General features: G+C 32.3%; 7 protein-coding genes across 8 annotated transcripts in view; 3 read left to right on the top strand and 4 right to left on the bottom strand.

Annotated features, from left to right (window-relative positions):
* Window positions 1–15,203: 15,203 nt before the first annotated feature.
* LOC107177390 (uncharacterized) lies at window positions 15,204–15,707 on the bottom strand. The gene has a single exon (XM_015531134.1). The coding sequence runs from the start codon at window positions 15,705–15,707 to the stop codon at window positions 15,204–15,206; it is 504 nt and encodes a 167-aa protein (XP_015386620.1).
* A 1,880-nt stretch (window positions 15,708–17,587) lies between these two features.
* Window positions 17,588–19,157, top strand: LOC102624415 (histone H2A). Its single transcript, XM_006480692.4, has 2 exons — window positions 17,588–17,948; window positions 18,735–19,157. The coding sequence occupies exons 1-2, from the start codon at window positions 17,739–17,741 to the stop codon at window positions 18,975–18,977; spliced, it is 453 nt and encodes a 150-aa protein (XP_006480755.1). The 5' UTR covers window positions 17,588–17,738; the 3' UTR covers window positions 18,978–19,157.
* Window positions 19,158–26,109: 6,952 nt separating this feature from the next.
* On the bottom strand, window positions 26,110–26,778 carry LOC102624126 (histone H2B.4). The gene has a single exon (XM_006480691.4). The coding sequence runs from the start codon at window positions 26,674–26,676 to the stop codon at window positions 26,257–26,259; it is 420 nt and encodes a 139-aa protein (XP_006480754.1). The 5' UTR covers window positions 26,677–26,778; the 3' UTR covers window positions 26,110–26,256.
* Window positions 26,779–27,793: 1,015 nt separating this feature from the next.
* LOC102623842 (uncharacterized) lies at window positions 27,794–30,440 on the bottom strand. Its single transcript, XM_006480690.4, has 2 exons — window positions 29,668–30,440; window positions 27,794–28,148 (listed from the first exon to the last, which is right to left on the bottom strand). Exons 1-2 carry the CDS (start codon window positions 30,282–30,284, stop codon window positions 28,142–28,144), a joined length of 624 nt encoding a protein of 207 aa, XP_006480753.1. The 5' UTR covers window positions 30,285–30,440; the 3' UTR covers window positions 27,794–28,141.
* A 4,448-nt stretch (window positions 30,441–34,888) lies between these two features.
* LOC107177389 (G-type lectin S-receptor-like serine/threonine-protein kinase LECRK1) lies at window positions 34,889–40,238 on the bottom strand. Its single transcript, XM_052443769.1, has 4 exons — window positions 40,103–40,238; window positions 38,017–38,110; window positions 35,215–35,859; window positions 34,889–35,123 (listed from the first exon to the last, which is right to left on the bottom strand). The coding sequence occupies exons 1-4, from the start codon at window positions 40,236–40,238 to the stop codon at window positions 34,889–34,891; spliced, it is 1,110 nt and encodes a 369-aa protein (XP_052299729.1).
* Window positions 40,239–55,496: 15,258 nt separating this feature from the next.
* Window positions 55,497–57,956, top strand: LOC102625071 (G-type lectin S-receptor-like serine/threonine-protein kinase LECRK2). Its single transcript, XM_006480785.3, has one exon. The coding sequence runs from the start codon at window positions 55,506–55,508 to the stop codon at window positions 57,852–57,854; it is 2,349 nt and encodes a 782-aa protein (XP_006480848.1). The 5' UTR covers window positions 55,497–55,505; the 3' UTR covers window positions 57,855–57,956.
* A 2,417-nt stretch (window positions 57,957–60,373) lies between these two features.
* Window positions 60,374–62,376, top strand: part of LOC102613431 (uncharacterized) — a 6,444-nt gene continuing 4,441 nt past the window's right edge. The window contains exons 1-3 of one of the 2 annotated variants that reach the window (XM_052443054.1): window positions 60,374–60,699; window positions 60,908–60,983; window positions 62,241–62,307. The gene's annotated coding sequence lies outside the window, so the exon portion shown is untranslated. Of the gene's footprint in view, window positions 60,700–60,907; window positions 60,984–62,240 lie in introns of both variants that reach the window. The other variant, XM_052443053.1, reaches the window with a different exon arrangement.

Here is a 62,376-nt window from a genome sequence, read left to right as displayed (position 1 = left end):
TATTTTATTTATACTTCTTCTTCAAGATCCCCATTTAAGAAAGCAATTTTCTCATTCATTTGATGTACCTTTAAATCAAAATAATTTACTAAAGTGATGATTATTCTAAATAAATCATTTTCAGAAACTGGAGAAAATGTTTCTTAATAATCTATGCCTTCTTTTTTAGTGAATTCCTTAGCCACAAGTCTAGCTTTATATCATTCAATTTTACTAGAGGCATTTCTTTTAGTTTTATAAATCCATTTAAAGCCTATAGTTGAATGACCAAAAGGCAATTGAACAATATCCCTAACTTTATTTTTAGCCATAGATTTCATTCCTTCCATCACTACATCATGCCATAGCTTATAATTCCCTTCATTTATGGCTTGTGAAAAGGAAGTTGGATCTTGATTGAGTTCATAAGTAAACTCGGACTTTTAAAGATATACTTCATAATCACTAGAAATTTCAAATTTCTTTGTTCTTGAAGACTTTCTTAATCCTATTATTTCACTTTTATTTTATGCATTTTGAGTGATAGAATCTTTATAAAGTGATTGAACTTCAATTGGTTGTTCCTTAATTATTTATGTAGGAAATACACTAACAAATTCTTTAATTTCTTGAAATTCAATATTTTTAGGAAATTCATTTCCACTCAGTTCAAAGTCTTTAAGAAATTTTGTATTTTTAGCTTCAATAATCATTATAGTGTGAGGGAAAAAAAACTTATAACCCTTAGAGTTTATTAGATAGCCTATACAATAATCACTAGTTGTTCTTGGGTCTAATTTCCTTAGCTTTAGTACATTGCGGAATGGAACCCCTAATGTTTTTGCTGATATGACATTGCATGAATATCAAATTAAGTGATTGGATCGCTCCCACTTTTCATATGCATCTTTCTAACTTAGCGTACTTGATTCCATGGGGATAGGTGGTTCGTCCTCATGAAGTGCCAAGTAAATATCCATGCAACCTAAGTTTAAGAAAACTCTCTCTTTCTAGTCAAAAAAGTTATCCCCACACAATATTGGAACATGAGTAGAATCACTGAAATAATTAGGAGCCACTATATTGGAAGATGAGTGTGTGTGTGTATGTGTATGTGTGCGCGCGTGCTAAAACTATGAAATGTTTAATCTCAATACTAAAATTACCAATGTAAAAATTCGGCTGTAAATTCAAATCTTCTTATTGGCAATTACATAATGTATTGAATTTACATTAATATTTAATAATACGTTTAGCAAATTTAAACACCAAAATAAAAACTCCATACCTATGGGCATAGGAAATTCTAATTTTGATGCTCATATTACCATCTTATTCCAATTAAATCCGTATAATAATTATTTTCCTTTGGGGCTTAATAATTATAAATTAATTGCGATATGTTCAATGCCTTTTGTATCGTTAAAATAAATTCTTTATAACATATGAAAATAGTCTATACAAATATCATCATATATTTAAAATGTTGTGGCTTCTTTAAAAAATGTGATGATATTACGAAAGGGATTATTAGAACATGATATAAAAATATATCAATAACTTTATGCAAATCGTATAATTATGCTTTGATGGATTTATCAGATAGAAAGTATCTCATTTTTCTAAGTTTTTATTTTGTTTACAAGTTCTTCTTGTAATTTACAACTCCAACATTAATTTATCTATTTTTCCATTAATTTACTAGATTTATGTGTGCTTTACAAATTTTTTTATTTTATTTCACACTTAATGTTAATTTACAAGTTCTATGTCATTTTTCTAAGTTTTTGTTTTGCTTACAAGTTCTTCTTGCAATTTACAACTCCAACATTAATTTACGCAATTTTCATCAATTTACTAGTTTTATATGTGGTTTACACATTTTTTGTTTCATTTCACACTTAATGTCAATTTATAAGTTCTATGTCATTTTTCTAAATTTTTTATTTGTTTACAAGTTTTTCTTGTAATTTATAATTCCAACATTAATTTACCCATTTTCCATCAATTTATTAATTTTATATGTGGTTTAAAAATTTTTTGTTTCATTTCACACTTAATGTCAATTTAAAGTTCTACGTCATTTTTCTAAGTTTTTGTTTTGTTTACAAGTTTTCCCTGCAATTTACAACTACATCATCAATATACCCCTTTTTTTTCATTAATTTACTAGTTTTATGTGTTATTTACAAATTATTTGTTTCATTTCATATTTAATGTCAATTTACAAGTTCTATGTCATTTTTCTAAGTTTTTTTATTTGTTTACTAGTTCTTTTTGTAATTTAAAACTCCAACGCTAATTTACCCATTTTTTTTATCAATTTACTAGTTTTATATGTAGTTTAAGAATTTTTTGTTTCACTTCATACTTAATGTCAATTTACAACTTCTATGTCATTTTTCTAAGTTTTTGTTTTGCTTGCAAGTTTTTCTTGTAATTTATAACTCCAACATTAATTTACCATATTTTCCATCAATTTACTAGGTTTATGTGTGGTTACATTTTTTTTGTTTCATTTCACACTTAATGTCAATTTACAAGTTCTAATTTATTTTTCTAAATTTTTGTTTTGTTTATAAGTTTTTCTTGCAATTTACAACTCCATCATTAATTTACCTTTTTTCCATTAATTTACTAGTTTTAGGTGTGGTTTATACATTTTTTGTTTCATTTTACACTTAATGTCAAATTGCAAGTTCTATGTCATTTTTCGAAGTTTTTATTTTATTTATAAGTTCTTCTTACAATTTACAACTCCAACATTAATTTATCCATTTTTCCATCAGTTTTCTAGTTTTATATGTGGTTTATAAATTTTTTATTTAATTTCACACTTAATGTCAATTTACAAGTTCTATGTCATTTTTCTAAGTTTTTATTTTGTTACAAGTTTTTTCTTGCAATTTACAACTCCAACATTAATTTACCCATTTTTTCAGTAATTTAGTAGTTTTATATGTGGTTTACACATTTTTTATTTCATTTTACACTTAACATCAATTTACAAGTTCTATGTCATTTTTCAAATTTTTTATTTGTTTACAAGTTTTTTTTGTAATTTACAACTCCAACGTTAATTTACCTATTTTTCCATCAATTTACAAATTTTATGTGTGATTTATAATTTTTTTTGTTTTATTTTACACTTAATGTCAATTTACAAGTTCCATGTCATTTTTCTAAGTTTTTGTTTTGTTTACAAGTTCTTCTTGCAATTTACAACTCCAACATTAATTTATCCATTTTCCATCAATTTACTAGATTTATATATGATTTACAAATTTTTTGTTTTATTTCACACGTAATGTCAATTTACAAAGTCTATGTCATTTTTTTAAGTTTTTATTTTGCTTACAAGTTCATCTTATAATTTACAACTCCAACGTTAATTTACCCCATTTTTCATCAATTTACTAGATTTATGTGCGGTTTACAAATTATTTTTTTCATTTCACACTTAATGTCAATTTACAAGTTCTATGTCATTTTTCTAAGTTTTTGTTTTGCTTACAAGCTCATCTTATAATTTACAACTCCAATATTAATTTACCTCATTTTCCATCAATTTACTAGTTTTATGTGTGGTTTATACATTTTTTATTTCATTTCACACTTAATGTCAATTTACAACTTCTATGTCATTTTTCTAAGTTTTTGATTTGTTTACAAGCTCTTCTTGCAATTTACAGTTCCATCGTTAATACCAATTTTCCATCAATTTACTAGTTTTATGTGTGGTTTACATATTTTTTGTTTCATTTCACACTTAATGTCAATTTACAAATTCTATGTCATTTTTCTAAGTTTTTGTTTTGTTTACAAGTTCTTCTTACAATTTACAACTCCAACATTAATTTATTTAATTTTCCATCAATTTACTAGTTTTATGTATGATTTACACATTTTTTATTTCATTTTGTACTTAATGTCAATTTATAAGTTTTATATCATTTTTCTAAGTTTTTTATTTGTTTACAAGTTCTTCTTGCTCTTTACAACTCCAACGTTAATTTAACCATTTTTCCATCAATTTACTAGTTTTATTTATGGTTTACAAACACACTTAATGTCAATTTACAAGTTCTATGTCATTTTCTAAGTTTTTGTTTTGCTAACAAGTTCTTTTTACAATTTACAACTCCAACATTAATTTACCTTATTTTCCATCAATTTACTAGTTTTATGTGTGGTTTACACATTTTTTTTTTCATTTCATACTTAATGTCAATTTACAAGTTCTAATTCATTTTTCTAAGTTTTGTTTTGTTTACAAGTTCTTCTTACAATTTATAATTCCATCATTAATTTACTCTTTTTTCTATTAATTTACTAGTTTTTGGTGTGATTTATGTATTTTTTGTTTCATTTTACACTTAATGTCAATTTGTAAGTTCTATGTCATTTTCTAAATTTTTGTTTTATTTACAAGTTCTTCTTACAATTTACAACTCCAACATTAATTTACCCATTTTCCCATCAATTTTCTAGTTTTATGTGTGATTTACAAATTTTTTGTTTTATTTCACACTTAATGTCAATTTACAAGGTCTATGTCATTCTTTTAAGTTTTTATTTTGTTTACAAGTTTTTCTTACAATTTACAACTCCAACATTAATTTACCCATTTTTCCAACAATTTACTAGTTTTATGTGTTGCTTACACATTTTTTATTTCATTTCACACTTCATGATAATTTACAAGTTCTATGTCATTTTTCTAAGTTTTTGTTTTGTTTACAAATTTTTCTTGCAATTTACAACTCCAACATTATTTTACCCATTTTTTCATCAATTTACTAGTTTTATGTGTGATTTACATATTTTTTGTTTCATTTCACACTTAATGTCAATTTATAAGTTCTATTCTATGTCATTTTTCTAAGTTTTTGTTTTCCTTACAAGTTCTTCCTGCAATTTACAACTCCAACATTAATTTACCCATTTTCCAATGAATTTACTAATTTTTTGTGTGGTTTATAAATTTTTTATTTTATTTCACACTTAATGTCAATTTACAGGTTTTATGTCATTTTTCTAAGTTTTTGTTTTATTTACACTTTTTTCTTCTAATTTGCAAGTTCATCATTAATTTACCTATTTTTCCATCAATTTATTAGTTTTATGTGTCGTTTACAAATGTTTTGTTTCATTTCACACTTAATGCTAATTTACAAATTTTATGTCATTTTTCTAAGTTTTTGTTTTATTTACAAGTTCTTCTTGCAATTTACAACTCCAACATTAATTTACCCCATTTTCCATCAATTTACTAGTTTTATGTGTGGTTTATAAATTTTTTGTTTAATTTCACACTTAATGCCAATTTAAAAGTTCTATGTCATTTTTCTAAGTTTTTATTTTTTTTACAGGTTCTTCTTGTAGTTTACAACTCAACATTAATTTACCATTTTTTCCATCAACTTACTAGTTTTATGTGTCGTTTACAAATTTTTTGTTTAATTTCACACTTAATGTCAATTTATAAGTTTTATGTCATTTGTCTATGTTTTTGTTTTGTTTACAAGTTCTTCTTGCAATTTACAACTCCAACATTAATTTACTCTATTTTCCATCAATTTACTAGTTTTATGTGTGGTTTACATATTTTTTATTTTACTTCACACTTAATGTCAATTTACGAGTTTTATTTATATCAATTTACTTAACACTTAAATACATGTGTAGCTGCATTATAAAAAATTTGCTAACGCTTTCCCTCATTTAGGTCTGACTCACTCAACAAAATTCGCTCATCATGTTTCTCTTCAACATTCTCCTCATCCAGTAATTTCTTCTTAGGAATATCATCTCCATCTGCCCTTTCTTTGGCTCTCTTCATTAACTCGTCAAAATTTAAAATTTCATGGCTTGATTCGTCGTACTTTTGTTGCTTTCGGGAAGGAGAAGTAATTCCAACAGCAGTGCCATTATTCTTCTTTTGCTGCTCAACTTGCTTTTAGTTTAAGTTCTCTTTAAGGGTTTCCATTACTTGTTGCATTTGTTGCATCAAGTTACCCATTGAATGATTAAACCATCAAGCTCCAATGCCATACGGGCAATATCTTTTCGAACAAGTGATAATTCCTTTTGATGTTGACAATTATGTATGCATTCTTCATTCTTCCGACTCGTTCCATTAAATGTTTCTTGGGCCATGTTTTGTTGAGAATGGATTTCTCAAAAGAAAACACATGATTTGCCGACAATGCGAATGTGGTAGATGAGAATCAGTGGCCTGCAACTTGCCTTATTTTTATTAGTGATTTGCCGTGGTTCTCTTCCCCTCAACAAGATTAAGGGCAGTAGCAACGACTTATGATCAGAGGATTATATGGTTATCAATCGTCGATGCTGATTACGGTATCAATTGTCGACGCTGGGTCGTTATCATCGACCCAAAACCGCTTCATGAACAAGAACTTAGCTCGGTTCTCCTCAAGGACATCGTTGTAGGGCTTCTTCTTTTTCGCTTCTTTTTCACCTCTGTTTTCGCTTCAAGCAACTTCCAAAGCAATGATTGGCAGGAAAAGAGTATTGGAGGAAAACAAAATTGTGTTAGCCAGCAAACCCAAACACTTTGCACAGGAACTTCTTAATTTCGTGAACAAATGCGGAAATTATGACCACGAAAGAAAACTATGCAAACCCAAACACTTTGCACAAGAACTTCTTAATTTCATGAACAAATGCAAAAATTATGACCATGAAAGAAAACTATGCAAACCCAAACACTTTGCAGCGAGTTCTTAATTCTTAGATTCAATGCCGTGAACAAATTATGACCATGAAAGAAAACTAAAATGCTTAGCAATTCGAACAGAGGATTAAACTTACCTTGCAGAGGTGACGACGGTCAAACCAAGATAGAGGCAGCGACGGTAGAGACTCATCAATTCGAACAAGACAAAAAATCAACTCAAGAATGGCTGCAATCTGTAGACATATCACCGGTGCACCCGAACAGAAGTTAACGCGGCAGTGGGTTTCTTTTGGAATTCGTTAATTAGGGATTAACGAAAAGATATGAATGGAAGTTTTCCCTTTATATATTTTTTTTTATTTCTTTAAAACATAAATCCTCTTTTTTTCCGTTAAAGTTATACCGGTTAAATTTTGTTTCTAAAAAGTACTTAACCGGCTAGATATAATTTAATTAAAATTTTTTATTATTTTATAATTATTATGAACCGTTGATTTAATCTAACGGTCCATAATAATTACGGCATCAATGCCGTAAATTTAATTAAGGCATCATAGAATTTTCCTAAAAAAACTATAAGTAATCTTAATTAATGTCAATTCATGAATGTGAGCCACATTAATAGATGCATGTAACATATTTATGAACCATATTAACAACATGTATCAAGCAATGAATCCAAATCCTAAAAGAATTGCCTAAATTAATGAGTTTTAGTTTAAAAGAGTGATTTGTTCTATTTTAGGGGATTAGCATATAATTTATGTCAAAATTATCAGAAACGGTTTAGATAATTGAAATATTTAAATGGGACCGTGTGCCCCAACAATTATATAATCCTTAAGTAGTTCGCCTGTCTACTTATCTTCTTTCCTCTTATCTCATTGCTAACCATTTAATTAATTTATTATATTGTCCTCGAAGAAATTTTAATTGAAGTTGTTAAAAATTGTTTTGGAGTATGGGGCACGAGGCCATCCAGACTCCTGCTCCCTTCATTAGGAGCTATTAAAGAAAGACGTGTGGAAAGTCTGATGTCAAGTCAGCCCAAATCCGAAAGAACTTCCATGATCAAGGGGAGAATTGGTAGAATTGCGGGCCATAGAAATTTTGCTTATTTAATTCGGTGGGTCACACCACTTTAATGTTGATGTTACGGGGAAAATTAAACGACATTTCAATTTTCGGTCACAAAATTGTTAAAGCTACATTTTAATATTGAGTTGTTGTTTTTTTTAAAATACTGTTAATATAAAAAAAATTATAATCATTAAATAAAAATTAATTATATATAATAAAAATAATTTTTAAATAATAATTTTGATAAAATTAAGAAGGATATAATAAATTTTTTATCATATAAATATAAAATTAAATCAACTTAATTTTTAAGGTACGATAATTAATATTTACTAAATATTTTATTGTTGTATTTTTTAAACTATAACTATTCAAAAACAAAAATTTAATTTTTTTTTAATTATAAGTTCTACAATGTAATCGCATGCACCGTCGTTTAGCAGAATTTGATTGGTCAAATAGATCACAACAGTCTATCGAGTGATTTATTGGGCATACGTAAGTCTTTCTCCTAACCTGTAGATATTATATCGCCTTTGGTAAGCAATGTGAACCTGAACAAAAGCAGCATGTTTGGTCAAAAATATTTTTGTCCAAATTTAGAAGTAAAAAAGACATGAACTTTGTGTGTATAAATTTGAAAGTGAATTAGATTGAGGTTGTTGAGATCATTAATAATTCGCATTAAGTTTTTACTTACACTCCTCAAAATTTTTGTTATCGATTTCAAGTATTTCATTACATTGGACTATTACTTTTCATTATATAGCTTAAAGAAGTTACTCAAAACTTGAGAAAATATAACAACAATATTGTGGGATGCACCAATGCAGCTGAAAAACACATGAGAAATTTTGCGTGACTCAACTCATTAGGGGTTCATCGTAAGAAATAGGATCGTCTCCTAATCTGAGCTCTACTAAGTTTTTAAAGATCTTCTGTCATGTGTCTTTTAGTGATAGTGTATGGGTAATATTTAATTATTTTATTTTTTTATTTATTAACTATCAATCAGCAATTAAATTATTTATTCAAGATATGATCGGATCAGGAGAGAATCTTGATCCCTATTATAATGGGTTCTAATGCAGAATTATTTTTGAAAAGTGTGTTACAAGGCACTGGCTGAACAAATCAATTAATCTACAGCAATCAAAGAATTTATTACTAACAAAATAATATACAATTTTAATTTAAATAAGCATTTATTAATACAATAAAGTAGAGTTGGGCACTATTTAATTTGGTCTGGTTATGGTGTAAAACCAATCCAAACCAAAATCAATTCGATTTTGATAATTAGAACCGAATGTGAACTGAATTTTAAAATTGAACTGAAATATCATCATTTTTTTTCAATCCAATTCAAAAAAATTTCAATCCAATTCAATTGGAACCACTAACCATTCTTGCTTGATACAAAAACTGATAATATAAAATTATTTTAGAAGAATTAAGTAATATTGTATATGTGTCTGTGTGTCTGTGTGTGTCTATATATATATATATATATATATATATATATATATATATATATTTTAAATTTTAACATTTATCCGATCGACTTTTTTGGTTCAGTGCAAAATAGCAAACCAATCAGTTCAGAGTTTTTGGACCATTCAGTTCTACAGTCCAAACCGAATCAAATGCCTACCCTGATGAACAATAAAGTATTTCGAAAAACAAGTAAAAAAATTAAGAAAATACAGAATTATTGTATTAATTCTATTTTTTTTTTATTGATGCAGAATTATTGTATATAAAGTTTAGATTCCAATTAATTACACTGAAAATTAAAAAAAAATAAGGCAGAATTCATCATAATTAATTACATACACCATAAAATAATTTAAACTATCAATTGAAATTTAAATAACGAAGCTAAACAATAAACCAACATTCTTAAAGATTAAAGTTGAAAAAAGTGAGAATTGGGAATTAAGAGTTTAAGGATTTAGAAAGAGAGAATCATCAAATTGAAATTTTAGGAGAAAAGACAAGAATCAAACATAGCCAACTAGCTCATTGGAGAATTATTATTATTATTATTATTATTATTATATCCCACCAAGCTGAAAAAAAGGAGACAGCCGATTGACTTTGAGCTTTATGGTCTTCCAGCTTCTACCCCTGGTATTGTAAACCCTCAACAATATGATCTTGGTTTGCGTAGCTCTGACGACCTTGTGAAAAATGTCCGTCTTACCGTCTCCCGGCTTCAACTACCTAAGAATATATGTGGACCTGAATTTGAATTTGGATGTAAATGCATCTAAAAAATTAAATACGTAGATTCGTATTATTTTTTAAATTAAATTTTTATAAGTTAAAATTAAATAAAAATATATAAATTAAATAAAAAAGGATTAATTAAAAAATAAATAATTTAAATTAAATTAAAAGTATATAGCGATCCGCGTTATTTTATATGAATTTGTGGTAGTGTTAGATTTGGATTTATATTATTCTTATTGTTTGATTTATGTTGTGGTATTTTTATTTGTAGATTTATAGTGTTATATATCATTCTAAATTTTGAATTGTTAATTGTTGAATTATGGTTGGATTTTATTTGATATTATTATGTAAACTATTAAATTTTAAATTATTGAATGGGAAAATATCCACCGTCCACCTGTTTTTTACACATTTTTAAAAAATACACAATTCCTTCATTTTTTTACTGGAATCCACCTAAAGTTACATTTTGTTTCACTTTTCCACTTCCGTTTGAAATCCGTTAAGAAAACTAATGGAAACTTTAAAAAATGACAATTTTACCCCCAAAATGAAAATTACAATTTCACCTTAAAAATTACCAAAAATAATTAGATTAATAAAGAAATTACATAAATCTAATTATTTTCTCCACTGGTCAATAAAGAAATTAATTCCACAACCATCAAATGCAGGTTTTTTTAATAAATATTTATGTAATTAGAATGCTAAATTATAACAGTAGTATTAAAAATAGCTCAATCTCGCAAACCATCAATTGAATTTAAGATAAGTAGAGTTTTATTATTCATTGAGTTATAATCTCTAGTAGTTAAGATTTTTTTGTACTTCATTAACGTACCAATAATTATATTCATAATTAAATCTTATTATTTTTGGCATTTTTTAGGGTGAAATTGTAATTTTCGTTTTGGGGGTAAAATGGTCATTTTTTTAAGTTTCTATTAGTTTTCTTAACAGATTCCAAACGGAAGTGGAAAAGTGAAACAAAATATAACTTTAGGTGGATTCCAGCCAAAAAATGAAGAAATTGTGTATTTTTTAAAAAGGTGTAAAAAATAGGTGGACGGTGGATATTTTCCCTTATTGAATTTCAATTTATGCGAATTGGATATCTAAAATATTCACTCGCAATCTATATAAATATTACTGACATCCAAATCCTCATATATTTTTTGCAGATTCAAATGTAGATCTAAGAATATCAATGCAGATGTAGGTCCTGATTTTGTCATCTTTGGACTTCTGTTTGAGGTGGGCCTCTTCCATAAGAGTGAAATGAGTAAAAACTTGCAAACTTGAAAAAGTGAGAACTAGGAATTGAGAGTTCAAGGATTTAGAAAGAGAGAACCACCAAATTGAGAATGTAAGAGAGAAGACAAGCATCAAACATAGACCACTAACTCTCTCTCTCTATATATATAAGTGATCTCTTCAATTATTAAAAGAGAAATTATCATTACACCACCTCTGTTTTACCTTATGTTCATCCAACCACCACAAAATTCTAACATGTTCTCTGCACCACCTTTTTTTTCAAATTTGTATCAATTAGCTACTTTTGTACTAACACCGTTAAGTAATTTAAACGAAATGATAATTTTACCCTTAAATAAATTAAAAAGACCATTTTATCTTATAAAAGTTTTGAAAAATACAAAAATTATAATTATAAAATGCCCCTAATTTTAATAAAAAAATAAATCTCAAATAGAGTTGCTCAACTAATTTTTATTAAATTTAGATTTTGTAAAATTTTAATAAAAATAACTGAATTTATTTATTAAAAAATAAATTCCAAAATTTTAATAATTTAGGAGATTTTTATTATATCCAAAAATTTTGCAATTATCTTTATAATTATATTTTTTTAATTAAAATATTTTATTAAAAAATAAAAATTTTAATTTTGAGATTTATTTTTTTATTAAATTTAGGGTATTTTATAATTATACTTTTTTTAAATTTTTTATAAATAAAATGGTATTTTAATTTATTTAGGGGTAAAATTATTATTTTGTTTAAATTATTTAATGGTGTTAGTGTAAAAGTGGTTAATTGATACAAATTTAAAAAGAAATGTGGTGCAGAGAACATGTTAGAATTTTGTGGTGGTTGGATGAACATAAGACAAAACAGAGGTGGTGCAATGATAATTTCCCTTATTAAAATAATGAATAAACTAAAACACAAGTAAAATATATATTTCAATGCAATGTATTTCTCATGTGGTATTTTGAAATTTATATATATGTTTTTGTTTGTTAGCTAATCTCACATCATATTAAAGTAAGGAGACCTTACTTTATGTATTTTATTTTTTATAAGTGTAATTAACTTGAAAAACTTTTTTAACTATGTTATTATTTAATTTAAAATATTACATATTAATTTTTTTATTTTTCTTGTAGGGCTAGCCCACAACCATGCTTGTCTCTTCGTAGTACCACCCCTATCACACGGCTAAGTTTAGACTATCTCATGTGGTGAGACTGTCTCACACAAATTTTTCTTAATTTTATCCTTTAAATACATCAACCACTACTCTATTAATATGACCTAGGAAGGGATAGGATTTTTGTATGCACCGGAATTTTTAATATGGAAGATGACTAGTTGAAATATCATTGTTTTTAGGGTTATTCTATGATGCTGTAATTTTATTATGGCATCAATAATGTAATAAATGCTTATTTTTAGATTTACTCAATGGTACACAATAATTACATTAAAGAAAAATATAAATTATTCAATAATTATTCTAATTAGTAACTACTTAGGAGGTATAAAAGTTTGTAAAATAACTATAATCATTCTTATAGTTTGAAATTATTTCACTTGAGTAACATATTTTAATTAAAAATCACTTTTTAACTCTCTTTTAAATTTGCAATGTTGTTAATTTTGTTTTAATATAAATGTTTCAAAATCTATTACTATTATGTGAGATATGATATCTAAATTATCTAACACAAATCAAGTTAATAAGTTATAGTTATAAAATTTATATATAGGGTAACACCAATAAAAAAACACAATTAAGTACGTAAATTTAAATGATTATCATAAATTATATCAATAAATTTCTAAGTGAAATTTTATTCTTATATCTTTGATAATAGGGTCTTTTTTTTGTAGATGACTAATAATTTCTCATATGTTATTTACGCTTTTCACACCTATGATCTTATCTCTTAAATCCTGAAGATTCCTCTAAAATCCTAAATCCAATCTAACCAAAAAATTATTCAGTTTTAATAAATATTCATTCATTAAAAATCAAATCAATGTTTCAACATTAGCATCAATTAAGACTAATTGGAGAAAGCGAACTTTTTATTTTTTTTTGGGTAATAGACAGAAAGCATACTGTTGCTTTAAAAAAAAAGCACAGTGAAGAAGAAGAAGAAAATAGAGAGAGGAAGAGAAAAAGATATGGCTTGAAGGCCCTCAATAAATAACAAAAGTAATAAATTGCACCAATCAAAATTCGGTGTCTGAATTTCATTTCTTTTTTTCACGTTCATGGGTATAGGAAATAAATATAATTCTAGCAGTACACTAACCCTCACATATGAAAATAAGAACAGGATAAAATAAACAAGTAATGAGGGAGAAAACCAATATTGGAAAAAGAAAGGAACAAATTCATTTTATATAGGTCTATTGGACTATTTTTGTGGGTGTAAAAAGAAAGGAAGTAATTAATGTATTTGATGAAGAAGTAATTTGGTATTTGAAAGAGTGTTTAAAGTAATATTTGATTGTTTAAATTTTATTAATGAGTATTCAAAATAAATGAGTGTCCAAACTATTTTTTAGAGTACAAATAACCCTACCATAGAAAAATCTAATGGTTGATATTGAAAATTGAAACAATATCATGATGTTAAATCATCGGCCATTAAATTGCATGAAATTGGTAGTTTAGATTTTGTGTTAAAAATTTAAGTTAAAATAGTTTTACCCTAAAAACATATATTCAAGCCATCCTATAGTTATATGCACATATATATTTTCAATTATAGTCATTGATTAAAATATTTCTCATTTGCTGTCAACTTACACTTTATCATTAAACATATATACATCAAATGATTTATTACAGAATGCTTTCTATGATCATTAATGTTTTAAGTTTATGGAATATCTTTATATAAAGTATTGTTGAAGTAGTTAATTACACTTATTTCAATGCTATTACCTTTATTAATTACTAAACAATAAAAAAATTATATTTATCGCAACCTGAAGATTACCCGTTACTTTTTAATTATTTAATTATTTATCCACTATATTAGCTGAATGTTAGAGATTAAAATAGTCAAATTCAAGGATTCCAACATTCACATTATTGATACTATAAAAACTTATATAATAGTACAGAGAAATCATATAAATAAATTGAAAAAGTATAATAACACAAGACCAATAAAATGGATACCAAATCAAGAGATACAAAAAATATAATATGCATTAGAGTTTTTCTTTCTTTCTTTTTTTTTTGTTTTAAACATTACATTACAATAATGGGAATAATGTATTTACTTACCAATAATTAGAATGGGAATTCCAGAACCAGAATCATTGAGTATTTACTTGTAAATTTGAAGCTCGAAATCATAATGAAATTCTTTCGAAGATCATAAATTAGGAATCATTCCTCGAGCTTTGTTTCCTGGGGCTGGGAGTCAAAACCCTATTCCTAAGACTAACTTTTTTACCCCCAAATATACTTCCTAATTTTCATTTTATTCATTGAAAAATAAAAAAATGGATAAAAAAATCTCATATTCATGTCAGCAAATTTGAACCAGCAACATTTATAATGTCGAGATCCTTAAAATTAAGATCCGTGTAGATTCGGATCCAAATCCAGATGCAAATGCATCCGAAAGACCAGATATTTGGATCCACATTTTTTAAATTAAATTATTTACTAAATTAAAATTAAATGAAATATATATAAGTTAAGGGGAGGGTTACCTTACAGCTGCTGTAAGGTACAATCCTCTCACGTGAACAGTACCAGCTGTGGGCTCAAGTACTGTTCATGTGAGAGGTTGTACCTTTATATATATAAGCATAACTTTCATTGAGAAACTAAGAGAATAAGTACAAAAGATGGGGCGGATAGGTCCCCAGCCAAACTGTTGGTTCATCAACTTTTAAAGCTAAACTTGCTAAGCTATGAGCAATGCTGTTACAGCTTCTGGGAGTGTGTTGGACTGTAACCTGAGATAATCTTTTCAACCTTTGTTGAACTTCGGAGATGGTTCACCACTTCCTTGCAATCGGATTCCAGAATTAGAGGGATGCAAGCTGCGTTTGCTGCAATTTCTAAACCCCAATCAACTGCCTCAACTTCTGCAGATGCTACATTGCCATAAAAACTGGATTTCTTTACAACAGCAGCTACAAATTCTCCCTTGTGATTTCTAATAGCACTTCCCAGGCCAACATATTGCTCTTGTGATTTAACAGCTGCATCAACATTCATTTTAAGCCAACCTTTAGGAGGGGGTTTCCAACTTGGCTGTGCATACGGCCCTTGCTTTGGATAATCTTGCCTTGGTGAGCCTTTAGCTCTTCTATAAGACTCCATTGTTGCTTTAGCCTTTGCCACTGCTAATTGACCATCTAGATTCTTTTTTTCAAAAATAAAGAGATTCCTGAAGTGCCAAATTGTCCAGCATATTGCCACCATTAATTCTAAATCTCTGATATTTCTTGTATTTGTCAATACATGTAACACGCTCATCATGTCTTGATTGGCAAGGTGTTTCACATCTTCTTTAAATTTTGTAAGTTTCCACACCTTTTGTGATGCTCTGCACTCCATCAGTGCATGAAAAGTATTTTCCCCTTTACAACCACATCTCTGACACCATGGGTCTTGTTTCACTTTCTTTTTCCACAAATTCTAAGTTGTTGGCAACAGATTTTGAGCTGCTCTCCAAAAAAAGTAGCTGTAAGGTAGCAGCCTCTATAAGTTAAATGAAAAAACATAATAGGATTAATTAAAAAATATAGAAGTTAAATTAAATTAAGAAATTATTGGGATCCGTTTTATTTTTAATTAAATTAAAATTAAATGAGAAAATATATAAGTTAAATGAAAAAAACATAATAGGATTAATTAAAAAATATAGAAGTTAAATTAAATTAAGAAATATATTGGGATCCGCATTGTTTTATGTGGATTTGTGCTTTTTTTATAATTTTATTTGTCGATTTGTGGTGATGCTAGACTTGAATTCATGTTATTCTTGATGTTTGATTTATATTGTGGTATTTTTATTTATGACTTTATGGTGTTGTATGTTATTTTAGGTATTAAATTGTTGATTGTTGAATTATGACTGGATTGTATTTGATATTATTAGGTAAATTGTTGAATTTTAAATTATTAAATTATAATTTTTGTGGATCCAGATATCTGGAATATCTGCACAGATTACCGCATCCAGATCCACATTTTTTTTTTCGGATCCGCATCCGGATCTAAATATAAAAATATAAATCCGGATCCGGATTTTGCTATCCCTAGGTATTAGCCAAATATCCAATAGATACTCGCATGAGTATCCGCTAACCCACAGCTTTTTTAATTTAATTTTGATTGAAAAAATATTTAAATCTAAAAATATACTTATTATAATTTTGACTGAATTTTCTTTAACTTAATACATGAATTATTTCATTATTATAGCTTTGGTCTTCGGATTAGTATTTAAAAAATATTATTATTTAGAAAATATTAATCTTAATAATTATTGTAAGAATCGTGTTGGATGGATGCTAATGGTAGTGAATGAAATGAAAATTTTTTCTGGGAAGTTGTGTTGAATGATAATATAAAATGATAATTGTTATTTTTAGATACTAATTTGTGGTTTTTTAAAGTATTTATGTATTTTATACTTAAATTTGAGAATTTATGTTGAATTAATGATAATTTAATTTTTTATTTATATTAAATAAACTTTGAATTAAGTATGTTACTTGAAATTTTAGATTATCGTTATAAATTTAAATATTGAACATTTGTGAGTAGATTTAAAAAAAAAAATTAAAACCCACAATAATTATGAATAAATTTAATAATTTAAATTTTATGCGGATACGAATTTAATAATAACAAATCTATTGTGGGCGGTGCTTATTAGTTATTACTGTCCGTGGACGGTTGATTTCACCAACCGTTCGTGTGAGCGCCAGATGTTTCAGATCAATCAATCATCAAAATCATCCTTGCATTTTCACCATCGAACGGTGACCTTCCATTTAGCATAGGATGCCCCCACGTGCCCGGCTTGATTCATTCGAATCCCACTCAGGATAAAAGATAAACAAAATAATAAATAAATCAGAAACAACGGGCCCACTCAAGCTTATCTGAAAGACCGAAACCACAACCCACACTCCATTTTCGCCCTTTTCTTACAATTAATTCTCTCTCCTCATATTATTCGTCCATCTGAAATTACGCGGATCGCCAGCCTCATTACTTAATCGCCGTCGATCGAGTTCCAAATCCAACGGTCAACATCTCCATTTCAAAACTTAGGTCGTCTCCAGTTTCTCACCTAGCCCCGTATAAGTTTTACCACCAACGCCTCACATTGCGGTCACACAGTCACACTACATTTCTTTTAGTTTCCGTTTGTTTCTCGAGAAAATTTTGTTTTTGCCATTTTTTTCTCCCCCCTAACTTCTTCTTGACTTTGCTGGTGTGATGGAGAGTGGAGGAAAGGTGAAGAGAGGAGCAGGAGGAAGGAAAGGGGGTGGTCCAAAGAAGAAACCGGTCTCGCGGTCGGTGAAAGCCGGTCTGCAGTTCCCGGTCGGTCGGATCGGTCGCTATCTGAAGAAGGGACGCTACTCTCAGCGTGTGGGAACCGGCGCTCCGGTCTATCTTGCTGCTGTACTTGAGTACCTCGCAGCTGAGGTAGTTCTTTTGGTGTTGTTTTATGCCGCATGCAACTTTACATTTTGAACTTTATTTTGAGTTGATTTATATTAAATTGCAAAAATAAATTTGGATGCTTTTTTATGATTATTTGTCTTAGGGCTCTGTTTGGTTGGTGAGAAATGATAGTGCTTGGATCTTTGGGACATTTTCAAGCTTAAATGTGAAATTTCTAATTTTTTCCAGCATTATTAGCGTTTTTGTGTGATTTGTAATATATGTATTTTGCTTCTTGTTAGATCCTTTGTGTTCTTGCAATTTGGTCAATTAATCTGCTATAATTTTAAGGAAATTAAAGGAAAGGATTAGAAATTGAGAGTCTGACTGTCTGTGATTAGGAAGCACAACATTTACTTGGCTGCAAATGTTACACTTGCCGATTTTGCGATTTTATTTCATTAGCAATTATGATTTCATTTCATTAGCAATTGTGATTTAAACTTACCTTACTTGGCCTCAAACAAACTTCTCATCCGATAGTGTTTAGTGCAAATTAATGTCATATTTTGTTCAAATTCTAAATCTAAGTTTGTTTACTAGAATACTTCAGCTATTCTGCTTTCAAAATTAAGTTGAAGCAAGGTAATTTCTGAATGTCAGACAGCATCCAAATTATATTTAGTAACCCCAGCTTTTGAATTTGAACCAAAAAATGATTAATACCTGTCTTTTCTCTGACGTTGCTTGTCTGTAGATGGGAAGAACTATGGTTCATAATTGTGTGATTTATTTGGTAATAATTTGTTGGGCTGAATCTGTGTTTAGGTTCTTGAGTTGGCTGGTAATGCAGCGAGGGACAACAAGAAGAATAGGATCATCCCAAGGCATGTTTTATTGGCTGTAAGAAACGATGAGGAGCTTGGGAAGCTTCTTGCTGGTGTGACAATTGCTCATGGTGGAGTCTTGCCAAACATCAACCCAGTTCTTCTGCCGAAAAAATCTGAGAAGGCAGCAACGAAAGAGCCGAAGTCTCCAGCCAAGGCCACTAAGTCCCCAAAGAAGGCTTAGTTTTTAGTCTTCTCATCTTTAACTGTGTGTATGTTACTTCTTTGATGTATTCGGCTTGTAGGAAAGCTTCATGCTCGTAGGATTTAGGGACCATTCTACTGTTTTTAATTGTCCGTCACTGTGTAGAACTTCTTTTGCTTGGACTGTAGAATGAATGAAATCATGGTACTTGTTCCGATATTTCATTTGTTGCAGAAGGTAATATGCTCTTCTCTGTTATTTGTTCTTGGTGTTCCTGCAATGCCCACAGTTTTGTTACTCCTGTGCACGGCAAATATAATGCTTCATTGCGACTGTAATGGCTGCACTGTTCTGGTTTGAATTTGAATTTGGTGATGCAATACTTGTGACAGATTTGATGTCAACTTTAATATTGAAAAAGTAAAGAGATTTCTTCTGAAATGTCATAGTCCTTGCACTGGGAAAATTCTTTTTGAGTAATTAGACATGTCTAGACCTCCTTTCATCATTTATCTTTTGTTGGCGGGGCCTATGTGGACGGGAAAATTTAAAAAAAAAATTCCCCTAACCATAACTGTTAGGCCAAAATAAAGTCTTTAGTTTTGACTTGCAACACATAGAATTTCACAGAATTATTCATCTTTTTTTGTTTACTAAATGGGAATGAAAATAAAATAGAATTAATGGTGTGTTTATTTGAGGGTTTAAAGAATGACAATAAAATTTATGTTTACTTGGCTTGGCAAAATATAATTTGAGAATGAGAATAAAATATGTGAGTATCACACAATTTGGAAATAAGGAATGAAAATTTTATTCCCATAGGAGCGGATTTTTATTTCTTAAACTAACTTTTGTATCTTTTTAATTTTTTTATATTTTCGAATTACTCTTGTTCAAATCACAATTAATTTTATTATTTTAAATGTCATTATTATTATTATTATTAAATTTTATTAACTTTATTATTTTAGTTATTATTAATTATTGTTATTATTATTATTATTAACATTTATTATTATTATTATTTAATTAATATATTTTTATAATAATATTTATACACGTATCTAGTTAATGAAAATTACATTATTTAATACTATGGGTATTTTGATAAATTGATTCTCATTCTTCATTCTCATTTATTTTGTCAAGTAAATACATTAATAACATTTCAACACATTCTCATTCCCATTTATTTTTGTCAAGTAAACATTAGAATTTCATTCACATTCCTTATTCATATTCCAATCCATTTCCATTCTCATTCCATGAAATAAACGCATCATAAATGGGTTGAAATTGAAATAAAAAATTGGTATCATAATAAATTATTTACTGTAAGAATTGAAATTGAATAAATTTTATTTCCATTAATATGTTTATTTTATCATCAAATCAAAATAAATTGTTATAAGTTACTAAAATACTCTTTGTTAATTGTTGCCGCTAGTTTATTTGTGTCTATTATAATATTAACAGTTATAAGAGTAAAAATAATATTAAAATTAAAAATAATAACAATAAAGACAATAATAACATATAACAATAATAATTAAAATAATATGATAAATACATTTTTATAATAATGATAATAATAACAAAACAAAGGACAATAAAAATAATAATATTATTAATAAATTATAATAATAATAACACTATTATATTATTAAATAATAAAGGACTGTGTGCAAATATTTCAAAACCCATGGGTAATTTTATAAAATATGCGCCGAACAAAATGAAAAAAAGGCAAAACATTCACTGCCCACAAAATCCAAAAGAGAAAAAGGATGGAAAACACCAAATTCCAGCACCAGCCCAAAGTCACATTATGTCATACTTGGAATATGATTTGAATTGAAATGCAGAATCTATGTACCAAAAAGTGTGCATTTAAGCTTCCTTGTTTGAGTTGACACAAGCTTTGGAAACGATCTTTTGACATGTCATTTGTCTAACAAATAAAGGCTTCCCACTAGAGCTTATCTCAATGCACACAAATTTTCATTTTTTTTTTTTTTTAAAGAAAGTAAACATTTCATTAAACTAAGCATTCAAACGTACACAAAACATCAGCTGGGAAATCATTTCGCCAGATGACAGATTCTGAGCTACACAATGCTCTTTTGGCTAAAAAATGAGCAAACCCATTACATTTTCTTGAAACATGTTGGAATGATATCAATTGGAAATCTTGTATGCTTTTGTGAATTGCTGCCATAGTCCACCAGATCTCTGTTCCGTTGCTAACTTTCTTATTTGCTAAGTCAGCTACATTTTTGTAGTCGATCTCTATGATCACACTTGAAAGGCTAACTTCTTTGGCTACCTCCATACCTCATTTGACAGCTTGAGCTTCTGCTATTGATATGTTCCCCTGAAAATTAATGTTTTTCGCTGCCGCTGCTAACACTTGACCTAGAGAATTTCTTATGACCGGGCCCAGGCCTACAAGCTTCCTATCTTCTTTGACTGCTGCATCAACATTGACTTTCACTTTGTTGATTGGTGGTGGAGTCCATATCTGCATCTTTCCCTCTTCTGTAGTTCTATGACTCTCCCACGCTTTAACCTACATTGCCTGATACACCTCCATAACTGCTTTGCATTTAGCTACTGACCCAACTGGATCTAACTTTTTTCCTTCGAAAAGGAGTTTGTTTCTTGCATGCCATGCAGCCCACCAGATAGTGGCCACATAATCCACCTCAGACTCAGCCTAATTATTCAAAGCCCCAATCATGACACTTAGCAAATCTTCTCTGATGACACCATTCACTTCAGTCTCCAAGTGAGAGCATTTTCATATTTTCCTAACCACTTTGCATTCCATCAAGGCATGGAAAACATCTTCACAACTCGTTTTACATATTTGGCATGTCGGTTCCTTCAGCACTTTCCTTCTCCACAGATTTTCTGCTGTTGGTAGCAGATTTTTTGTAGCTTTCCACACAAAAATTTTAATTTTCTCTGGCAAGTTTAGCCTCCATATATGTTGCCAACCCTATGGATCTAGCTGGAGGCTCAGGGAACTTGACTTTGAGAGCTAATTGATATCCATTCCTTACTAAGTATACTCATTTCTTATCATAATGCCATATCACCTTATCTTCTTGGGGAGTTCTCGGTAAAGGGATATTCTTTATGATTTCAGCATCCTCCTTTGTAAAGCTTTGATCAATCATTGTTTCATTCCATTGGTGATTTTGATCGAGAAGCTTTGAGACTCTGGCTTCTGTAGGCAGAGAAGGCACAAGGATTGGCTTGAAAGTTGATAGCCTAGGAATCCAGTTGCTTGAATGTATCTGAATTTTTTCTCCATTTCCTATCCTCCACCTAATCCCTTTTTACAATACCTGTCTCCCCCACACAATACTCCTCCAAATGTAGGAAGGGTTCGAGCCTATTCTAGCATTAAGAAAATCTGTTTGCTTGTAGTATTTAGCTTTCAGCACCTTTGCTACGAAGCTGTCAGGATTATGTATTAGCCTCCAACCCTGTTTTGCAACTAGCGCCTGATTAAAACTTGAGAAACCTCTGAAACCCCCCTCTACTCTTAGCATAGCTCATTTTCTCCTATTTTTTTCCATTGAATTCCCCTCTTATCTTTAGACCCCCACCAGAATCTTGCCACCACTCTCTGGATGTCATTGCATAATCTTATAAAAATCTTAAAAACACTCATGGTATAGGTTGGGATTGCTTGAGCTACGGCTTTGATAAGGGTCTCCTTTCCACCACTCGAGAAAAACTTGTGTTGCCAATTGGATATTTTGTTCAAGACTTTAAGCTTCACATCATTAAAGAAGCTTGTTTTTTTCCTACCCACCATTGATGGCAACCCCAAGTATTTTTCGTGTCTTGACACAACATTCAATTGGAAAATGTTCTTTATTGTTGTCATATGCCCTTCTAAACTTTTGCTGCTAAAGAACATGGATGATTTCTCATAATTGAAAATCTGCACCGAAGCTTGAGCATCGTAATCAAAAACCTTCTTCAGCTGCTTACAGTCATTAACAGAAGCCCTTGTGAAAACCAGGCTATCATCCCCAAACAATAGGTGAGTGATTGAGATGTCACTGCCAAATCTCAAACCATGGATTAAATTTTGCCTCTCTGCTTGCACCATCAAGTTAGAAAAGACCTCTGCACACAGCAAGAATAAATAAGGAGATAAATGACATCCTTGCCTTAGATTCATTTGAGGGTGAATAATGCCTTTTGCAGCTCCATTTATGATGATAGAGAAAGAGGGAGTGGAAATGCAGTCCATAATCGGATTTATCCATTTTTTGGAAAAACATAATCTCTCCATGGTATGTTTCAAAAAAAACCACTCAACTCTATCATAGGTTTTGCTTATGTCAAGCTTCAATGCCACTAATCCTTCTTTTTTCCTTTGTTGTGCCTAATTTTGTGCAAACACTCATAACCAATAATTACACTATCCGTTATTAGCCTATTTGGAACAAAAGCACTTTGCACAAGGGATATAATTTGATTAAGGATTTGTTATAGCTTTAGCAACTAATCGATATATTACATTGCAGAGGCTGATAGGTCTGTATTCTGTAACTTTTCCAGGCTTAGCACTTTTCAGAATAAGAACAATATATGTATGATTGAGTGTTGCAACAGTACCTTACTGGTTCAAAACATACAAGCAGGTTGCAATTACTCCTTTGACATTTTCCTAATGCTTTTGGAAGAATACAACCTGCAACCCATCAGGTCCTAGAGCTTTTGTTGGGGACATCTGGTTCAAAGCTGCTTCGATATCTTTTGCTGTGAAAGGTTGATCTAGGAGCATATTAATTTCTATATTAACTTTTGGGACCACACTTTGAAGGGCTGCATTAATCTGATTCTTGCTTGGATTTGAGGTAGTGAAGAGATCCTGAAAGTATTCACAGAATCTATGTTCTACATCTCCCTTATCTTCCAGCCAATTCCTCTCATTATCTTCAACTCCTTCAATTTTGTTTCTTTTTCCTTGATGAAGCTAATTTTGTGTTCTTGTCACTGCTTTTAGCCAATCGGCTTTTGACCTCTGCTTCCAATACATTTCCTCTTCCATCAAAATGCTTTGAATCTGCTTTTCAATATTTTTTATTTCACTGCCTCGATTGAGCTGATCATGGTGCTCCTCTACTTGCGTAAGCTTTTTCAACAAATTCTTCAGCTTCTTTTCCCTTCCTCCCAATTCTTCTTTGCTCCACAATATCAGGCGTGCCAAAGACTTTTGGGCCATGGATTTATGGGCCTGGGCAGGGCTTTCTTCCTTGTTGTAATGCCATTGCAGCCATTCTTCCTTCACTATGTTTTGGTAGACTTCATATGAACTCCACATTTCTTCATAGTGGAGTCTATTGAAGATTCTTTTTTCAAAACCCAAGCTTCTTTGTCTTTCCCGAATCTCCATCATCACTTGGCAGTGGTCGGATTCCCAATGAACTGAGTTAGTGGCAAGATCATCAAAAAACTCAGTCCTCCATTTCTGGTTACAAAGGAATCTGTCTAACTTCTCCTCAATGAGTTTTGGCCCAAATTATCTATTTGACCACGTAAATGGATATCCTCTACTACCCAAATCAATAAGATTGCAATCTCGGACAACATCCCTAAACTCTCCTACTACATCTACACTTCTAATTCAAGCCCTCCAGTTTTCTCATTCAATCTTCGTAGTAGTGTCCAAGTATGCTTTTTTTGACTGGCTTGAGGATGCCCGTAAATTCCTGTACTCCTCCAACTCTTCCCCTGAGCATTCTGGACTAGAAATTCTATGTGATGTAAGAGTTAATTTGTACTGTCAGCTCTGCATTCCACATAATAGCTAATCCTCCACTCTTACCAACTCTGTCCACCGCAAAAAAAAAAAATTATCTACAGCTAGCTGTCTACAAATTTCCAATTTTTGGATCTAGAAAATAAAACCCTAAACATCCGAAGGAAAACTTGTTATCACCTTAAGATAACAACGATTACATGAACAATAGATTGCAGATCCAAATAATTGATAAACTAATGGACTGAATATTTATGAATTAATAAAAGATTAGCAGTATTTCAGCTTATAATAGACAACACTTGGCAAAAACATCAAATCTAAACAAATGAACACACACTAATTATTAAAAATAACTAGAATTAAACAACCTTGAACAGAGCCTGTAATAGATCAAACATGAAGCCAATTAACAGTAATACAAGCTTAAATAATTTCAATCACCTTGATTTGGTTTGATTACCAAAAAATAAAGCGACGATCCGAAACATAAAATAGCTGTGCAAATTCAGTGACACTGGCGCTGAGAAAAGCGAAACTTCAAGAAATGGATCTACAGCTTGTATATATATATGTATATATACATTGATCGAAGAATGTGGAAACAAACTATTAATAAATGAAAGAGATAAAACATGTGCAATTTTCTCTAACCCTTACCGAAATTGGGAATTTTTTTTGCTAATTCGACTAGAACAAAAAAATATGAGTGATGATGAAGCCTTCACCGCCGAAAGCAAAATTGTGCTTCAGTACCAAAATTGCAAAGACGAACCAGGATTATAGATATTAGTAGATATTAATCATTGGCAAGAATCATATTTGAATTTATGACAATGATTTTGTGTATTATGTTCTACCTGTTGAGCGGCGTAATCTGCCACAACACATAAAGAAACCCACAAATAAGAAGAATTCAAGTAATTAATTACCCGACGAGGGAGGCCAAACTATAAAAAGACGCTCATAATTTGTTTCTCTTCTACCTCCCACCTTATATTGGATGTTTTCCTAGTCATTAGCTATGGAGCAATTATCATATACCTTCACTTGCAACTTTGTATTCACAACACAACCGTTAATCAATTGGATGTGTAGTCGGCAGCTTCTTGTTAACTTGGCAATGAATAATATCTAATAAGCCTACACGAGTTACAGCTTGAAAAATATTCTACCTAAAATTACAAATTTATAAAGGATGGACGTAAGTGAACTAAAGCCAGGACTACTAAGAAAAAGATCACTCAACCTAAAAACAGTGTTCAAAATCCCATTTATAACCTTTACTTGTTCTGTAATTGCCTTGTATGCCACTCCCATCAAATCACCAGATCCAATACCCATTTCAATAATCAGAACCCAAAGAGAATCAGATCACGATTTTAGAAGACAATAAGTTTTCATTAATCTGTCCATAAGAAGCATTAACAGGAGCAAACCCTAGGCTAGGCGGGGCGGCTAAAAAGTAACGAAAGGAACAATTTCAAAAGAACACGGAACACTAACAAGACAAAAAATTGCACAAAATCAAGAGCTCGTGAACTTGGTAACGGCCTTGGTCCCCTCCGACACGGCGTGCTTGGCCAATTCACCGGGCAAGACCAATCTCACGGCGGTCTGGATCTCCCTCGACGTGATCGTCGGCTTCTTGTTGTACCTAGCGAGACGAGACGCCTCTTGGGCTAATTTCTCGAAGATATCGTTGATGAAACTGTTCATGATGCCCATGGCCTTGCTGGAGATACCGATATCGGGATGAACCTGCTTCAGGACCTTGAAAATGTAGATCTTGTACGTCTCCACATTCTTCTTCAACTTCCTCTTCTTTTTCTCGACGCCGCCGCCATCTTTCGAGATCTTCTTCTCGGCTTTCGGCCTCTTCTCGGCTGGGGCTTTCTCGGCTACCGGCTTTTTCTCCGCTGGCTTCTTCTCGGCTTTCGGCGCCATCGTTCCTTTTGACGAGAAAAACTGAAGGGCGTGAGAAGATTCTTCTGAATTTGATAGAAAATGATATTAGGAGTTCGGGTGGATGAATAAAAGAGAGGCGAAGGAGAGTTTATATAGAGATGTGAGCTGGACTCTTATTGGTTGGTGGAGTTTCATGGGGATCGCTGACGTGGAAGTTATTTTAAGCGTGGGATGATGGATGGATCTATGGGCGGTTGAGATCTGTCTATTTTCATTTTAAGGCGCCCGGGGAAATTTCCCGGTTATCTTTTTTTTAATAAATTATTTACATATTATAAAACTTAAATGGCTGATAACAATATAATGCTGCTGTACTATGCCTAATCCTGAAAATTTTCTAAGACAAATATGCATTCGTTGTTTTATACAAGATTGCAAATTGCCAAAATATTATTTGGGCCAATTGCACATAAATATCTGAAAAAAAAAATTAAAAGAGATTCGAGATCATATTTGACTGAAGGGTCGATTTTAATGCCAATAAATAAGAGCAATAAATAAAATATACACATGAAATATTACTAAATGATTAATCTACTCAAAAGTAGCCTTTGTATTTAAGAAATATTATCATCAAGGTGTAAAATTATACAATATATCAGAAGTACTATATTAATCATACAACAAACAAATTATGTTACGTCATGTATTCATTTATTTTGAAAATCAACTACACGTCTCACATACAATAAAAGGCTGAGATGCTACCACCTAAGATTTCTAATAAATATTTAGCAGAAGAAATATCAGAAGAGTTATGTAATAACGGTGAATTATCAGATGAAGGTGTAAAAATAGTACTTGCCAAAAACTTAGATAACAAATGCAATTAATCATTTACCAAAACAAAATCCGCATGCTAGTAAATGAATTTTCTGTCTTTTTTCACATCCAATGAAGGGTAAACAAAATGAAGTAGCACTGGTATGATTTAGCAACCCATAGTCAGAGAGATACTTCAAAACATAGGAAAACAAAATCAGCGGATGCCAAGTTATTAATTTAAGATAGAATAAGCATGTAATTTAGTGAGAGCATGAGCTGTCTCAGCATGGAAGTTTGGAATCTTCAAGCAAATATAAAGCAGGCACGATGCTGGATTACAAACACCAATAGAACAAATGGCATAAAGATTTACAAAGTCAACAAGTAAATTGATGCGCATATGTTATTCAGCTAAAATATTTGGAGACTACTTGAGCCTACTTGAGCATGATGATCATGTCTCATGATACAGAAAACCAGCCTTTTGTATGCTGTCAAACATGCATTGAAGAAACTCAAATTATGAAAGACAACAGATAAACCCTGGAACTGCTCCAGTGTTTGTGCGTAATCTGTTGATTGCTGCTCAATCTGTACTTGGCTAATTGAAATAGGATGACGAAGGGCAGCTTTGATTACCAAATACAACCACGTGAATGAACAAAGTAATGAATCTTCACTAAAACCTGCCCAATTCAGAGGGGAAAACACAAAGAAACCAAATATGCTTTTAGAACTTAATTGCATGCTCATACAATTTGATAAAGAGCGATAAAGATAGCAACTTAGACAGAACTGGAAAACAATTAAGATGGATTTAGAACTGGAAAAAAATTAAAAAGAAAATCCATCTCCATCCAATGCTCACTGCATTTTCAGATTACATTTTGAAAGTTAAAATCCTGGCATGTCAGAAGCATGGGCCAGGTAGGTTTAGGAAAGGGCAACAAACGTGTAACAATTTTAAAATGCAACCTACACTTTAAGCATGAATTTTATTGACGAAAATGTATTTATAGAATTGTCTCTAAATAGTTGTGCATCTGACTTTAAAAATGTATCAACCAAGCAAATAAAATAAGCAATCTACAGTTTATACAGGGTTCCTAGAGGAGGTTGGGAATCAACCTAATATAAAACAAAGTCCAGTAATTCTGAAGAGAAAGTAGTTTCTTTAGTACGTGTCCCTCAGGACTATTTGAACTGCCAAAACAAGAACATCCATGCATAATACAACTTTTTCATTACGTGAATGATACAGATATCAGCTCAACCTCAAGTGTCTACGAGCAATGTATTATGTTAGTGAGCGAATCAAAATAACACCAACCCATATTTATGGCAACATATTAACAAGCGAATCTCATTAAAATGGAAACAGTTAAATGTCTGAGTTATCAAAAATATTTTCAACCGAAACTTTTAAGCTTATCTCAGAGCTAATGACTAACTTTATTAATCCATTTGTAAACTTTACTCTCATCAAGGCAGATATCTCTCACACAATGCCATTGGCCAAGCATATATTGCAATATAATTAACCTATTAAATGCTCCGACAGATGAGACTCTCAACTTGACCAAACAAGTATATTTTAACATCACTAACTGCGGCTGAAACACCAGTTTGGCACCTAAAATAACTCCCACGCTTGTTAATGATTGCTCATTAACAATCATTAATACAACTCTTCATTGAAGAAAGCTATATAATGCAACTTTATCTCCCAACGACAAACAAAGGACGGACATCCCTCCCTATGATAACAATTTACATACATTCACAAAATATCCAATGCACCAAGTTCAAGCTGAGAAATAAACCAAAAGACAAAATGAACCTTATCAGTCACAATTGATTAACATTACCATCACACATAATAACACCCAAAAGATTCAGCAACCACAGTATCATTAGTACAAGCACCATAAGAGTAGTGCCAGAACCACCAAGTCATCAGTCATAGTCATAAAATCGCCCTCACAACCAACAAAAAGACACCGTAACTATTAAAAAAAGAAAAAATCCAACTCATCCTCTATAAAACCTCGACTAACATAACATGATCATATTGTATCTTCTTATCATTATACTAGCATGATTCTTCTTATCACTTAGCAGCAAATAACACCCTCTGTCTAACCATAGGCTAAATAATAAACAAAAATATTATTTAAAACAAATATTTTGGTTTTTCACACAAACCTTGGAGAGCCGTTTTTCATATTCCGATGAAGAATCCGGCCCGCATTCGAATCGCCACCATCAATCAGCTCTCTCAATCCCAAATTTCCAACTTTCTCCTCCTCCTCTTCTTCCTCTTCCTTTTCTTTCTTCTTCTCAACAACACTTCCACCACTGCCACGTGGCACCTTCCCCTGCAATCTCTCGAAATAATTCCCATAAATATACTCAGGCGTGTAACCATTATCCTCATCAAAAAGCATGATATGGCCGTGCCACTCCCAGACCCGATAATCCGAACCCGTTTCCTCGTGAAACCCGAGGCATATGTGGTGCTCTCCGATGGTCACGGCTTGGCCGGAGTTGGGCTTAAGCGAGTCGATTTTGCCCGATAAGATGACTTTGATAATCTCCTTCTCGAGCTTGGATTCTTCTTTGGCGAGCTGGGTTTTGTTGTTGGAGTCGTCATCGTCTGATGAAGAATCGGAGAGATTGGCGGCGTCGAGGAGAAGGTCTTCGAGGGATTGCTGAGAGAGGAATGGATTCGGAACGGTGCCGTTTGGTGGCCGGATTTGAAGGCGACCCATAAGGGTTTGGAGAAGAAGATTGTCGAAGTTGCTGCCGCTGAACGAGCTCATGATTTCTTTTCGCCTTTTACTATGTTTTCCCCCTAATCAGGGTTTTGGGGAGCTGATGGCTGAGTTGTGAGAAAGGAGAAGAGCAAGGGTTTATGGTTTTAGGATATTTTGATTTTTTGAGGTTGAATTGTGAGAATTTGTTTTTCGTTTTTGTTTTTTGTTTTTTGTTTTTTCGGTTGGATGGGGATGCAAATCAAAAGGGGGCCACGTATGCTTTAATGGATATATACGATCTCATTATTATTATTGTTACTGTTTACCTCTTAGAACTTAGTTCCATCTAAATCTATGCCTAAAACCCTAATAGAATTATGGTCAGGTCATAAATCAAGTTTACGACATGTCTGTATTTAGGGATCACTAGCACATGTGCTGAAACTAAAGGCAGACAAAATGGATTCACGTTCTGAAGTTTGTATGTTTCTGGGGTATCTCAAAAGAACAAAGACAGGTTTATTTTATAGTTCTCAAGATAGGAAAGTGATCGTGAGCACACATTTCACTTCCCTCGAGGAAGACTATATGAATAGCTTCAAACCTAAGAATAAGGTAATACTTGAAGAATTGTCAGGTGATCAGGTTCGTGCTCAGCTTTCAACGCCTGTTACAGAATAAGAAGAACAGCAACAACCAGATGATCAACATAGGATTATCCCTGAACAATCATCACTTTTAGAACCTCGTCGTAGTGGGAGGGTAACTAGGTTACCTGCGAGATACATACTTTTGGGAGAAACCTATACGGCTATCTCAGATGAACATGTACAAGATCCCATTAGTTATAACGAAACTCTAATAGATAGAGATGTTGAATTTTAAAAAAAGGTCACGAATCAATAAATGGAATCTATGTATTCCAATAAAGTCTGGGAACTTGTAGAGGCACCAAATGGGGTAAAACCTATAGGGTGCAAGTGGATCTACAAAAGAAAAAAGAGGAGTAGACAGAAGGGTGGAAACATTTAAAGCAAAATTAGTAGCCAAATGGTTTACTCAGAAAGAGTGAATCGATTATGAGGAAACATTTTCTCTGGTTGCTATGCTTAAATCTATTAGGATTCTGCTCTCTATTGCTGCAGTGCTAGATTATGAAATTTGGTAAATGAATGTCAAGACTGTCTTTCTTAACGGGCATCTTGAAGAAAACATCTACATGCAACAACCAAATGTATTTATACAAAAAGGCCAAAAACACATGGTATGTAAGTTGTAGAGATCCATTTATGGATTGAAGCAAGCATCCCGGTCATGGAACATCAAATTTGATCAAGCGATTAAATCGTTTGGATTCATTCAGAACATTGATAAACCATATGTGTACAAGAAAATTCAAGAAAAATATGTAGCCTTCCTAATTCTTTATATAGACGATATTCTCCTAATTGGAAACGATATAGGAGTATTGACTACAATAAAGAGTTAGTTAGCAAAACAATTTGATATGAAAGACTTGGGAGAAACAAGTTATATTCTTGGTATCAAATTACTATGAGACCGGAAGAATAAAACTTTAACATTGTCTCAAACGGTTTATATCGATAAGATATTAGCTAGATTTAGCATGGAAAATTCGAAGACTTGTTTATTACCATTCAGACATGAAATTACATTCTCTAAGGATCAATCACCTAAAACATCTGAAGAGATAGAGAGAATGAGACGAGTTCCATATGCAGAAGCTGTGGGAAGTCTCATGTATGCCATGTTTTACAGTAGGCCAGACATCTGTTTTGCAGTAGGGATGGTTAGTAGATATCAATCTAATCCTGGATCTGAACACTGGACTGCGGTCAAGCATATAATGAAGTATCTGAAAAGAACTAAAAATTATCTGCTTGTGTATTCTAGTGATGAACTCATTCCATGGATTATACTGATTCTGACTTTATGTCGGATAAGGATTCCAGAAAATCAACTTCGGCTATATGTTTACATTGGGAACTAGAGCTATTAGTTGGAGGAATGTGAAACAATCTTGTATCGCAGACTCCACAACTAAAGCTGAATATGTGGCTGCATCCAAAGCTGCAAAAGAAGATGTATGGCTCCGTAAGTTCCTACAAGATCTTGAGTTGGTACCTACTGTAACTGCACCCCTTAAACTATTTTGCGATAATAGTGGTGCGGTAGTTCGATTTAAGGAACTAAGGAACCACAAGAAACAAAAACATATTGAGAGGAAGTATCATCTTATAAGGGATATAGTGCAGAGAGGTCATGTGGAGGTTACTCAGATTGCGTTACAGCAAAACTTGGCAGATCCTTTTACTAAGGCCATACCTGGGAAACCTTTTAACTTGCACTTAGAATCCATGGGCATGCGTGAGATGCCAAATATGCTTTGAGAGCTAGTGGAAGATTGTTGGGAAAATATGTTTTTTAAAAGTATATGTGTTTATTTAATTGTAATAAACAATTTTTCTTATTAATAAAATAAGGGAAAATATCCACCGTCCACCCGTTTTTTACACTTTTTTTCAAAAATACACAATTCCTTTATTTTTTGGCTGGAATCCACCTAAAGTTACATTTTGTTTCACTTTTCCACTTCCGTTTGGAATCCGTTAAGAAAACTAACGGAAACTTAAAAAAATGACTATTTTACCCCCAAAACGAAAATTACAATTTCACCCTAAAAAAATGCCAAAAATAATAAGATTTAATGATGAATATCATTATTGGTACGTTAATGAAGTACAAACAAACTTAACTACCAGAGATTATAATTCAATGAATAATAAAACTCTACTTATCTTAAATTCAATTGATAGTTTGTGAGATTGGACTATTTTTAATACTACTGTTATAATTTAGCATTCTAATTACAGACATATTTAAAAAAAAAACCTGCATTTGATGGTTGTGGAATTAATTTCTTTATTGACCAATGGAAAAAATAATTAGAAAAATAAAAATGATTATTTTTGGTAATTTTTAAGGTGAAATTGTAATTTTGGTTTTGGGGGTAAAATGATCATTTTTTTAAGATTCCGTTAGTTTTCTTAATGGATTTCAAACGGAAGTGGAAAAGTGAAACAAAATGTAACTTTAGGTGGATTCCAGCCAAAAAATGAAGGAATTGTGTATTTTTGAAAAATGTGTAAAAAACGGGTGAACGGTGGATATTTTCCCATAAAATAAATGAAGTATTTTATTCAAATTTCTTAATTGCATTAATATTTTGATTAAAGTCCATTTAATCATATTATATGTATTTATGTGATCACCATGTCGATTCACAGAAGACATAAATACAAGTTATCTTTGATTAAATAAATTTAGTTCGCAGTTGATAAATAAAGTTGGGCACTTTATTTAGGTATAGACTGTAATGAATTCATTGAATGATTTGTCTTAATCATGTATGAATTTATTGATGTAGTACGACTACATTGAACAAGATCATATATGAGATTTAATTAACTTTGTAATAACTGTCAGACTTATTAAATCTCATAGGTATTATTTTACTCTAATATTAATCTTGAGTTAATTATGATTTCATGATTGTAATTGTTATTCCATTTAAGTTACCAATGGGCACAACACATACTTGTGGTCAAGATTACCCGATATCTTGGTGAGAGCAATTATGCGTATTGGAGTTATGGATTAACAATATAGAATTTGTACAACACATCTCTTGATGGGTTTTCGGTACTTGATCATAGAATTCTCTGGCCAGAGTGTGTCAACATATTTAGTATGTTGAAAATGATCATTAGAGAAAACCAGTAAAAATCAAGGAACAAGATGTAATTAAATTAATTGGACAGTTGAGATATCGATTTAATTAATGATGTGGTACAAAAGATTGTGCAGTAAAGAAATCAATGTGGCTTGGGATGAATTATTATTCGAGCATACAATTATGAAGGTCAATTCCAATTTTTTAGTAGAGTAGATTTGGAATTAAATAATTAGGCTATTTTAATTACAGGCCTAATTGTTATAGTCACTATTGTATGTTCCCAAATGATCCCCGGGTTAGCTCATTTAATTGACTGCACCACTACTAGTTTAATAAGAAAGATAACTAGTTATTTGGGTCAAAAACCTAAATATATCATTTAGTGGGAGACTGTATTTAATTAGTTTGTGTGTAATAAGCCTTATGTTATTTTACAAGGTGGGTCCCTATAGAAAAAGCAAGTATCGTGAGTTTTGATTTTCATTATTTGGAGCTTAGTGTTTTCACTAAAGAGAGATATAAAAATATTTATTTTCTCTAAAGAAAAAGAGAGTAGTTACTTTATACAGATCAGAGAAAAAAAATTTTTTTTTGTTGTTGAGAGAAAAATTTTCTCGTGTTAGTTGCTTTGGTAGTGATAAAGACGCTCACACATCAAGTGCAGATTGAATCTGAGTCATAACTTAGAAGATCATTGGTGACAGTTCGTGAACTAACAAGCGTGGTGGTGATAGATCGTGATCTGAGAGCCTAAATCACTTCAGTGAAAAAAGCCAAATCAAATTTTTAAGGTACGATTTTTAAATTATAAATTCTTATATATTATATGAGAACGATTTTAAAAAGATTTTAAAAAGATTTTATAAAAAATTTAAAAAAATTGATTTTTCTACAACAGTAACAGATGCCACTCTTATTCAAGGCAATCTTCTATTGTGGAATTTAACTTGCAGCCCTCTTGAGGCTTTTCTGGATCAATGTAAATGAATCCCGGAGGACAAAAACAAGCAATGCCTGTACCATTAAGACTGCAGTAGCTGTTCAATCCGCAAGCTCCTTTCACTACACAACGATCTTCATCAACGATTGCCACCCACAATATCTTGGAGCTAAAGCTACCGCTAGTCCCGATTTGATGCTGATAAAGCCTGAAAACGCCATCAACATCAAAGAGTAGCTCGATACAAAGTTGTCCCATTTACTGAAGGTCTACCGTCAGTTAAATTCTTTACAATAAACCCAGTTGAATTTCCAAGATATAAAATACCATATTGGTCTAAATTCAATGTTACGTTATGTCCAGCTCCTGAAGTATAAGATGACCAATAACCATATTTACCATCTTGGATACTTCTCAGTGGAAATGCATTCAGATTCCCATCTGATTGCATCAAGAGTTTGAAGTTGCCAATAGACTGATTGGTTAAAGACATGCTTGAATATAACTCCGAATCTTTAGCTAGCTTTTGGCTTACCAAAAGGGTATCTGTTGGATGATCAAAACTAGCCCAAACAGTTTGAGAGCTTGAGTCACACAACACAAAGTTACCAGAATCAAGCATTGCAGCTGCCACAGCTGTTCGAGTAGGCTCAGCTATCAACTGGACTTCGCCATTGGAGTTGCGAAGCAGGACTCTGCTGCCATCGACAGAGAACTGGAGAGCAGCACCAGATGAGACCACGGGGTCTGTGCGTCGAGCAGTCCATACATCAATTATGTCATTTGCTGGGCCGCTGCCAATAAGCCATATTCCAGCCTTGAAGCCATTGCCCGTAGGGTAAAATCCGAAAGCAAAATGACCAGAAGGAGAAGGCCAGAAATTTGGAGAGGAATTTGTGTAAAGAGTGGAACCTGTGGTTATGTTGGATTGTGGTGTTTGAGCTCTGGACGTTGAGAACATATAGATAAATAAGATGATAATGAAGGTTTTTGTTGCCATTAGAGCTTTATGCATATATTGTTAATTTGTTATTTTTAAATTTTAGTTCATTTGCCTATTGGAGTGAGCTTTTATAATGAATGTCAAAAGGGTTTCTGCTTCTTGTCTACTTGCTTTCATTTGTAGTAATTGCTAAGGGACTTCTTAGCGAATTTGGTGGTTGACACAAAGTAAACTCTCGGCTTGATTTTGTATTAAAGTCAAGTAAATGGTTGATTTAGGTTCACACTTTCTCAATCGGACTAACATGTCTTAAATTTTATTTGAAAGTCTTATTCATATATATATGAGCAAACCGTTGCTGTTCGTGGGTTCAATTGCTTAAACTTCTAAGGGTGGTAGTAAAAGTCTGGATTCAAACCCACTTAAAAGCATGATCCAACTATACTTACGGTATATCCAAATCGGGTTTGTATGATGTCTTGCTTATGAATCTTGAAAAGCTACATTTAACTGCACATTAATATATGATGTAAGGTATAATCCTTATCAAGAAGATTTTGAACTATTGGCATCAGAATTATTTTAGCACCTTTTTTTTTTTTTGGTTGAACTTTAGCCAAAGTATATCATTTTGGAACTCACAATTCAGAGACAATTTCTTTAATATTTTCTAATTTTAGAAAACCTTTAGAATTTGTATCTTTTCATATGGTCGGATTTTATTTTATTTTTGACAATAATATGGTTGCACTTGGTTGCTTTTTATTTATTTATTGTTCATTTAAAGTCCAATATTCTTTGACGCAATAAAATCATTGATTCTAAGATCCTAGCCCCCGAGGCCAAAATGACCCAAGCAAGCAAACGTAACTCTAGTCAATAATGGATGCGGAAAAAAGATGTGGTCTATATATGATTTTTGGTCGCTGGCCATATTTTCCTCCATATGCTAAATCCACGATTGCATTTGATATTGTCAAAGCACAATGACTTGCATAGTACATTTGACCCCCTTTTTTTTTGGTACTGAATATTGTGCAAAAGACTTGAGCATTTGACCTTAATATCATTCTTCCATCATACAAGAAATTAAACCGTGTTGAGTGGGACAATGAAAGTAACTTTCTGGAATTTGCAACCAAAATCTTCTTAGACCAATTAAGTTGTAGAGTATGCTGAATTATCAAATTTTGACCGATCCACATAATTAACTAGGTCGCATTACTTTCTTTCAGGGTGCGTTTGGTATACTATATTGTATTATATTGTATTGCATTATTTTAATGCTGGTGTATTGTATTATGTTATATTGCATTAGCACTGTATTATAATAATATTGTATAATGTTTGGTACTACATTGTACTGTATTATTTTTTTATGATTAATTTAAATTAAATATTATATTGTATTAATATTTTATATAATTTATATTATTATTAATTTTAAATTAATATTATTCAAATTTAAATATTTGTTATTAGTTATAAAAATTATAAATTTATTAATAAATTATAATGTAAAAATATTAATTTATTAATAAATTTCAAATTTATTGAACACTAAGGTTTCAAATATACAATCTGAATAGTATCTCTGAAATTCTTATTGATGTAAATACTGATACTGTTAAAATTGAATCTTTTATTGATTTATTATATGTTAAAGTTGATGTACAATAGACACAATTCACTTGACATATTAAATTCTTTGTCCACAGCAAGTTCCAAGAAAATAATAAACCTAATAAGAATCTAAATAAATGTGCTTCACTATAATTAGTAACCAAGATATGAACTTAGTTACAATACTCATATATCTCTATCTTAGGAGCATCTACATAGCATTTTCCCATGGATTATTCTTCTTCCCAATATTAATTTTGCACCAATAAGTAGTCTTTGCGATGTTGCTTCTCTTTTTTATTGGAAAAAAAAAAAAACTTTAAGCATGTCTTCTAAGATTTGGTTCAGCTTCTCTTCACTTATTCTTTCCCCAGCAAGCAGCAATCTTAAGGCTTCTCTTCATTTGTAAAATTAATGTTGAATATTAGAATAAGAACAGTTATGCTATATCCATAAATAATGTCAAATATCATCCCTTACCATGCAGGCTCTCTTCAGCAGCAACAACACCGCCATTTACAATGCTGCTACTAACCTCAACTTCACTATTGCAGCAACAATAGCAACACCAGTTTCAGCATCTTCAGCAATCACGCCATCTTCATGCTCTAATTCAAAACTACTTTCAACTTAATTTGAAGGATAAAGGTACTTTAAAGAGTGGAAAACAGTGCATCCAAATGGGTGTGATAGGAATTTCAAATGCACTCCACTCTCACTGTGGCTTCTCCTAATCCATTCATTCATTTCTTCCATTTAAGGAGGCCATCACCATTCACCCCTCAATGTTATTGCATGCAAGTACCAAAATGCATTCTGAGCACCCAATGAGAAGATGTGAGACATGAGTAAGTATGCATGAATTCACAAGAAGACATATAAAATCTTAAGTAAAGCACCATATTTCAAACTTCTCATATCATTCCTAGGACAAAATCGGATAAAAAAATACAACTTTGCAATCATGAGTAACACTAGCGTTAATTGTAATTAACCTAATTCAATAAATTGTCATAACCTAATTCAATAAATTTTCACCGTTACTTCCGATTCCACAGTATTCAAACTCTTAATACAGCAACCCAGTATGAAATAGGAGCTATACAATTAACAAGATATATTAACACATAAGCTATACAAAGCATTTTAAGTTACTTCATGTTAAAGTTATTTAATCATAATTTAGATACCCATATTATCAAAACATGCCCCCTTCAATTAAGGGTCCGTAACCTATATAAATAAATAAATATATATATATAAATTACCTTCGGAATTTCAAAGAATCATGAATGACATTTATAACCCTTTTTCCGAATTCTGCATTGTTTACATAGATGATGTTTTGATTTTTTCTCAAACCATCGACCAACATTTCAAACATTTAAAAACCTTTTACTTGGCCACCAGAAAGGCTGGACTAGCCATTTCTAGTTCCAAGGTTTCCTTGTTTCAAACAAAGATCAGATTCCTAGGTCATCACATTTCCAAAGGAACAAATACTCCTATCGAGCGTTCTCTTGTCTTTGCAGACAAATTCCCATATAAAATCTTAGATAAAACTCAATTACAAAGGTTTCTAGGAAGTTTAAATTATGTACTTGACTTTTGTCCAAATATCAATAGGATGTCTAAACCTTTACATGATCGATTAAAGAAGAATCATGTTGCATAGACTGATGAGCATACTAGAACCGTTAAACTTATAAAGAATTCTGTTAAATGCATTCCATGTTTATATCTTACTAATCCTGCATTACCTAAAATAGTTGAAACTGATGCATCTGATTTAGGTTATGGAGGCATATTAAAGCAAATGGCATAACTGTCCATTCATACTGTCCGAATGAGACAGTAAAAGCGGTTTTATAACAGTCTTTAAGATGGATTTGAATTTACCAAAAACCCGACTTCATGTCAAATTTTAAAAATATGAAAGCAGAATACAGTTTTTGAAACAAATCCTTTTTATTAGGTATTGGGTACCTAATCCATTTTAATGCTTTGTTAAGGGGTTTATAATTTATAACATTTATTTACCAAATATTTGTTAAGTTCTTTAAGCAAGCCTAGCAACAAATATTCATCTAAAGGCTAGGGTGCATACACAGTACCAGATCTGGATCCCAGAAATGGTGCTCTGAAGGAATGGAGGGAGAAGAGAAAAATACAGCTGAGGATTGAGATCTGGTCTCGTTGCCTCAGAGGAACGTAGCAGTTTTATGGCAGATATGATACAGATCAGTCTGCTAAGGATGCATAAAATTTAAATGCTTTAAATTAAATTGCGGAAATTAAAGTACAGAAATTTAAACATACATGGAAAGCTTTAAATAAAATTTACAAATGCTTGAAATTCTTACATTGATTGATTTCTTTGTAGAGAAGAAATGGAAATTAATTGTGAAGGTAAGGAACTATTCTGTAAACAGAAAAATTTCCTTGAACCCTTTTGATTCCTGATTCCCAGAGAGAGAGAGAGAGAAGGAAAAAAGAGAGAAGAGAAAGAAGAGAGAGAAGCTCTAAACTTCGAAATGAAAAACCTGAGGAGTCTAAGTCTTCCTCTCAGTTTTTATACAAAAAAATTTTAAACTGTAGACTGTAGCGGAGATGCAGCATACAATAATCTTTGGAATTCTTCACTGTAGACTGTAGCGGAGATGCAGCATACAGTAATCTTTGAAACTCTTCACTGTAGACTGTAGCGGAGCTGTAGAATACAGGCTTTATATAAGTATAATACGGGTGAAGAGACATGTGCGCTCTAACTTGTGTCCAGGGGACCACCTGAAGATAAAAAGAAAATACGATTATAAAGGAAATGGGAAAATAATTACTCTTTTTTTTTCATATACAATTAAACTTTACATAGAAACAATAATTATTTGGAATGCTGGTTCCAAAGGCAAACTTGGCTCTGCATCGATCTAGATACAACGCCACGTACCTTTGATAAAACTTGATCAACTGCGTTCTAAAAAAGCTGGTAATTTATTTTAAAATTTTGACGAAGCCGACCCAATCCAAGCATTGTTTAATTTGGGTTCTTAATTTTTGACTTCCAACGAAAGCACATCCATCCTTCGATCCTATTTTCTTCTGGTATCAGAGCCAAGGGGAGGATAGTGTAATTCAGTTTAGAGTTTTGTGTTTAAAGACTTGTGTTTTATTTTGAAATCTTGTTTGTGTGGTGAATTTCTTACTGGTAGTAAGTCCCGTTTTAGGATAAGTGATCCACTTAGGACAGTAAAACCATACCTGTAGCCATTCTGACAAGACCATAAACATTTCATAGGTCTTCACCCATGGATCCTCTATTATGTAGAACATCGTCCTTTTCTAGCTCTTCTTCCGAGAAGACTAGTGATTCAAAGCATGTTGTGAGTTCAGAAAAATTCATTATTGAGAACTTTGATAAAGCAATTGATTGTTGGGAACTTCCAAAAGTTTCTAAAGAAAAAATTTACAAAACAAAAAAACTTGATTTTTTAAAAAATGATTATGTAATAAAGATCGAAGAACGTGATATAACTCTTTCTGAGCCATTCGAAACAATCTATTTGTTTTCGGAAAAATCTTTGAAGAAACTGAAAGAAAAGAATTTTAATTATGTTCACATCGGTTTAATTCAAGTTGGAATAAAACCTTTGACAAAAGAAGGCCTTGATACTTCTATCCTTGCTGTCCTTAGAGATGGCTGATTCATCTCTTTTGATGATTCTTTGCTAAGTAGCATCGAATCTAGTCTTTGTAAAGGTCCAATTTCTTTTTATTGTTATCCAAACATAACAATTTCTCTTAAAGATAAAAACATTTTGAAAAGTATGATTTTACAAATTAAAACACATAATTACAATATGATTAAGGGATCTGTCCCAGTTGCATTAATTTTTAAGATTTCTTATAAAGCCATGATTTCTGCATTTAGCACGCAACATAAATTCCAGTCAAAAAGAGATGAGACTCTTCTCTTGCAGACTGATTTGTCCAAAGCCAACACAGTCATTCCAAAACCAATCCAATGAAAAGATGTCCACCTTCCAGAGGAATGGATTCTTGAAGGAGCCGCTCCACCAGCGATTCCAAAACAACTTGAGCCAAATACAGAGTTACAAAATGTGACTCAGTATTCTGATGGTAGAGTCAAACTATCTTTCAGGAGATCTAATTCAACCAGATTTTCTGATAAAGAGTTGTGCTCAAGCATTCCTTCATTAGAAAGAAAATTTACAAAAATCCCTTCTGTTATAAATCTCCCTTACCAACCAGTAAAGAGCCAACCTATGTTTTCCACTTCGGATATACCTAGTTCCTCTATACGTTCTGTTGACTATACTACTAGTGTTCCACACCCAATCTATACTAGTAGTCAACATGAACAAAAACAGGACGAGAAGGAACCTTCTCCTCCAACTTCCCAAACGTTTTATGCTATCACTGAAAATGTTATTAATGTCATTAAAAAAGAATTTGAATTAGATAAAAATCTTCTTCATAATGATTTTTATTCAGAAAATAATAAAGAAAAAAGACTTTGGTTTTTCAAATATTTTTTAAATCAAAAGAAAGAAATCCAACAAGTTTATTATGAATTTTTTAATTTACACCAAGTTCATATATTGTTTTTTGATTGGTTCGAAATACATTCTTCCGACAACAACATTGATTATCCTTTTAAAGAATCAAACCCTATTACTATTAGGAAGAAAGTCCCTGAGTGGAAACTTTCTAATAGTAATAGAACCATAGAATCCGAGCATCCACCTCTTCAGAGTTTAACCATTGATCACGGTGAACCTCCTATCCAAATTAGAGCTTCACCGTATAAAGTCCCTAAACCTAATGATTCTGATGCCAATTTAAGTAGTATTATTCAAAAGAATAATTTCTGTAATATTAACTTAAATACTATAGGAAAGCAGTTGACAAGAATAGAAAACCATTTTTAAAAGTCAACTATAGCCATTTCCTCCGTTTCCCTTGTTCCATCAAAATCGGATTCTGACAAAAAGCTTAAGGAGCATATTTTCAAACCTTTTCAGGTTTCGAAAATTAGTCAAAAGCTTGTTCAAGAGTCAAAATCAGATTTTGCTAAAGCCATTAGAGAACAACTAGATAGGATAGAAGCTGCTTCTTCCTCGTCTAACAAAGTTAAAATAGCCCCTGATACTCCCCAATCTAGCAAGATTAGAGTATTAGAACATGACCAAATGTCTATAGCCTCTTCTGATTTAGAAGCCTTTAAAGAAGAACCTACCCCTAAAGCCAACAAAATCCATTGGGAATTAGCCCTTCCTACTGTCAAGTCTCCACCTGATTTGGCCATAGACAATAGGCCTAGTGCATTAAATCAATCTCGTTTTAATGCATCCTCTGTCTATGAGTGGAATATTGACGGTATGTCTGAATACAACATTTTAAGATTGTTGCAACAGATGACCATGGCAGCCAATGCCTATAAAACCCAATCAGGAACTTCTGACAAAGCCATTGCAGAAATCCTCATTGCGGGTTTTACGGATCAACTTAAAGGTTGGTGGGATCATTTTCTCACTAAGCAGCAACAATTAGATATCCTTAATGCCATCCAAATTTATGAGAATGGAGCCCCCATTCTTGATGAGTTTAATAACCCAATTTAGGATGCCGTAGCTACCCTGATTCTAACTATATCCCTTCATTTCATAGGTGACCATTCTCACCTTAGAGACAAAAATGCTGAGTTACTACACAATTTGAGATGTAGGAAACTTAGTGAATTCCAAAGCTACAAAACCACTTTTTTCACCAGACTCTTTCTCAGAGATGATGCAAATCATATAACCTGCAGAGAAAAATTCTTAGCAGGTTTACCTACTCTTCTTGGAGAAAAGGTTAGGAATTCCATTAAAGCCCTTTACGATAACCGTATTCCTTATAATGAACTCACTTATGGTGAGTTAGTCAGTTTCGTCAACAAAGAAGGTTTAAAGATCTGTTAAGATTTGAAATTACAGAAACGACTTAAATGGGAGCTTAGAAAATCTAAACAAGAATTAAGTAGTTTCTGTAAACAATTCAATTATGACCCCTTTAAAACTTCCATCTCTAAAGATTGTAATGGTGAGTGTTCTTCCAGACCTCACAAGAAACATTACAAGTCCAAAAGTCATAGGAAGCCATTCCAGAATTTTAGAGAATCTTCTTATAAGAAACTAGACCAAAAACTCCTTTTAATTACAAAGAAGCCATATGCCATAAATGTGGTATAAAAGGCCATACTGCGAAATATTACAGAATGAACAGAAAGCTCCAAGAGCTTGGCCTTGATGAAGAGATCCTTTCCAAAGTTGCCCATCTTCTTGTAGAGTCCTCTGACTCTGAGTCCTCCATGTCGGGAGAAAGTGACCCTCTTCAGGTTGATGAACTTATTGACTCAGATACCTCTGCATCCAGCAGTAGTGACTCTGAAACAGATTCTTATTATTTAAAGAAAATCAATGTTTTGACTAAAGATCAAAAAACCTTTCTTGAGCTAGTAAAGCATATTTCTGATCCAAATCTTCAAAAAGAGTATCTTGATAAGCTTTTAAAAACTCTGGATTTTAATGAAGCAGAAACTTCTAAAGTCTCAATTGTCAAAAAGAATTCTTATGATCTTAATGAAATCTTAGGTAAAAAGAAAACAAAGAAATCTGCCCCTAACATTCAGGATCTTCAAAAGGAGATCAAAGAAATCAAATCTGAGATTAAGGAATTAAAAGAGAAACAAAAAAGCGATTTTGAAACTATCCAACTTCTTTTACAAAAACAATTACAGGATAATTCAGATGATGGATCCAATTCTGATAATGATGATAAAAATGACCAAAATCTAGAAAACATTGAGTCTGTACCCGATGATTTTCTATTTATTTTAAAGCAAATCACTACGAGAAAATATTTAATTAAAATTACCCTGATTTTTTCTAATGATTTTGTAATTGACGCCATTGCCCTTTTTGACACTGGTGCCGATTTGAATTGCATAAGAGAGGACATTGTCCCCAAAAGATTTCATGAGAAAACAAAAGAAAGACTTTCTGCCGCCAACAATTCAAAACTTAAAGTTAATTCTAAAGTTGAAGCTTCAATTCATAACAATGGGTTTGAATTTAAAACTTCTTTTGTTCTTACAAATAACATACACCATGCTGTCATTCTGGGAACCCCTTTTATAAATCTTATTACTCCATATACTGTCAATTACGATAGTATATCTTTCAAAGCAAAAAACAAAAAATTTGTTTTTCCATTTATTGAAAAACAAAAAACAAGAAATTTGAATATTGTCAAAGCTTGTTCTGTTTATCAGAGTCAAATTAATAATCTTCTCAGATCAAGACAAAAGGATTTAATGTTTTTACAAAAGGATTTAAGTTTACAAAGAATCGAAAGCCAATTACAAAATGATTTCATACAAAAGAAAATTTCTGATTTTAAAGCTCTCATTGAAAAAGATATCTGTGCTGATCTACCATCTGCTTTTTGGAATAGAAAACAACACTTGGTAGATTTACCTTATGAAAATTCTTTTGATGAAAGACAGATTCCCACTAAAGCCCGTCCAATCCAGATGAACATGGAATTGGAACAACACTGTAAAGCTGAAATAAGTGACTTAGAGTCCAAAGGACTTATTGTTAAATCTCAGTCTCCTTGGTCTTGTGCCGCATTTTATGTTAATATAAATTCCGAGATTGAAAGGGGAACACCTAGATTGGTTATAAATTATAAACCCCTTAACAAAGCATTAAAATGGATTAGGTACCCAATATCTAATAAAAAGGATTTGCTTCAAAAACTGCATTTTGCTTTCATATTTTCAAAATTTGACATAAAGTCGGGTTTTTGGCAAATTCAAATCCATCCTAAAGACTGTTATAAAACCGCTTTTACTATCCCATTCGAACAATATAAATGGACGGTTATACCATTTGGTTTAAAAAATGCACGTTTGGAATTTCAAAGAATCATGAATGACATTTATAACCCTTTTTCCAAATTCTGCATTGTTTACATAGATGGCGTTTTGATTTTTTCTCAAACCATCGACCAACATTTCAAACATTTAAAAAACTTTTACTTGGCCACCAGAAAGGCTGGACTAGCCATTTCTAGTTCCAAGGTTTCCTTGTTTCAAACAAAGATCTGGTTCCTAGGTCATCACATTTCCAAAAGAACAATTACTCCTATCGAGCGTTCTCTTGTCTCTACAGATAAATTCCTAGATAAAATCTTAGATAAAACTCAATTACAAAGGTTTCTAGGAAGTTTAAATTATGTACTTGACTTTTGTCCAAATATCAATAGGATGTCTAAACCTTTACATGATCGATTAAAGAAGAATCATGTTGCATGAACTGATGAGCATACTAGAACCGTTAGACTTATAAAGAATTCTGTTAAATGCATTCCATGTTTATATCTTGCTAATCCTGCATTACCTAAAATAGTTGAAACTGATGCATCTGATTTAGGTTATGGAGGCATATTAAAGCAAGTAGATAATAATAAAGAACAAATAGTCCAATATGTTTCTGCACATTGGAATGAATGCCAAAAGAATTATTCTACTATTAAAAAAGAAATTCTTTCAATTGTTTTATGCATTTCCAAATTTCAAAGTGACTTATTAAATTAAAAATTTTTACTTAGAATTGATTGCAGAGCTGCAAAACATGTTTTAGAAAAGGATGTTCAAAATATTGCATCTAAACAAATTTTTGCACGGTGGCAAGCTATTTTAAGTGTTTTTGATTTTGATATTGAATTTATTAAAGGTGATACAAATTCTATTCCTAATTTTCTAACCAAAGAATTTCTTCAAAACAGATAATGCCGCCAAAAAGAGACAAAGGAAAAGGCATTGCCAAAGACTCTAAACCTAAAGTCACTCCTAAAGAATCTCAATCCTCTCCTCCTAAAGAAAAATTACTCTCCTCTGCCATGCCAATCAAATCTTGGATTGACATGATCGAAGATAAAGAAGCAAAATCTAAAGCCCTTTCTACCCAAGACCAAGTAAACCAATGGATCAAATCCATGTCTAAATCCCCTGAGCTCATGTCTGCTCTACAAAAGCTTCTCCCAAAGCCAAGAATCTCCAACGGAGATTTCTAAGAAAGAAAGCCCTAAAGATATTACAAAATCATCCCAAAACATTATTATTTCTGGTGAAAGTTCATCTTCACAAATTGTTCTTTCACAACCAACAAAGAAAACCTCGGTTTAGTTTGATAAAACCCATTCTCAAAATATTTTAACTATCGAAGATGGGTTCTACCATACTGACCCATTTCAAACACTTACAAAGTTTTTCCCTAAAGGCTGGTTTTTTAAACCATGGGACTTAACAAAACCCCAGCCTTATTATCAAAGCATTTTAGAAGCCACTGAGTCCGTTAAATTCAAACACTTTTATCTCAGTGACTCCCATTCTGAGCCGGCCTATTCTACGGCCACAATCTTAAAAGTCTTGAGCCCAAAACAGTGGGGTAATCTACTCCACAACCAAAAAAGATTTCCCTCCAATTTTCAAATGCGTTTACCACATTGTTTGACATATTCCTATTAGAATTATCAACAAGCCTGGTTTAACACATTCTTTTTCCAAAATCCAAAAAAGACCCACTCATGGTTATTTTTCTTCAATTAAAAAATAACCGTTCAAAGCCTCCCAAACTGATTCCAGCAATGGTGGAACTATTTTGGCCCAATGCCACAGATTCTAACTCCAAATGCCACCCATTGTTTAAACCTTTTCAAAGCCCACTATATTCCTTCTGAATCAGAGAAAAGGTTTCCCTCTTTTCTTTGTTTTTGTACAAACTTCTTCCTTCCATGGGTATGGATGTGGAACCTCCGATATCACACCCAAGAAACCCAACTTACCCTACAAAGAACCTTTAAAGTAAAATGGTGGTCAAAATTCCATAAACAGTCTAAATTGACTGACACCTTAATCCGAAATTGGCTCTCTACCAAAGGTTTCCTTGAACCAACTATTAAACATTCTAAAGCCCAACAAACCTTTTTAACCCAAAAATCCAAAGCCCAAACTCTTTTAGCCAGTGCCAAAACTGAAGAAGAATATTTTAAAGTTATGCAACAGCTTCTAGCCACGAGGCCTGAAACGTCTGTTGCAAGCTCCTCCTCAAGCACCTCCGGAGATGAAGAGCCTTTTATTTCTCTTGGTGACGAAAATGAAGATCAGTGCTTCGGCATTTTCTCCCCAATAAAGCATTCCAAATAATTATTGTTTCTATGTAAAGTTTAATTGTATATGAAAAAAAAGAGTAATTATTTTCCCATTTCCTTTGTAATAGTATTTTCTTTTTATCTTCGGGTGGTCCCCTGGACACAAATGAGAGCGTACATGTCTCTTCACCCGTATTATACTTATATAAAGCATGTATTCTACAGCTCCGCTACAGTCTACATTGAAGAGTTCCAAAGATTACTGTATGCTGCATCTCTGCTACAGTCTACAGTGAAGAGTTCCAAAGATTACTATATGCTGCATCTCCGATACAGTCTACAGTTTAAAAATTTTTTGTATAAAAATCGAGATGAAGATTTAGACTCCTCAGGTTTTTCATTTCGAAGTTTAGAGCTTCTCTCTCTTCTTTCTCTTCTCTCTTCCTTCCTTCTCTTTCTCTCTCTGGGAATCAGGAATCAGAAGGGTTCAAGGAAATTTTTCTGTTTACAGAATAGTTCCTTACCTTCACGATTAATTTCCCTTTCTTCTCTACAAAGAAATCAATCAATGTAAGCATTTCAAGCATTTGTAAATTTTATTTAAAGCTTTCCATGTATGTTTAAATTTCTGTACTTTAATTTCCGTAATTTAATTTAAAGCATTTAAATTTTATGCATCCTTAGCAGACTGATCTGTATCATATCTGCCATAAAACTGCTACGTTCCTCTGAGGCAACGAGACCAGATCTCAATCCTCAGCTGTATTTTTCTCTTCTCCCTCCATTCCTTCAGAGCACCATTTCTGGGATCCAGATCTGGTACTGTGTATGCACCCTAGCCTTTAGATGAATGTTTGTTGCTAGGCTTGCTTAAAGAACTTAACAAATATTTGGTAAATAAATTTGGTATATCGGCTGGAAACTAGAACGTGCGGGATATTGATTTGTTCTAAGTCAGATCTGGTTCCAAAGGCAGACTTGGCTCTGCATCGATCTAGATACAATGCCACGTACCTTTGATAAAACTTGATCAACCGCGTTAAAAAAAGGCTGGTAATTTATTTTAAAATTTTGACGAAGCCGACCCAATCCAAGCATTGTTTAATTTGAGTTCTTAATTTTTGACTTCCAACGAAAGCACATCCATCCTTCGATCCTATTTCCTTCTGGTATCAGAGCTAAGGGAAAGATAGTGTAATTCAGTTTAGAGTTTTGTGTTTAAAGACTTGTGTTTTATTTTGAAATCTTGTTTGTGTGGTGAATTTCTTACTGGTAGTAAGTCCTGTTTTAGGATAAGTGATCCACTTAGGGCAGTAAAACCATACATGTAGCCATTCTGACAAGACCATAAATATTTCATAGGTCTTCGCCCATGAATCCTCTACTCAGTAGAACATCGTCTTTTTCTAGCTCTTCTTCCGGGAAGACTAGTGATTCAAAGCATGTTGTGAGTTCAGAAGAATTCATTATTGAGAACTTTGATAAATCAATTGATTGTTGGGAACTTCCAAAAGTTTCTAAAAAAAAGATTTACAAAACAAAAAAGCTTGATTTTTTAAAAAATAATTATGTAATAAAGACCGAAGAACGTGATATAACTATTTCTGAGCCATTCGAAACAATCCATTTGTTTTCGGAAAAATCTTTGAAGAAACTGAAAGAAAAGAATTTTAATTATATTCACATCGGTTTAATTCAAGTTGGAATAAAACCTTTGACAAAAGAAGGCCCTGATACTTCTATCCTTGTTGTCCTTAGAGATGGCCGATTCATCTCTTTTGATGATTCTTTACTAAGTAGCATCGAATCTAGTCTTTGTAAAGGTCCAATTTCTTTTTATTGTTATCCAAACATAACAATTTCTTTTAAAGATAAAAATATTTTGAAAAGTATGATTTTACAAATTAAAACACATAATTACAATATGATTAAGGGATCTGTCCCAGTTGCATTAATTTTTAAGATTTCTTATAAAGCCATGATTTCTGCATTTAGCACGCAACATAAATTCCAGTCAAAAAGAGATGAGACTCTTCTCTTGCAGACTGATTTGTCCAAAGCCAACACAGTCATTCCAAAACCAATCCAATGGAAAGATGTCCACCTTCCAGAGGAATGGATTCTTGAAGGAGCCGCTCCACCAGCGATTCCAAAACAACTTGAGCCAAATACAGAGTTACAAACTGTGACTCAGTATTCTGATGGTAGAGTCAAACTATCTTTCAGGAGATCTAATTCAACCAGATTTTTTGATAAAGAGTCATGCTCAAGCATTCCTTCATTAGAAAGAAAATTTACAAAAATCCCTTTTGTTATAAATCTCCGTTACCAGCCAGTAAAGAGCCAACCTAGGTTTTCCACTTCGGATATACCTAGTTCTCTATACGTTCTGTTGACTATACTACTAGTGTTCCACACCCAATCTATACTAGTAGTCAACATGAACAAAAACAGGACGAGAAGGAACCTTCTCCTCCAACTTCCCCAACGTTTTCTGCTATCACCAAAAATGTTATTAATGTCATTAAAAAAGAATTTGAATTAGATAAAAATCTTCTTCATAATGATTTTTATTCAGAAAATAATAAAGAAAAAATACTTTGGTTTTTCAAACATTTTTTAAATCAAAGGAAAGAAATCCAACAAGTTTATTATGAATTTGTTAATTTACACCAAGTTCATATATTATTTTTTGATTGGTTCGAAATACATTCTTCCGACAACAACATTGATTCTCCTTTTAAAGAATCAAACCCTATTACTATTATGAAGAAAGTCCCTGAGTGGAAACTTTCTGATAGTAATAGAACCATAGAATCTTAGCATCCACCTCTTCGGAGTTTAACCGTTGATCACAGTGAACCTCCTATCCAAATTAGAGCTTCACCGTATAAAATCCCTAAACCTAATGATTCTGATGCTAATTTAAGTAGTATTATTCAACAAAATAATTTATGTAATACTAACTTAAATACTAAAGGAAAGTATTTCACAAGAATAGAAAACCATTTTCAAAAGTCAATTATAGTTGTTTCCTCCGTTTCTCATGTTCCATCAAAATCGGGTTCTGACAAAAAGCTTAAGGAGCCTATTTTCAAACCTTTTCAGGTTTCGAAAATTAGTCAAAAGCTTGTTCAAGAGTCAAAATCAAATTTTGCTAAAGCCATTAGAGAACAACTAGATAGGATAGAAGCTGCTTCTTCCTCGTCTAACAAAGTTCAAATCGCCCCTGATACTCCCCAATCTAGCATGCTTTGTTAAGAGGTTTATAATTTATAACCAATCTAGGTGTTCCCCTTTCAATCTCGGAATTCTTATTAACATAAAATGCGGCACAAGACCAAGGAGACCGAGATTTAACAATAAGTCCTTTGAACTCTAAGTCACTTATTTCAGCTTTACAGTGTTGTTCCAATTCCATGTTCATCTGGATTGGACGGGCTTTAGTGGGAATCTGCCTTTCATCAAAAGAATTTTCATTGCCGCCAACAATTCAAAACGTAAAGTTAATTATAAAGTTAAAGCTTCAATTCATAACAATGGGTTTGAATTTAAAACTTTTTTTGTACTTACAAATGACATACACCATGCTGTCATTCTGGGAACCCCTTTTATAAATCTTATTACTCCCTATACTGTCAATTACAATAGTATATCTTTCAAAGCAATTTTATTTTGACTTAGAACAGATTCCTTCAGAGCACCATTTCTGGGATCCAGATCTGATACTGTGTATGCACCCTAGCCTTTAGATGAATGTTTGTTGCTAGGCTTGCTTAAAGAACTTAACAAATATTTGGTAAATAAATTTGGTATCTCGGCTGGAAACTAGAACGTGCAGGATATTGATTTGGTATATATATATATATATATATATATATATATATATATATATATATATATTAAGGAATATAACCAGAGTTCGCTCCTTTAACTTCCACAAGCCGTGCACTCTTCATGGTTTGTTGGAGAGCAAACCATCTGTGCCATCTTGGTTTCATCATCAGCCACCAACTCAGGCTTTCCCTGAATCACCAAGAGTTGGAAAAGTGAAACATTGGGGTAAAAAAAACAAAAGTAACTGACTGTTCTAGCAGCAATCATCTTCTTCCTGCAAGAATCAGCCATGATTTTATTTTTTTTAAAAAAAAATTCAAATCACCAATATTTTTACATTCTTCTCCAAATCTTAACATTCACCTCATTCCCAAAACAATTGCTAGAAAACAGAACACAAACATTAAAACCAACAAACAAGCCAACAAATTAAAAAAAAAAAAAAAAGCCCATCTCCTAAATTCACCAATTCAACACCACAATCTCCACTACCCTCTTAATCACTCTCTCTCACATCAACGCCTTTACACTTCTAGATTTCATGAAAATGATTTCAATAGATTATTATTATTATTATTTATTTATTTATTTATTTGGCTTTATAGAGCCATCAACTCAAACACTTGAATACCTAAATGGAAAAATGAAATATGCGCGTGAATCCGTTCGAATCTCACCGTAGCACCACAGCCGCACCACGCTGTTGTTCGAATTCAAATGACACCGTCGCTCCAATCAAAGATTCAGTTGCTGCGGCTGCACCACTCACTTAATGATTGACGCTGCACGACGGCTGGGCTTGGCCGCACTGACAAGGCGTTCACTATGTTTGGTTATTGGTATTAAGTACTCTCCCTAAGGTCAAGGACTTGATTTCGAGAGGGAATGAGATGAAATCTAATGATCCTTTGTTAAAAGCTTGAGACAGTGCTCCAACATTTCAACAGTGGGATTCACGTCCCTTGCCAAGTGTTTATACGTGAATTATTTGGATTTGCTGAGATGGTGCATTGGACAATTTTGTAAACAACTTGTAGATCCAAATCTCTGTAAGAAACTACTTTTTCTTCAGTAATAGCAGTTTGAAAGCAATTGCTGTCGGTTGCAGAGAACTTGCATTTTCTTGAAGTAAATGACAGCCACTGTACTGGAACTATGGCACTGGTGTTCATTTGCAAAAAGTGGCTTCTAATGTATGAGAGGTGTTTATAAATCAAACGGCCTTATATGCTGAATTCAGCAAATAAGAAATTATCAGGTGAGGTTAAAGTGAAGAAGGGCTTTTATTTAACCGGGTTTTACCACAACATAAAACCTGTTTACAACATAATAAAAGTTCATTCTACACTTCCAATAAATTATGGAATCCTTATTGGAAAAGCACTCTCTTCAGCAAATATTTACTGCAATGACTAACTCTTTGCTTCAATTCATTATAACAGGGTCGATTTTGAAAGTACATTTTCCAAGGATTGAAATGGTCTGTAAATCGCGAAACTCTTTCCACAATGTGATTGAGAAATTGAGCAGGGATATTAAGTACAATTTGCAAATCTTCAATTGATGGAAAAATTGCAGAAAACAAATGATGGATAATTAACTAACGACTACGATTTTGGGATGTTGTCAAGTAATCCGTCGGCTGCTGTCTTGCCCCTTAATCTCAGAGCTCCATTGAAGCGCATTGCTTCAAATCTCGATCGTTCAGAACCATGGCCATATATCTTGTCTCATGCTCCCTTCTTCAGATTCTCGATTCTCGCCTTTCGTTCATCGATCTCTCCAGAAAGCTGAGCTATTTCCTCTTGTAGCTCGTAAAAGGGTTGCCCTGTTAACAGTTTCATTATCTATTATAAAATAACAAGCATCCGCTATTGTTTTCACATGTTTCAAGGCGAAATCAACTCTAAGCCCAGCTATCTGAACAATTTTCAACTGAAGCCACCACCTGACAATTAAGTCCACTTCGATATTCATCACCCCAGTGTCCCTCATGTCCCGCATAATGAAACAGAGCATGGTAAGGAGAATCCTCTTTAGGCTTTGAGTAAACGGGCTACTGATAGTGTCCTCATATTTTTCAAGCATGCTCTTGGGAACTGGGGCTAACTCCGGATTGATTTGACAACCTCCCTACATTGAGATTAGTTGGGATGAGAACAAATATTTTAGGTACCTTGTGAACTACAAGTTTCACAGTTATGAAGATCGCAGTTCTGATGAGTACCCGGCGGATGATGGATCTTTCTTGTCTACACCAGAGGACACCGGGAGACATGATCCAAGCCCCGACTTTAATGTTATTAGGCAACATTCAAGGTTGACCTTTTTCTACCATCATGCACCCTTTATATAATAATTCGAAAATTGACTTTAAACTTTTATAATAAATACAAGTATAATTTTAAATAATTTAGTATATAAAATGATATACATTGCATAAATTATTTTCAATGTTAAGTAGAATTGTTTTTTAATATTATTAATCTATTAGATATATTTTAACAAAAATAAAATTTGTTTGTAAGATTAATAATTTTAAAATAATTATATCTAATGTCAAAATAATGTACAAAATTTATTTATTTTATTTATAATATATCTTTTAATATTATATCTATATTTAGAATAAATTTTAAAGCCAATTTTTTGCTTAAATGGATTTTTGTATTAATAAAATATGTCAAGGCAAATTTATAGTTGTTTAATTTGAAAAAGTAATTTGCATAGTACATATATTATTTTATTAATTGAATTGACTCCAATATTATACTTTTATACAAATGTTATTTTATTTACTATGTTATCTTTATATTGTATTTGTCCTTATAATAAAAATTTTGAATATATTCAAAGGGCATCCATAATAGTGAAAAAGGGTTTGTGACTATGTTTAAAACAAAGGGGTCTATGTGACTATACAAACCTTGAGAGTCCGGTGTCTTTTCTCGTATGCGAATGATGTATAAACAAATTTGGCAGGAATTTCAAAATGTTAAATGAACATGAATTCTAAAATAATTCAATGAGAATTGATATTTTTTTATTATTTAATCACTAATTATTTTTAATTAATCACTATTTATATATAATTAGATTTAGATTTTGAAATTTTTTTATAGATAATTATTATTCTTAATTAATTTGGCATAATTCATACGGCAGAAATATTGTTTGGAAGAACGATTTCTTGTTTTCTAAGATTATTCTATTTTTCTTGCTCAATCTAAGCAACATATATATAGAGTTTAATTGTTATGGGCCATAATAATTAAACTCTATCACGGTATTACTTTACTAATTTTATGTGTAATTTACAATATCTATATTTATCACGGTATTGATGTCGTAATTTTTGTTACGACATTATAGAATAAGATATCCTTATAGAATATTTATCTATCACGGTATTGTTGCCAAATAGAATAAGATCTTCTCTTATGATATGATTTTGTACAAAAAAAATAATATTAATTTTAATAATTAGTGGATAACAAATAAAAATGAAAACTAAAGAAGTCCAATTATATCTATATACTACTACTAAAAGACGCATGAGGATCTTATAATTACTTTTCCGCTTAATATATAATCCATAACTAAAATACTAATTACTACCGAACACATGATAATAGATTGACATTAGTTTTTCCATATTGAAACAAAATAATCATAACTATGATTGAATTTTAACAAATTTTGTTTGACTGACCAACAAACAGAATTTAAATTATGAGGGACTCGATCAGTCTCCACAAAACTATTCTAAACCAGTCTACACGCAACACGCCAAAACGTGCGTCCAGTTCTAAACCAGAATTTAAACATGGGACCATTACAGTTGAATATTCGAGTTTTTGAGCCGGACTTGACTTGGTTAACCTCGGTTTATAAATTTAAATCAAAACGAGTCCCCAAGCTCATCACTGTTCCATTTCATCCCCAATCTCCAAACTAAATTAAAAAAAAATGCAGAGATTTCATTTTCTTTTCAAGCATTCAATCATATTCTTTATTTTGTCATCTGGATGTCTTACAGCCACAGCTAAACAAAGACGCTCAAATATAAGCATAGGCTCTTCTCTTTCACCCATCGGAAACTCATCATGGCGGTCACCGTCCGGCCTCTACGCCTTTGGATTTTATCCTCAGAGCAATGTTAGCGGCAGATATTACGTTGGAGTGTTTCTAGCCGGGATTCCGGAGAAAACTGTAGTGTGGACCGCCAATAGAGACGATCCTCCAGTCTCCACAAATGCTACCTTGCTCTTCAATTCTGAGGGGAGTATTGTCTTGCGTTCATCACAACAAAGCCAAGATTCCCTAATCGCTGATGATTCTCAGTCTGCTTCTTCTGCTTCGATGCTTGACTCTGGCAACTTTGTGCTTTACGATTCTAATGGGAAGACACTCTGGCAAACTTTTGAGCATCCGACTGATACCCTTTTGCCAAATCAACGTCTTTCAGTGGGGACAAAGTTGTTTCCAGGGATTTCAGAAACTAATCCATCGACAGGGAAATTCCTGCTTATTATGCAAGGTGATGGAAACCTGGTACAGTATGCGAATATAAATCCGTACGGAACTCAACATGCTTACTGGGCATCTAATACATACAACAAAGGAGATAATGTGAGCCTAAATCTCGATGAAAACGGCCATCTTTTCCTGATGAATACAACTGGCGTCAATATTTTCAATTTGACTGGCGGAGAAAATCCGACAAAAGGGATGATATATTTGATGAAAATTGATTCTGATGGGATATTCAGATTGTATTCTTACAATTTGAGGAGGCAAAATAGTACGTGGCAAGTTGTATGGGAATCGACAAGTGATAGATGTGACCCTATTGGTTTTTGCGGGTTTAACAGCTTCTGTGTTCTGAACGATCAGATACCTGACTGCCCATGTCTTCCAGGATTCGTTCAAATTAGCCAAGGCAATTTTACTTCGGGCTGCGAACGGAATTACACCGCAGAAAGTTGCGGAAACAAAGCTATTCGAGAACTGAAGAACACTAAGTGGGAAGATGTTTCGTATTATGTTCTATCTGAAACAACCGAAGAGAAGTGCAAACAAGCGTGTTTGGAGGACTGCAATTGTGAAGCCGCGCTGTTTAAAGAAGAGGAATGCAAAATGCAAAGGCTTCCTTTGAGATTTGGTAGAAGGAACCTGCGTGATTCAAGCATTGCTTTCGTAAAAGTAGATGATGCCACTTCATCATCTCCTCAAGCACCATTCTCCGTAGAAGGCAATAAGAAAGAACTCTGGAAAGACATCGTCATCATTTGTTTATTTGTAGCTGTGGTCATTCTTATTTCGGCGGTCACTTTTGGAATTTTCATTTACAGATACCATGTTGGGTCATACAGAAGAATTCCAGGGAATGGCAGTGCCAGATATTGTGAGGATATTGCTCCCTTGTCATTTAGTTATGCAGAACTAGAGAAGATGACAGATGGGTTCAAGGAAGAAGTCGGTAGAGGATCATCTGGTACGGTTTATAAAGGGGCAATGATCAACGGCCAATTAGTAGCTGTAAAGAGATTAGAGAAGGTGTTAGCTGAAGGGGAAAGAGAGTTTCAGACGGAGATGAAAGTTATCGGGAGGACTCACCACCGGAATCTTGTCCGTCTACTTGGTTATTCCCTCGAAGTATCGAAAAAGATCTTGGTTTACGAGTACATGAGCAATGGTTCTCTTGCTGATATACTCTTCAATCCAGAAAAACAACCAAATTGGGTTGAAAGAATGGGAATTGCTCGCGATATTGCTAGAGGAATCCTCTATCTACATGATGAATGCGAGACTCAGATCATCCACTGTGACATAAAGCCTCAGAACATACTCATGGACGAGAATAGGTGTGCTAAAATTTCAGACTTTGGATTAGCAAAGTTGATGAAGCCAGACCAGACTAGAACATTTACAGGAATTAGAGGAACAAGGGGATATGTTGCACCAGAATGGCACCGGAATCTGCCCATTACTGTGAAAGCAGATGTATACAGCTTTGGAGTTGTGTTGCTGGAGATCATCTGTCGTAGAAGATGCTTGGATCCGAATCTTCCAGACGATCAAGTTATTCTCGAAGAATGGGTTTACCAGTGTTTCGAGAATGGTAACCTAAGCCAATTGGTAGAAGATGAAGAAGTTGACGAAAAACAATTGGAGAGGATGATCAAAGTTGCACTGTGGTGCATTCTTGATGAGCCATCGCTCCGTCCTTCGATGAAGAAGGTTTTGCTTATGCTGGAAGGAACCGTGGAAATCCCAATTCCTCCCAATCCTACTTCTTTTCTTAGTGCCATTTAGGCAAAGTTATGTTTGCATAGCTAGAGTTACATTCATGAAAAATTGGTTTCTTGTTTACAACATCTGTTTCCTTGTTATATCTTGTTAAATAAGATTGATTGCTCGAAATGATTGATGGACATGCTCTTATTTTAGATGTAATAAAATTAAATTGCCGGAAAAATCATACGTAAACCTTTGACATGACAAAGTAATAAAATCTGGAAACTGATTCCATTCATCTGTCTAGTTTTCTTCCATCCCCTACGTATCTATAAAGCTCTGTCCCCAGTGCCTTCAACGGATAGCTGAGAAAATTCCAGCGGTTTTGTGCAATCCTGGAAGTTCTTGCCGTAAATTTTACAGTCAGATTTGTTTCGGCTGATTTATTTTTTCAAAGAGCTAAGAGACGTTGAAATGGTCACATGTACAAGCGTTCAAATTTAAAGATTTTGGAAAGTTTGAATTTCTTATTTTCATTTTTAATTTTCTGTTTTTTGAACTTACCTTGACCTTGTATTATTGCTTGAATAGATAGGACTATAAGCTGCCAAAACAATTTACAAGTTGATTTACCTTATGTTGTAAGTGGAACAAATAATCCCGGCCTGTTTGGTTGGTTAATTATCCAAAAATACTGGCAAGTCTGAAATTGACACGTGTATTGGCAAATAAATTATTGCTTAAAAATTTTTCGGGCCACCCATGACCTGATATATCCTGCAAGTTTCCTGACCATAAAACCGAATATGAAGATGATATGATCACATCGAGTTACACCAATTTAAGACTGATTGCGTTCGAAAATGAAAAAGTATATATGATTAAAAAGTATGCATATATAGGCCGCTAAAGGACTTGGCTCCATATGAATCTGGTGAGAGGTAATAATACTGCCAGTCAAGAGTACTGGAGAGTGTGCTTTGGAGTGACAGTGTGGCGTCTATGGTATTGGAGAAATGATGTACTCTTTAATCATGGATAGTGGGATAGCAGCTTTATAGTTATAGATATTAAAGCTCGGACGTATGAGATCCTAAGGTGTATCAAGCAACCTCTGAGTGTAAAGCAAAAGAAAGTGGAGAAAATGATACGTTGGAGAGCCCCTATTTGGCCGAGTGTTGGCTTAAATACGGATGGTGCCAAGAAAGGTTGCGGTCAGACTGGAGCTGGTGGTTTGCTTCGTGACTTTACTGGAAATTGGATCATGGGATTTATAGTGAACCTTGGAACGTGTTCAGTCCTTTCGACTGAACTTTGGGGGCTGTTGCATGGCTTGAGAATGGCATGGAAAATGGTATTAGGCGTATTCAAGTTGGAGTGGATAATAAGAGTGTAGTGCATTTGTTGACAATGGCTTCTGTTCCAGAAAATGAAAATGCCACTCTTATCAAGGCTATTCAGAAATTATTAGAGCAGGATTGGATCGTTCAACTTGAGCATGTGTATAGAGAGCCAAATTGTGCTGCTGATTTTCTTGCTTCTTATAGCTTAAATTCCCCTATAGGATTGCATGTTCTTCTTGCTCCTCCTCCTAAAATTGTTGGCATACTTTGTAAGGATGTTTATGGGATTGCACACTCCCGATTAGTGCTGCCTTAGCTCCCAGTGAGCCCATTTCTAATAATAAAAAAAAAGTAAGCATATATATTTCAGAAAACTAAATGTTATGTAACTTTTATAGGTATGTACATACACTTTAATGCATCATGGACTTGACCGAGTGGATTTTAATATTCTATTTTAGCTGACCACCTGATTTTGAATTTCTGGAGGCAAACACTGGCAGACCCATGAGTGCCTGGTCTAGCAAAAAATTGTTAATAAATGCTCTTAAAATTACAAATATGGCACTCCAATCATAAATTTTTCTCATTTTTTAATAACGTTAAAATCTCAACTTAATTTTCAATACTATATTTCAATTATCTACTAGATGATGAATTTTATAACTTATAACATTATTATTTTACCATCTATAAATAAATGTCAGATTTGTTGGGACTTAATTGAGAATTCAATTGGGTCCCTTAGCATTACTTATGTTTTAAATAATCACTACCCAACCCTTTCAATTGGGTCCCTTAGCATTGCTTATGTTTTAAATAATCACTATCCAACCCTTTCATTAGTGGTCCATTTTCTTTAGTTATTCTCTCAAAGTAAGAAATTCTATTGCTTGAAGTAGGGAAATTTGCAACATCAATATTATTTTTGTATTTGAATCACTACAACAAAAATGAGTTTTTATGGTGGAGTTCTAACGGCATATTATAATTACATGCTGTTAAAAATATGTAAAGACGGAAGGTATTAAAATATTCACCGTTAAAAGATTCCACTATATAATAAGACGGCATATTTTTAAAAAAATGCCGTTGATTGCTTGGATAATAAATTTTTAATAGCATAAAAATATCAATCCCCGTAAAAATAGTTTTCAATAGCGCGTGATATTTGCTGTTAATTAATAATAAAAGATGGCCTTTGACTTATCCTGTTAAATTAGAATCTTACTACAAACAAAATAGGAACACTTTACTAATTTCTCTCTAGTTTGCAAATTTCTCACCTCTTCTAAAACACTCCCGCGTTAATTCTCTATGGAGATTCGGTTGTTATCAAATTCTTCCAAAAATTTTTGATTTTTTCTAATTTTATCTCATATTTTTAGAATACCCATACTTCTAAATGCCCTAGTTTTTCAGATTTTCCCTCTCTTATTTGGAATCGTATACCTTTTAACCTTAGTATTTCATCCTCTCTGCAATTTTATTTCATCCTTTCTGCAATTTCACAAAGGTTTGGCCTCAATCTTCTTTTTAATTCCTATTATCGCCGTTTGTACCATCAGCGACAAGGAAAGGTAAGAACTTTTATTTAATATGTAATTTTCTTTTCATTTGATTTGGAAATCATTATGTTGAGACATAAGTTTGAATGGTTGTGTTACTGTTATTGTGTTATCTAGTTAATCTAATTTATCTTTCAATTAATTAAATTCTAATTTTATTAAAAGATTTGAAAAAAAAGCAAAATTTTTGTTTCAAAATTTCTGGTTCTACGTGCAACAGGAGAGAAATCAAATCCAGGATGCTGGTCTGAGCTTTCGGCTTCAGTTTTCAGATTTCGTGGTGAGAATTATTTCAGGTATGCCCTATACTTGATCTTTTTCCCACATAGCATATTGTGAATATGTTTGGCATTAAAATTTTGGTTTTTTTTTTCATTTGTTCTTTTATGCTTAATACTAAATGATTTTATTTTTTAGCATGCAAATAACTTGTTTGATTATCTTTATCTTTTAAAAACCTTAGTTGTATAATATATGTATATATGCTTGTTTATGAGCTAGTACTTTTGCCAAATAATGTCATCTAGTCGTGATGTCTTAATTGCAAGTTTGGGTTGAAAAAGAATTTTGATTATTTTTATTCGTAACTGTCGTCAACATTTGTGGTAGCAACTGATATAACTTTACTTATTGAGCGGTGCATCACTTTAGCATGAACGAATTTCTTAGAAAAGAAAACATTAAATAAAAATGGCCGCATGTACATATTTGTCCTCTGCTTCCATGATTTCCTGTTAGGTCTCTTATCAAGTTCACCCCGAGACCTTCGCGTCCAAGCAGCTTGAATAAAAGAATCCTAAAAATATTTGGAAATAAAGGATCAGTTACCTTTCTTTTTTAATCAAGAGATGCTAGTATTGATTTATAACTTATCACTGTTAATAAATGCCAACTAACTAGCTAGTCCAATCTCTTGGCATCTTGCTATTTCTTTTCTATTAACGCTATAAAAGAGAAACAACAGTAAAGTAGAGGTCCACAAGGGAATAAAAAACAGCCAGGGTAAAATCTATTGGCATCAGTACCAAAGACCTGAAATCAAATATTGCCATCACCAAGGATTAGAAGGTCTATGATTGGAGAATCCCAAGCCATGGTGGTTTTCCATGTCTGCAAACTCAATAATACATTTTAATTGTTTCTGGAGAATTTCAAAGCAAATTATATCTTGAACAGATCTATCTGAAATCAGGACAATTGAAATTTGTAGTTGGCAAAAGTTTGAGCACTAATGCAAATTGCAATCACAGATAAGTTCTTTTGCCAATAATGCAAATAACTTGTTTGATTATCTTTATCTTTTAAAAACCTTAGTTGTATAATATATGTATATATGCTTGTTTATGAGCTAGTACTTTTGCCAAATAATGTCATCTAGTCGTGATGTCTTATTTGCAAGTTTGGGTTGAAAAAGAATTTTGATTATTTTTATTCGTAACTGTTTGTTAAAAAAAAAGAGTAAGAAAAAGAATTGGTTATGTATAGCAGATTGAGCAATCTGATTCTTTGCTAGACAAATAATTAAAAAAATATGTTTTATATTTAAACAACAGATCAAAGAGGTTACAAGCAAGCACTTGATGTCATGTTGATGGATAAAAAATGGGTGAAGCTTAATCGGTTAGTATTTGAATAACTGCAGTATTTAAATATTTTATGCTAATAGATTTAAAGTTTTATTTTTTTTTA

This window comes from Citrus sinensis, chromosome 6 (assembly GCF_022201045.2).
Source record: "Citrus sinensis cultivar Valencia sweet orange chromosome 6, DVS_A1.0, whole genome shotgun sequence".
In the NCBI taxonomy this organism is placed as follows: domain Eukaryota; kingdom Viridiplantae; phylum Streptophyta; class Magnoliopsida; order Sapindales; family Rutaceae; genus Citrus; species Citrus sinensis.
This window is presented reverse-complemented; position numbering and strand designations above follow the sequence as displayed.

Excerpts from the sequence above, each read along its gene's own strand:
- LOC107177390 (XM_015531134.1), bottom strand. The coding sequence starts at position 15,707 with ATGGTGGCAATATGCTGGACAATTTGGCACTTCAGGAATCTCTTTATT.
- LOC102624415 (XM_006480692.4), top strand. The coding sequence starts at position 17,739 with ATGGAGAGTGGAGGAAAGGTGAAGAGAGGAGCAGGAGGAAGGAAAGGG. Across the intron at positions 17,949-18,734 it reads TTGAGTACCTCGCAGCTGAG|GTTCTTGAGTTGGCTGGTAA; the intron begins GTAGTTCTTTTG and ends ATCTGTGTTTAG.
- LOC102624126 (XM_006480691.4), bottom strand. The coding sequence starts at position 26,676 with ATGGCGCCGAAAGCCGAGAAGAAGCCAGCGGAGAAAAAGCCGGTAGCC.
- LOC102623842 (XM_006480690.4), bottom strand. The coding sequence starts at position 30,284 with ATGAGCTCGTTCAGCGGCAGCAACTTCGACAATCTTCTTCTCCAAACC.
- LOC107177389 (XM_052443769.1), bottom strand. The coding sequence starts at position 40,238 with ATGTCTCTTCACCCGTATTATACTTATATAAAGCCTGTATTCTACAGC. Across the intron at positions 38,111-40,102 it reads GAAGAATTCCAAAGATTATT|TTGAAAGTAGTTTTGAATTA; the intron begins GTATGCTGCATC and ends CTTCAAATTAAG. Across the intron at positions 35,124-35,214 it reads TATCTTGGAAATTCAACTGG|GCTTTATCAGCATCAAATCG; the intron begins GTTTATTGTAAA and ends TGGCGTTTTCAG.
- LOC102625071 (XM_006480785.3), top strand. The coding sequence starts at position 55,506 with ATGCAGAGATTTCATTTTCTTTTCAAGCATTCAATCATATTCTTTATT.